Consider the following 72,089-nt stretch of genomic DNA (forward strand, 5'->3'; position numbering starts at 1 on the left):
GCTTATTAATCAATCTCAGAAAGCAAAACTTGAGGTCTGGCCTTTGATGGTTTCTGTTATATAAGCATTTTATGAGTAAGGACTGATCCATACACCAGCAAGTAAGCTAGGTATTTTCAGGGCAGTCACAGCACAGCAGGGCTTACCAGATCAATAACAACATGCTGAACCTTTAGCCTATTGATCAGAAGGTCGCTTGTAAGCCTGCATGGGGACAAGCACAGGTATTATATTGGTCAATATCCCACAAGAGGTGAAATGCAATGCTCATTACCATTCAGTCTTACTACCATTTGTAACCTAGTCGGTATCAGGTATAGATCCAGGAAATTAACCTTTACCACCAACATTCACTTACTGTGACTAGGATCAGGTGGTCTTTTAAACCATAGAAGCAAACAAATAAGAAAATGAAAGGAAACACCATGCCACTGTTCTGTTTTGCAAGTGTTCAGAAGTGTCTGAACTGTTTCTATTTCTACAGGTTCTAGCATTGTGGACACTAAATTGTGCTTTAAATAGAAATGCTTTCCTGGAGGGTTTCTGAGCCGCTGCTCTGCTGTAAACTGCTTGTCCTCGTCTCCCCTAAGCAAGGCTTCTATCAAGTCTGCTTCTTAGGACTGAGAACTACATTCATAGGGTAAAGTTCTGCAGTTTGAGGCCCTTTTGCTTCTGGGTCCCCACTCAATTCTCTGCTCTTATGCATACAGTTTCTGGATTATTTCATTTTGAAGTCCATGCCAGAGTTAGAGCTGCTGGTTTCTGAGTTTCTGCTGGTTTAAGTTACACTACATCTTATATTCTCTAATGGGTCAACAATGTGATCATATAAATCAATGACAAAATCGAGGCTGGAAAATGTACTCAGACAGGTATTTGGTAAATCAAGGGAAATTTTTCAGTTTTGTTTCAAACCCTGGTGTCTTGTTTCCATAATTTGGGACAATAACACATATCTATAATGATTTATAACAAGTTTGCAGGCTATCCAGTTTCCTAATTCTTTTTATTTATTATTTTTTCATTGTATATACCAACCCCAGTTCTGCCTCCCTCCTTTCCTCCTATCTTCCTACCTCCCCCACATTCCACTCCCCATCCACTCCTCAGAGGGGTTAAGGCCTCCCTTGGGGAGTCAATAAAGTCTGGCATACCAAGTTGGTGAAGGGACTAGGCCCTGCCCCCTGCATCAGGGCTGAGCTAGGTATTCCACCACAGGGTATGGGCTCTAAAAACCCAGTTCATGCTCCTAGGATAAGTCCTGGTCCCACTGCCAGGGGCCCCACAAACAGATCCTGGAGATCAGTTTCCTAATTCTTAAAAAAAAAAAAATATGTTCTATGGCCAACAATGTAACAGACCACACATAAAGAGACACTGGGTAATCCTTGATTTGATCTTTCTTTGGAATTGCAGTACCTAAGAGGATGTTCTTCCCACGGCTTAGAGCTTTATAAGACTGGTTGAATGAATGTGTGAGTGACTGAGATTGTGATAAAGTTAATTTGTCTAGTGTCTGATAGGGAATGTTTAGAGAACAGAGCTTAACTGAAGCCTAATTAGAGACATGCTGGAAAAATGAACTCATATTCTAAAAAGTGTCTTTACTGGAAAACTACCTTAGAAAATTTTTTTTGCAACTGGATTTTTGTTACCTAAAACTCATCTGCTTTTAGTTTATAGTAATAATGTAGCATTACCTATAATACCAATTGATTGCATCTTATATGATTTCATTTTTTTATCCATTTCTCAATGGCAAAATCTGAATTATACACCATCACTCACAGATCTGAGCTGAAAAGTACAGACACTAACCAAATATTCGTTCTGTTATTCATGTCACTGGTAAAAACAAAATTTAAGATCAAAACTTAAAATGAATTTCTTATATGCTTTTATATTTTTAATTTTTAGACTTTTTTATTACTTATACTTATTGAGATTGACTTTCAGTAATGATCCAACTGAGGCATATTTATAAAACATCCTTCCCACAGTACAGGAAAGGATACAACAATACCAACTGTTTGTGTTGGTGTATGTGCCTGTGCGTGTGCATTGAACAGTGTGGCTCTCTGGGTGTGGCACAGTGAGAAAAAAAATCTTGACAACATCTCTTCTCGATTTCCTGATACTGGAGAGCAAAATACGAAACTCTGTCATCAAGCCTAAGAAATTCCACTCTCCACTGCCAATGGGAAGTTTCTTTGCAAAGGCAGAGGGACTGGAGCATACCTGGGAAAGGGAACACGGCTTCACGGTTTCCCCTGGCTTTTCCTGGTGATAATTGACTCTGTTTTCCTCTCTCCCCTTAGCTTCTCCGAGGCCCTTCACCACATCCATTGATCCATCCTAGGAGGGTCACAGATCGCAGAACAACTACAGAAACAGGAAAACGAGCTTCCTGAACACACTGTAAACACAGAAACCTGTTTCCTCTGCACACACCAGATTGTCTAGTCCCAGTTTCAGTGCGTTTGGTGCAGAAGCAGCTTTCGGGGAGGCTGGAAGGTCTTGTCTGCCAATTTCGCATGAATTTTTGTGCGTAAATCTACCGCCATGCGGGGACTGAAGTTGCTTGTCCTGCTTTCTAGTTTATGGGGAGGGGGCTTTGGGCTTACCAACACCCAGCAGCGTTCATGGACTGCACCTGAGGACGAAAACGCCCCACTGATTCTGAACTCCCCTTCAGCTCCTCTAAGTGAAGTAGCGAGTCTCCAAGTGCTCTCCGCCACTCAGAATCCCTCCTCTAAGGCAGCTGCAGCTCCTGAGAGACCTTCGGAAGACACGATACTGCTATCAACACTGCAGACCTCTGAGACAAGCACCCAACCGGAGGAGCAAAGAAGCCAAACACCCACACCCCTGGAGAAGACAGGGGCAGTGATGGCTCCGCTGCCTCTTGCTCTCCAGAGCAAACCCATCACCAAGCCCGTCCCCGGAGCAGAGAAGGTGGTGCTTGCTAATGCCACATTGAAATTCCTTCAGAGCTTTTCCAGAAAGTCCGATCAACAAATGATCTCCCCCAAGTTGCCAGGAGACATGGGAAACAGGTCCCCAAGGGAAACGCACCGCAGAAGTGACAGCAGTGGAGGTCAAAGACCCAGCTATCAAAAATCCAGTTTTGAGACAACTAGAGGAAAGTAAGAAACATTCTCTTCTTGCTCTGTTTCTGACTGTAATGTCTAGACATTTAAAAGCTAGCAGTCTGAATTTTCTCATGCTCACAGAACAGTTCAAGGTTCATAGTAACATCAGGTTGTGGTAGAGGTTTCAGAAGTGCAGTCATGGCCTTAGGGAAGGGGGGTGGGAACAAATAGCTGAAATCTCTTCACTGTTCCAATTGTTGTTCAGGATCAAGAACAAAGTAGCACACAGTGAGAACCCCACCCACAGGCCCCTGTGAAAGGTTATGATGAAAATTCCAGTTAAGAGAACTTAGATGTATGTACCTGGCACACAGAACAGTTGCTCAGCAAATCACATTCAGTTGTCAGAAGTCTGATAACACAGGAAGCAGGCTTTTCAGCTTGATTTAATGTGGCAGCAGTTTGAATTGCTGAAGTAAAATAAAGCTAAGGAAAGAGGAGAATTTAAAAAAAAAAAGTCACAAATGGGCCCCAAAAGAAAACACATGCCTAAGCAAGTGAATATTTTATTCACATATGATTTGGTCATCTATATATTTAGAGGTGTAAGCCAACCTTATAAATAATTTTACCTGTAGTGAAATAGTTTCAAGTGTCTAAATTGAGTTAGGCATTATACCAGTAATGCAGTAAAATTTAACTTAAAAATAGTAATTCATGCCTACTGTGTGAAAGACGCTCTGAGCAAGCTGTTGAGTAAATGCCATAAGTAGCAAAAAGTGAGAAAGTTAAAGCCAGCACATTTGACTATCTGGATTTCTCTAAGTCAAGTCTATTTATAAAGTTTCAAGGTCATAAAACTTTAAAGATATACAGGTAAGTATGATTTTAGCTAGAAAATCACTTGAAATTTGGAATAAACCAAGTTAATTATGAAACAAATGCTACCAGCTATGTTTAACTTGGGATGTGTGGAATTTATCTACAGCAGCTAACACACATCCCACCTACTAAGAAGTTTCCTATTAAATAATAATGACAAATGGTATCTATTGAGAATCTTTTCTAAATTGCTTTCATGTATCATTTCTATTTACCATGTCAGTAATCCAATTTTCTTTAATTGCAATAGAACTCTTGAACAGTCATAGGAAATGATTGTGAGTGTTTCACATGTCTGTAATTAGGAGGGTCTTTGTAATAGTCTAGGAAGCCAATAAAAGCTTATGAAAAGACAAACTAAAGTACCACTTACATAACAATTACGAATCATTGTATCATAATTAAAATTACTATTTAACTATTTTATAAATAAATATTAGACTTGATATAAGAGTTGGCATTAGACTTTTTGAATTAATGCTGGTTATTTTAGCTAAGGCCTTTCCTCTCAATACTTGGGAACACTTATTTTTTTGTCCATTGTTTATGAGTGTCCAGCATGTGCCTGGCACTCTGCCAGGCTTTGGACACACAAAGAATTTGAATGTCTTCCTACCTGTGTGGAATATTTGCTTCAAAGAGTAGGCATCCATATATCTAATGAATTTCCCAGCATTCAACACGTGTTTCAAGAAAACTACATATGAAATGCAACTAGTTGAATATCTCTTTACCCAATGGATTCCCTGATGAGAACAATTTTCAACTCTTTCTACAGAAAAATAACAATTGACATAGAAATTCTCTTGGTTCTGGTCCTGGAGAACCCGGGTTTCTCTTTTAGTAATCTTCTCTACTCAGTCTAAAATATGCTACTCATTAGGCCATCCAAATGACAGTGATGTGAGTAAAAAACCAGGTGTCTCTCTCTCTCTCTCTCTCTCTCTCTCTCTCTCTCTCTCTCTCTCTCTCTCTCTCTCTCTCTCCATAAAGATCCAAAGAAGGCTTGAGTTGAAAGAAGTTTTTCATGTTTTCATTTGATTAACCATAATAACAGCCAAAACTTATATGTGTGTTTGACCCAGTTAAACTAATTACATATAACGATAACTTCGTAACGAAGGAAAGATTCTGTCATGTCTTTGTGGAAAGGTTAAATAAATTGACTTAGTCATTTAGTTAGCACATCTCAGGGCTGGCTTTGAAGGCTTGGTGGCCAGCTCCTCTGGCGCACTCCTTCAGCAGAAGGGAGGGCTTCATCTCAAGGGGGAAGACAGAACAAGTGTCTCACTTCTCTGTGTGTGGATCTCGAAGGGCTCTTGGCTACCTCCAAAACATATTTCAGATTCCTTGTCCAGCCCCTCACACATCCTTGCACATTGCCCTCAGCCTCATCTTCTATCACACCCTGCCTGTCCACATTTAATTCTTTGCTCCACAATATGGTGCACCTTCATCTTTTTCCACACAGATAGCATGGTCTGCCCCAGTTATCTATTCCTTTTACACCCAATGGCAGCCTTCTGGAATTGTTAGGCAGCCCTGCTAATGCCTTCTATGGTTTTAAATCTTCAAATCTTCAAAGAATTCTTTCTTTTTTTTGGGGGGGGGCTTTTTTTGGGACAGGGTCTCTCTGTGTATCCCTGGCTATCTTGGAACTCACTATGTAGACCAGGCTGTCCCAGAACTCATAGAGATCCACTTGCCTCTGTGTCTGAACGCTAGGATTAAAGTTATCTGCCACCACTGCCTGACTCAGAGAAGGACTTTTACAAATAACTCAGGAACTCTTTGCATATAGGGACCTACTTTCAGTGTTATTTACATCTCTATTATGTTAAGTGCATGATAAATAATCACACTGTGCTCTGGTGTATGTAAGAAAGTGGAAAAGAGAATGTGAAATATGAGGGTTCATGTGTAAGTAGAGCTATTCCCAGGAAGTACTTCTCAGTGAAAATAAACACTGGTTGGTTGGTCTGAGATAAACTCATTATACCTTTATCACTCTGTCATGTTTGGAATTTAACAATAATTCCTAGTAAAAAGGAATACTTGTGTCGACAGTAGGCTCCCTTCTGTGAGATTCATCTGGATTATTTTTGTCTGGCTTGGTTCCCTTTTAGCACTCTGGGAGCTGTCAGCAATGGGAGATCTGTGGTTTCCTGTCTGGTAGAAGGGGGTGTTTGTAAATGACTGAGCACATTTAAATAGGCACAAAAAGATGAAATTAGAACTAGAGCATATATATGTAGGACAGACATTTGCTGGACACCCAACGTGTCCTTAACACTGTGGTCATGGCAAAACTCAATGACTGAAAATTTCTTCACGCTGCACCCTCATGAGAGCCAGGGCACAGGGTGACAGGTGTGAGCAGGAAAGGTAGTTAGTAGTGACTGCTTGTGCCAAATGTATGTGTGAATGAAGCTGAGAAGAGCAGATTGGGGTAAATGGGCTATCCATTCTGAATGGGTTAGTAAGCCTTGACTGAGAAGAAGAGACGGACTGAGGTGCGGTACAACCCAGCTACCCACTTAACTTAATCCATACTCCCACCTGCTCTACACAAGGATCCCAGTTGCTGTCATCTTGGTCAATTAAACTGTTTCTGTAACTGGAGGCCTCGGTAGATCCTTCACATTTTCCTCTCCCTACAGACATTTCTAATCCACCAGCAGGTCTTCTCTCCCTCTAGTGTGTTCTGAGTCACTCTGCCGCTCTCCATTTCGTCCTCACCCTGCCCTTGTAAGTCACTGCTCTCCACTCCCGACTCCCATCAGTGTTCCACTCCTGTGCCCCACGCTCCACACGTTGAGAGTTCATTTTAACAATAAAGTCGGATTAATGTCCTTCATTGGACATAATGATTCCCTTTCTGATGCCTAAAGTGAACATTTGAAGTACTGATGTGAAAAAGGGATCATGTCATACTCTTAGAATTTGTTTATCATCTCATACTTTTATAAACCTAAAATGAAAAAGAAATGATACTGGCTTAAAAAAGGACTTAGAAACAGTTACTGACCAGTCCATGATGCATTTCAAAATACATTCTGAGTTCTCACAGGAGTGTTTCTCAAAATTAGGGAGTCCTGCTCTCTCCCTTCATGCACACGACATCCACTTTGAGTCCTCCAGGCAGAGATGCCTGTGGACTGAAAACTGAAAACGTTAGCATCCATCTCTCCAGGATTTCACAGGTTTGGGGGTGGGGGTTGTTTATTTTTTTTTCTGGGGTATTCTTTCTTCAGTGATTAGAATGAGGGACTCCTTTCCTCTTTCAATTTTAGTGTGATGTCACCTCTTTAAAGAGACCCTGTCTGACAGCCTGACATCTTCCTCTAGTGCCTGCCCCTTTCTTATCTCACCCATGCTTCCCTTTAGCACACTTACCTATGTTGGCAGACAACTGTGCACTGTTTGTTTTCATGAACTCAGGGACTTTACCGTCTTACTGGTAATTCTAGTCACTGCTTGGAACAGAGATAGGGCAAAGAACGAGCTCAAGGAAGCTGGGGAACGACAGATTGTTGCATGGTTTGGGACTCAGATGGGAAATTGAAACTTAGAGATAGAAATTGAAAAAAATCAGCGAAAAGAAATATTTCAAGTCACGGATGTGGACAGTACTGAAAAGGGAGTTTAGAATTAAGAATTAAGAAAAGATTTGGAGGTTTTACGGAGCACAGGCTGGCCTTCAACTTGCTCTGTTGCCTAGGCTGGCTTTGAACTCCTGAGTCTCAGCCCTGACTTGCCAAGTGCTGAACTGGCAGGTATGGGTCAACACACCCAGTGCAACTGTGGTACATAGTTTAAGTGAGCTCCTTGCTCCAGCCTGAGTGACCTGGCCTGTGAGGGATAGTGAGAAAAGAAATGATAGTCATGGGGCACGGGGGTGGTCCAGACAGGTCTCTATTTTTCCTGTTATCCTAAGTCTGCATAGTATTGGGAAAGTTACAGTTAAGCCTGAAGGCATCAAGACATCCAAAGGAGATTATTGCACATTTCCAACTTCCAGAAACATAGTTCCAAGGAAGAAAGTTTTCATCTTGTCGACAAGCAGATACTTCCATTATGTCACGGTCAGTGCAAAAAAACTCTAGAGTGTTGTCTGCATTTTAATTTCTCCCATTAATCATAGATGTCCATGACTCTTCTCCTTCTTGTCACAGTTACCATAAACATACATATCCAAAGTACTTGAATTTGACAAGTGCTTGTTCAGATCAAGCAATTAAGTGAAAAACTTCTGTATGCCCTCACCTTTTGCTTTTCGGATTATAAAACTCTAAGTTAAAAACGTATATTATGTAGGGAGACATGCTGAAAGAGTCAGCTGGCAGGAAGGACCAGTAAGTTAAGTGGAAAAGCAGACTTCACGCAGCTGACCTGCTTTGTCTGATGCCTGGGAAAGCCTGACCCCTGCTGGACCAGAAGCCATCTGCAACACTCTGCTGTGGTCACAGTCTGAGTGAGAACCAGAACTAAAGAAAAATAAAGTTTGGTAAATTCCTGAAAAACATCACATCACTGTTTGACCATACGAATATATATGTGTGTGTGTGTGTGTGTGTGTGTGTGTGTGTGTGTGTGTGTGTGTGTGTGTGTGTGTGTGTGTGTGTGTGACTTGTCTGTAATTTTATGTGCCACATTTTAATAGCACTTGATTACTGATTTAAAAATTAGGAAATAAGTTCCCCCCAAAAGCAAGCAAACTCTGGGTGTATCATGGGACAGGGACAGTGAAGCTTTCTTCTCATTTCATATCACAAATACTGTGCATACCAACTGCCATCACACTGAGAATGTGGTACATGGCAACTGCGTCCCATCAAGAGTATCAGACATAGCAACTGCGGCCCTGGAGGCTGCGTGCCATCATCATCTGTCACAGAAAATGTGATTGCCATCGCCATTCTACCAGTCTGTCCCACTCCAGAGAATGAATAAATGGTGCTGACCATGCTGCGAATGTGGGTGTGAAAGAGGTCTTACTTTTGGTTTGTTTGTTTTTTCAAGATAGGGTTTCTCTGTGTAGCTCTGGCTGTCCTGGGACTTGTTCTGTAGACCAGGCTGGCCTCAAACTCAAGATCCGCCTGCCTCTGCAGAAAGAGGGACCTGCCTGGGGACAGCCACCAGCCAGCTAGATGGAGTGGGTCATACAGAAGAAAAGAAAGATAAAAAGCTCTGAGGCAAAACACAAATAAAGAGAAACAGGTTAAGTTATAAGAGCTAGCAAGAAACAAGTATAAGGTAAGGCTGAGTGTTCATAACAAATAATAAGTCTCTATATCGCAATTTGAGAGCTGATTGGTGGCCCAGCATAAAGTCTGGTACACTCACTCAGGATGATTTTTTTTAAGTTCTATCCATTTGCCTGCAAATTTTGTGAACATAGCTGAGTAATATTCCATTGAGTAAATGTACCACATTTTCTTTATCAATTCTTCAGTTGAGGGACATCTAGCTTGTTTCTAGTTTCTAGCTATTATGAATAGAGTTGATATGCACATAGTTGAGCAAGTGTCCTTGTGATACAATAGAGCATCCTTTGGGTATATCCCCAGGAGTGGTATAGCTGGGTCTTGTTTTTTGAGAAACTACCATACTGATTTCCAAAGTGGCTCTGCAACTTTGCACTCCCACCAGCAGTGGAGGAGTGTTCCCCTTGCTCCACATCCTCAACAGCACTTGTGTGTTTTATTTTAGCCATTCTGACAGGTGTAAGATGGAATCTCAAAATCATTTTGATTTGCTTTTCTCTGATGACTAAGGATGTTGAACATTTCTTTATGTTCTTCTTAGCCATTTGAGTTTCTTCTGTTGATAATTCTGTTTAGAGCTATACCCCATTTTTTATTTGGATTATTTAGTTTGTTGATGTCTGGTTTCTTGAGTTCTTTGTATATTTTGGATATTAGCCTTTTGTCAGATGTGAAGTTGGTGAAGATCTTTTCCCATTCTGTAGGCTGCGTTTTTGTCCTATTGATTGTTTCTTTTGACTTATATAAGCTTTTCAGTTTCATGAGGCTCCATTTACTAACTGTTGATCTTAGTGCCTGCTCTAGTGGTGTTCTGTACAGGAAGTTAGCTCCTGTGCCAATGCATTCAAGGCTATTCCACATTTTCTCATCTATCATGTTCATTGTATCTGTATTTATGTTGAGGTCTTTGATCCACTTGGACGAGTTTTGTGCAAGGTGATAGATATGGATCTCTTTGCATTCTGCTACATGACCACATCCAGTTAGACCAGCACCCATTTGTTGAAGACACTTTCTTTTTTCCATTATATATTTCTGGCTTCTTTATAAAAAAAAATCAAGTGTTCAGAGGTATGTAGATTTATATCTGGGTCTTCAACTTGATTCCATAAATCAGTGTGTCAGTTTTTATGCCAATACCATGCAGTTAACTTTTTTAGCTTATATCTTATTATATATCACCCACAGTAATAGACATAGATCTGAGTCTTTGATCTCAGTACAAACACTTAAATTAAATATAAGAACAATCCTGGATTTTGTCTGAAACTACCAAAATGTACGCTCTGATTATTTTCATCATATAGTGTCTCTTGAAATCTTCTAAGGTACAATAATCAATCATTGTTCATTTTCTTCTCTGTATGGTTATAAAAATAGGTAGATAAGCATTTTTTAAAGTTTCTTATTGATATGTCAGAGTAAGTAAGTAAAAGTTTGTGAAAAAATGATTTTGACAAAAATATCTCTCTCTAACAATTAATTTTTCTACCAACAATGATTGTTCCCTCAGAAATTGGTGTGCCCATGTACATACCAAGTTATCTCCAACAGTAATATTGGACACTCATGGCTCTTATGTGCCAAAAATGAGAGGATCTTGTGGCTGGTCCAGTGGACTCTGTTCCCAAAGGTATGCAATATTTTCTGAAAATAGACACTTTCTGTGTAGACCAAAAATACGTAGGAATAGCCATGCCAGGCACTGTATGGCTGAGCAGAGAGTCCTTATATTAGATTAGATATATGACCTTTAGTAAATTAAGATGTGGTTACTAATAATGCATGTGTTGTGTATTAGCTTTGAGAATCATGTGAGCTAATGCATTCATGTATGCAGCTTACTACCTACTACCCTGTGAGTGCTTAGGGATTGTTAGTCTTCTTGTTCCATAGTCACTGTTATATTAGTAGCCTTGTCAACAAGCCTGAGCTTAGATACTTATGAAAGGCATAGATAACTTCAAAGATGTATTAACAAGTTTTTGTTTTAAGTAAAAAATCCATATATAACTTAACTTGTGTTCAAAATATAGAGTTATTACCTGTGATTGTGCATGGGAAAGCAGCTCTTCTTTTATAAGTCTTAGTGATCATACTGTTTATGACATATATGAATATATTATATTATGTATACATTATATTAGTGACCATGTTGTTCATTACATATATGAATGTATTATAATATAGGCACATTATATGTATGTACATGCACACAGACACCATTGTCAAAAAATAATGTAAGACTGAGCTCTTGATAAAGTCTCTGAATATACATAGTAACCATAGCTTGACTAGAGATGTTCATAAAGAGCCTGGAAAAAAAAAAAGCATTGCTATTCAAGCTCTGAGACTAATGCTACACAAATTATCATACAAATAACTCAGGAAATGGATCTTATGCATCAGCAATCTGGAACAATGCACAATAAGGACACATAAAATCCAGGTGTTTCTGAGTCCCTTGGGGACTGTGATTCATGGTCCAGAGAACTGAGCACATCTTAGTGATCAGAGAGCTAAGCTGTGGCCTTGCTTTCAGCCACTGTTCCCTTTCTGACAATTTTCTTGTCAAGAAAGAACACAAAGAACACATTGTTAATTATTCAGTAATGAAAATATTACCACAGTAACCCTTATCATATTGTTCTTCTGGGTTCAAGGTGAGTTCCTCTCCAGCTCTTTACTCTTCTAAACCCAGCTACTGTATCCTTATTCCTATCTCTTGTCTTTGTGTCCATTTGAAAAGGTCTTTGCATTCATTCACAATTTCAGTATTTATACAATAGATACCTGTATTTCATTTATTATATCAACGTTTCATGCAACAGACATTCAGTTTGCCAGAGTAGAAACATTGACCCTCTAGCATGATTCAACAAAGTTCCAAGTTCTAGGGTCATTCCCACAAACTAAATAAATTCCATCTTCATTCTTTACTTAGCCTTAGCAGTTAGGGTAGAGATGATATTCCCTCTAACAGAATTACTCACTGACTATAACTTATTAAATTAGACATAGATGAATGACTTAGCATGCTTTTAGGAATGGAAGAATCTTGTATCTCATTCTGCTTTGGAGAAATAACCTCTGATATACTGACTTACCTGTCATGTTACAACAGAAGCTGAAATCCGGCTAATTCAGTTCCTCCCAACACAATACTTGAACTGGTCACTAGGATTGACTGGGACAAATTCCAGTAGCATTGGCCTAACTCATACAATCCAGGTTAAAATTCCAATTCCATCAGTTTTAGATATGGGCAATTGAACAAGTTATTTTATCTCTATTATTTGTATTCCTCAGCTTTAAGGCATAATATTATAATTGAAGTGAGTTCTAACACTGATCAAGCTAGAAAACATTATGTAATGAAAAACTATCTTATCTTTAGAAATGCAATGACATATTAATTAAAATTTAATATTTAATTAAAATACATGTGATAAAACCACTAATGCTTTTTGTTGCATATTCAAAGAAATCCTGTTGGCTATTTTGAATATAATACTGATGATAGGTTTATGAATTTATAATAATACCAAGACTAAATGGTTATCACATGTCAGGCATTATTCTAAGTATTTTATATTTATAAGTCCTAATTCTATCTTAATATGAAGCAAATCATTTTGATTCAATTGTTTTCCTCTCCAGATCTCAGAAGACATCCAATGCTGTCTATAGAATGCAGCATAAGATTGTCACCTCATTAGAATGGAGATGCTGTCCTGGATACATAGGGTCAAACTGTCAGCTCAAAGGTATATGCCAATAATAACATCATAATAACAAATACTGAGAAATAAGTAATTGGATGGACCAATTGTGAGCCAAGGAAAATTACCAAGAAGCCAGATGTTAGGCCTGCGGCTGTTTTAAAGCTTCCAGGGTCACCATCTCATAACCTGCCTCTTCACTCTTTCTCTTGTCTTTGTGTTGATTTTAGGAAATGAGTAAGATGGTCTCACTGTATTAATTAGTATTAACTAAAGCTACAAAGACACACCTTCCTGAGATATTATTGTAAATTCCCATTTTATATTTTAAATAAATACGATTAGAAATAACCCATATAAAATAATTATACAACACTCTAGTTTTGTTCCAGTTCAACTACTTGATATAACGGGGCTGTGAATGACAGTTCATGTTAAGGAATGTACCATGTAACCTATGAATAATTAGGGTTTTTTTTTTATCTTAAAGGAGCCATTTTTTAAGCTGAAATTTTAAGGATTTTCTGGTGGAAGGCTGATCAAACACACGGTCACCTGCTGTGGCCTAATATCCATGCAACTGTTATTTTGCTTTCAGCTTCAAACAGATTTTATTTGAAAAATAAGATGTGACATCTGCATTCATATTTTAAGTGAATGAATATTACAAGAAAGGCCATTAGCAGTGGTAGGGAATTCAATCAACAGTGTAGGAGATTGTGATTAAAAATTAATGTAACTGTGGAGAAACCATTATGAGTCACATTAAGGAACAGAAAATCATATACAGGAGCTCCAAGAATCATGCAGTTTAGTCAGGGCTATTATTCCCGGCTAGCTCATGCAGTGTGGATCTATGGGTAAATCTTCCACACTGCTGTTTTCTCTGGGCCTGGTTTAAGTTTCACAGATAACATAAAATCCAGCACATTTTCAGATGATATCAGTCATGTTTTACCTCCTGATCAGGTAAAATAAAACTTTTACAGAAAATATTACCCACACTGAAAATATTTGAAAATGAGGTGATACAAAATATTTGAAAAAGATCCAAATGTTACTGCTTTCAAAGAATTTATTTTATAAGGTGTGCAAATATATTCACAGTATTACAGTGCATTTGTTTCTTATCCACACTTTTTATGTTATTTAAAAATCTTCACAATATTTGGATTTATGCTTAAGGTCTTTATTTCTCTTCGTATGTGGAAGATATTTAGAGAATATTAATCCTATGATTGTTTTTTAAGGAATAAAGTGTCTTTCCAGAATGCAGGCTGTCATTACACACCCCATTGCAGTGAATGTCTGACTGCAGGTGGCAGGGAGCAAAGCAGTATGTCAAAGCATATCCTAGGCTGGGCCTGCCCCACACTCAGCCTCCTGTACTGGCTAATCGATTCTTAATCATTATGGCAGACTACATGCATGTAGCCGGAAGAAGCTACAGAGCTCCAGGATGGTAAATATACCCGCAAAAAGCAAAACAAAGTGATCATTTGAGTACTTGTTCTATACTGCCTTTGGCTTCTTATAGGGATTACCAAGGGTTTAAATGTAAGTGGTTTATAGTCTGTGGTGAATGGCACCTCAAATTCTTCCTAGAAGCCACCTAGGGATATCTTTAATGTTAGATTTGCAGTTTTCTGTTTCAATAAGTCGGCAAAGGAAGTCCCAGAAAAGCTTCAGTAATGACCTCCTGTCATAGTCACTTAATTTAAGCTACACAAAAAGCCAGAGTCTGCTGATTAATCTGTTATGGAGAGGCATCTTTTCTATACAAACCTATGTGGAAATAAGGCTAGGGTGGCAGGTTTGCCCAATTATTTCAAATTGCCATACTGTCAATTCTAACATAGCTTTGATTCTAAAAGAATGTCATGTTGCTCAGACAGAATCCTGGCCATTTGTCTCTTACATTCATTGTAGTCCACCAAGAACTTGCATTTTTTATGAGTCTAGTTGATATTGGTAGCATCAAGAGCCACCATCTCATGCTAACCCTCTGTTAACTAGCTCTCTCCTGATTTATTTCCTCCTTCACATTTTCCCATTCTGATACCTACTTAATAACATCCCAAGCTGTCCCCTCACCCATTACACTTAATAAATTTGGCACCAGCCTTTCATTTTTATACAGTAGACCAAGTTGTCCCCATAAGAATAGAGTGTGTAACAGCACTACCTATGATGTGCCGTGTGGCAGACTGCCTCAAACAGGGCAAGAATGATCAATCTGGCCGATCCATTCTTTAAACCTCTGCTGAGGTCTCTGCAGTTTGTTACGTAGATACCTGATTATGTAGGTACAATAGCAATTATTTCAGGGCTTATCCATCAAACTATCATTGGACTATTTATTCATAGAAAAATGTGTAAAGTACCACACACACTTTATAAATCTCTGCTTCCCATCTCCAGAAACAAAATGAATTTCATAATGTAAATATAATTTCCTCTTAATTTGATTGCAGTAGAGTAATGGTTTCAACATATGATAAACATCAGTAGTTGTGTTGGCAGTTGGACTGTCCTCCTTATCCTTCCCCAAGAGCACCCACCTCTTCCCAGCTTTTCCTCCTCTTCTGTCTGAAATCCATCTTTTGGGTGTCAGCAAGAGATGCTGCTCATCAAACCCACTGGGCATTTTTTCCCAGCCCTCTTCTAATGTGCTCATTTGCTCTGTATGTACTTTAGCACAAATAATCAGAACACTTGGTTCTAGTGGTAGCTTACCCACTAAAATAGGATAGTATCAAAAGGAATCTTTTTTTCTCTTTTTAATTAGGTGACTGGAGCTTTAGGGGGGAAAAAAACGAATATTAGGTCCAACATCAAAGCAATAGTTTTCATATGGTTATGCCTTCTGGACTTGGTCACAAATCTTTCCATCTTTCCCATTAGGGAGAAACTTATTTTGCAATATTTTATTAGAGACATTTTTTAATTGTCTGTAGTGATATACCACTTATGCTTATAAGATAAAATTTGCAATTCCATACATCTCCAGTAGATGTCTCTAAAATATACTGAAGTGGAACAAGGCAATTATGATTTTCTATTATATCACAAAATAAAGTAATTTATGTTCAATTGATGTTAGTTTGGAGAGGATCCTTTTGCAAAGCTGTTAAACATTAGAGCCCACACAGATTTCCTAAAGAAAGATCTATAAAATTATGTTTTAAAATATCTATCACAGAAATTATGAATACTGAAAAGACATGTGCAGATATGGAATAAATTGACCCCTTATGGTACATTATAAACACAGGAAAAATATTTTATTTTACAAATGTGAGAAAATTCAATCAGTTATAAAAATGCTTGAACTAACCTTTTAAATACAAGATTTCTATAGTGAGATTATTTTAAAATACATTCCAAATTCATCATGTTGAAATGTATACTATTTAAATGAGGAAAAATTGTGTTTCTTATATTTTCACAAAACTGTTTTTTCTCAGTATTCTTCACTGTTTTCTGTCTTAAGAAAACATGCATGTTATGTTTTGTGAGCTTCTTGATCTGTAACATTATGTAGTGTCTGACTAAAGGACATTGAGTCTCAGAGCCTTGGTATACCAAGCTGCCTACTTCATCTTACCTAATGCATCTTTGTGAGCACACTGAGCATCCCCTTGCCAGTTAACCTGATGCTGCAGGATCAGCTAGAAGTCTGTCTTGTCAAGCCACACAGGAAGGCTTTAGGCAATAAGCAGGAAAGAGAGCATACTCTTTACTGAGTTTGACATTAACAACTTCCTCCATATGCCTCAAAAGGCTCAAGAAAAACATCTAAAAAACAAACAAACAAAAAACAACTTGCGAATAAAATCTGTTTAATTAAAGAGAAAAAAATAAATACACCTAATAAGAAAGCTGTTGCTCCTGACATCTGCTGACCTTGCTTCTGAGTTCTTGATCACCAGTGTCAGAGTTTGCATTGCAGGGAGAAACTAAGACCAAAGGAGCACAAATAAAATCTGAAGTTGCCTTTCAAAACAGGTACACAACCTTCCTTACAGTCTGCTGGCTTCAGTTAGTGCTTCTCTGTAACTGCATCTGTCACATAAAGAGGACAGGGAAAGAAACCTAGAGATCTGCACTCCATGGAACCAAGCAGTCTGTGTTTCTGTGAAAGGGCAGACAGATTGCCGGGAAAACCTCTGCAGTCCTTGGTGTGGAGACTACATCTGGGGAGACAAAAAGATTGCTAAATGAAAAATAAAAGAGCATCGATCAACCAGGTTCCTCATCACAGGAAAGCAGCAGACTGTCAGAGATTCTATCAGCTCTCTGCAGCTGCTGGTCAAAATCCCCAGATATAAATTAGGATGAATGGAAATATTGAACTCTAGTTGGCATACACAGCCAGGAAAAGAAAACATTGAATTTGTAAAACAGGCATTTCAAGTTTTTAACAGCTTTGGCAGGGACCTCAGCAAATGAACTCCAGAACAGAGAGGTTCATGTGACCACCAGATCTCAAAGATCTTTGTGTGATCTTTAACCCCCTGCAATTTGGAGGACAATTTTGCCACCTAGTTTGTGTGGGTGCATACATGCATAAGGACATTGGAAATTTATCACTCAATTGTATTTTTCTTCCTATCAGTCTTTTTAAAACTTCACCAAACTGTTAAAACTAAAAAGGTTGAATATTCTACCATAGAGGTCTTAATCATCTAACAGTAGAATGTGTTAAGAAACTAAAGACTTCCGTTTGATGCCTCTGTGTATTTATTGTCCCTTGTTCTGAATTCAGGTAAGGTTCCCATGTGGTCAGGCTTGGGGCAAGTACCTGTAGGAGCAAACTTCCCACTGGCTCTGACAGCTTCCTTTTCTCTTCCACTTGTCACTAACTGAAAAAAGATTTGTCCTCATGTGCCTCAGTTCCTGTTTCAAGACTTCTGCTTTCTCTAATCTATCACTGTCTATTTCTCTGTTTATATCACAAAATCATCTTTCTAGGGTTCATGAATGTTGAGAGTTTATAACTGTTTTTACCCCAAGGTCAATAGAAAATTAGACTTTAGTGTTCAATGATATCTTCCTTTCTGTTCCCCAGTTTACACCGTAGCTGGACTTCTTAATTCCTGAATATTTAGGGTTGGGCTGAACTGGGAAGTACAGGGACAACCATGATGCTAGAGAAAATCCATCTACTCAAATCCCAAACAGTCCCCCTCTACCATATAGAATGCATGTAGTGGTTTAAATCATCCCTGATAAACTTGCTGTTGCCTCCTGGCTACTGACATGCTTTTCCTTTGGCCATGGATGACACCAGCAAAATGTCCCTTTTGGAAAAACGATTAAACATAGGAAACTCTTCTCACTGTCTCTGAAGAATTCTCACTCAGATCCAGATCCGTTGTGTGACTCAAGGTCTCTGTACATGTGTAATGTCTATTAATGCTGATGCTCTGGATGTCCCGCTCTTCTGGGCTGTACTGAAAGAAAAGTGATAACATTCATGTTTTTCAATCTACAAAAGCTTTATGCTTTTAAATGTTGCCCATCTTCCTTGACAGCTGAATCATAAAAATTCCTAGAGCATTCCCAAATGTAGTTACTTCTTAGAGCCGTGTAAGCACCATTTAGTCATAGTTAGGGCAACATCGATGAAGCAACATTTATTAATTTTGTAGCTGTGTCACACACATTTAATTTCAAAGAAAAGCTCTCATTTTCTCAAGCAACTGATCACATTATATTTTGTTTCAAATATATGGGAAATCTCAAATAATGTATTTCCAATAGCATATGTCTCAAATATAGACATTTTCATATCATATATATGTGAAATTATTTACAAGGGGAATAATTTACAAAATGCCTTGGTCCCAAAGGCTACTACTGAAGACCAAACATCCTTGTAGTGTTTCATGTTTGAATATGTAGCATGAGCTCTCTCTGCCTTCTGTCCCTCTTCTGTATTCAGACGGCCATATGTTTGCTACATTATGTGGTGCACATATTTGAACCCCAGCACAACTATGCTCAGATGCTTGCTGACACCATATTCATCCTGTCTCCATCTATGATGTCTGAAAATGGTGAATGACAGCATCAGGATTCTCTCTGAAGCCATGTCTGAGTCTCCAGGCTGACTTTCTCGTCTTGCTCTATTGCTCTATTTGTCTGGAAAATTCAGTATACTCTTTTTTTCTTTGCTTCACAACAGTGGTGTTTTGTTTGTTTGTTTCAGACTGAGTTGTTCTTTAGCCCAGCAAGGCCTGGAACTCTTGACAATCTTCCTGTCTCATCCTATCAAGCATTTGGATAACAGCTATACACCACCTGACTTAGCTATATTTTCACAAGCACAATTCATAGAAAAAAATTTTTCTTGAATGTTCCTCTCTATGGCTATATTATTAATAATATTAAAGATGTTTTTACTTCCAGTTTCCTGAGGTAAAACTATTAACTGCAGTCAGATGGTATTGGGTTGGAATTCCATTCATCATATATCCTGAAGAATACATCTTCGTATATGTATATGAATAATCACATATACACAATTAACTTGAAATAAATTGATACCACAATTTTAAGATTAATTACGTCAGTTGTTGTATGTTATTATTATGTATTTGCTGAAAGACATGGTTCAATAGTTTGCAGTTGATAAGCCACATTGATTCATCGTGACTAGAATCTGGAGTGGGAAGCATGTATGCAGCTAGGTAGGAATGAAGACTGGCAGCCTAGCTTTAGGGTGGGAAGGAGTTTACTTCTGAGGAATTTTGAGTGATAAGTAGACTTTAGATGTGACTGCTGGGGCGACAGCAAAAGCATCTTTCATGTTCCACACCCCATTTGCTCAGCCCTATTATCTGAACCACAGAGAGAATGATAACGTGTACATGACAGAACTGAGAGATCGTGAACAGTTCCTGCCAATGCCACTTTTTATAATGGCCTGCTTCTTTATGGAATGATGGCCACATGGTTTTGACTCGTTAGACTTGTAATAAATCATGCCTCTGAAACATTTTCTGGTCATAACTGGGATCCTATTTAAGAATCCATGAAGACTGACTTTTGTATTTCAATTTTAGCATGAAAACCGAAAATTTTTCTGCCTTGTATCAATAAATTTTATTAGATTTGAAAAATCTTTCACTTCTTTTCTAAGTCAGTGGATCTAACCAGACCCATGAAATCAAAATCACATAAAGACTTTTAAAATTTTTAAAAGATACATGTGCCCAGTTGCTCAGCATAGGTCCAATGAACCACAGTCCTAAAAGAGGAATTGGAAAAGCAGGAATATCTTAGTGTTTCCAAGTCAGTAAAGACGACTAGTTTCTATTGGTAATGAAGTTAAAGAAACAAAAAAAAAAAGCCAACGGAATGCTAAAACAGTAGAGAGCAACAACAAAGATGCATGATATGTATAGAAAGTTGAACGTGAGAAAGTTTCCGAGGTAATTAGCCTGTGTCACTGTCACTGTGTCACTATGGCCCTGGCCACTCTAACCGTGTTTTAGCTCCTAATGCACTGCCTCAACTCACTTTCAAATGCACTAGTACCTTTTCTTTCTGTGGTCTAGCTTCAGGAGATAAGCAGTAAGGAACTGGAAAGGCCACTCAAACCCTCTTGTACCCATTGGCTCATCTTGCTATCAGTAGAGTTTATGGTCTGGACACTCCTCGATGCTCAGAGAAATGCGGGCTGTGACGAGGTGGGCTTGCAGAGGAAGACTGATAGTGATGCTTCACTCCAGTGGTTCACAAGCCTTAGCATGCATCAGAGTCACGTGACCAGCTTGGTAAAAGAAGATCGCTGCTCCATGTCAGGGGTTCTTAAAATGGGGCAGGGTCCTGAAGCTATAGGTTCAGATTTCCCCAGGGAATGTTTTCACGGTCACTGCAGAGACTGCAATTTGAAAACCATTATTTATTCTTTAGTTATGCACTTGAGTGGACTGAGAAGCAAACTGTTAGAAACACGATTTGTTATCCCACTCCCAGAAGAGCCATGACAGGAGAGTTGCACTGTTATTTCAGAAATACCTTTGCATGAATCAATTGGAATTCAGACCATAAGAGCCTTATTGCTGGGTCATAACAGGAGATTAATACTTTTCCCTCCTTACACTAATTCTTAAATCACTATACTTCTCTCCAAGCTCTGCACCAATTTATTCTACTAAATAACTTCTCAGTTAGGGTGGTAAGAGGCATCAAAACAAACTGTAGACAAATGGTAATTCATTGATTTAGCCCAAGTCCTTGAAGAACAGTACTGCAAAATTCAACAGAACAATGGAGACAAACCCAGATTAGTACCAAACCTACATCATGTTTTAGGGAGTAGGAAAGCTTCAGGATTGTCAGCAAGGCCACTTGTGCATCATGGGGGTCATTAACATGCACCACAATGGCAGTTTCATTGACACAGAATTTCATAGGGAAATAAATCCAGATAAACACCAAATGTATATTTGCACATATCTATGCGCAGGCACCAGTCAATAAATTTGTTAACTAGAAGTCTGTAATTTAAAAATGTATTATTGAAGTGTTTAATATTTTAATTTTAAATGAATCTCTTAAAATTGTTTCCTCAGATAAATATTACAGAAACATTTAAATTATTGGATTTGTAAGAAATTATGCTCCTTAAATATAGGTATAAGGATTTCTGGTTTTGTGGAATGTCACTGACTTTATGGGTTGATTATCTTGGAGATATGACTGTAATTGTTTAATTTTACCATTAGTTTATCAGAAATTATGTATTATTTTTTGATCTTGGAACAACTCACTTAAATGGCACTATTTAATTAAATAGCTGATTTGGTGTCTACCTGGAAAGAATATGCCGCTTTCCTTGCTTCCAACAATCACCAGTTGGAAAATGCATTAGTGAAAAATCAGTCTACTTACAAGGCTGCTGTCGCTTTTACCATAATGGATCGTAATGTTCACCAGTTTCATAGGCTACATCTGTAAAGGCTTCCATCCATTTTTCACCTGCATGAATTTTGAGTAATTTTTTTCCAAGACAAAATTATAGCCCCAACTTCCAACTGCATGTGGCATTACCTTGTCCTATGAATAGGGTGCAACAGTTTGCACTCAGTCTCATCATCATGCTTCGGGACACAGGAAAATGAATGCTGGCCCCATTCTCACTTAGGACTGGAAAACAGGAGGCCCTTCCAATGCTAACACTTTATACTCTCTCTGCTTTTGTCTAGCTGAAGAACAGCAGCAACTGGCACACAGTAACCAGGCTGAAAGTCACACAGCTGTTGACCAAGGAATGGCCCAGCAGCCCCAACAACAGCAGAAGCAAGACTATGGCGACCCAGGTCCTGGACTGTAATTACTGTCACCTTCAACCCAATAATTGTCAACACCATTTCAGTGGTGATGGATTAACACACTTCTCAATCCTGTTCTGCGGTTGCTAATTGTTTGGAGAAACTGCACTAGGTTGTAGGTTCCCAGGGGGAGAAGATTTTCACAAAGTAGTGGGGGAAAAATCCATGCACAAGCCCAGGTGACTAAAAATGCTGTGATCACACATCCAGGGAAACAGAACAGTTCTCCAAAAATAAATTCAGCTTTTGTTTGATGTAGAAGGAGCAACTCTGTTGAGTTAAAAGAGCTAGGAAGGCTGTTTCAGATGATAAGAGACCACAAAGGGGTGCTGATAACTTTGGAAAATGGTTGGTTACCTAAGAACTTGTACTGATCAAAACTCAGCTGGAGATGTGTTTTCTGTCCTCATACAGTACTTTGCCATCTCAGGCCTAACTTTAGCCCCAAAACAAAGTCAGTTAAGGCCAATATCATCTCTTCAATAGTATGCTTGGCATAGATTTTGGTAAACAAAGCAAGGCATTCAATTGAAAAATGATATTTAAAGGAATCTTTCTTGAAAAAATGCAAGAGATCATCATGTTAAGAAAAGTAATCCAGACTAAGAAAGACAAACAACATGTTTTCTTTCACATGTGACACATATATTTATATATATTCACATATAGGATATATGTATAAATGTATATACATGTATATATATATATATCATATGTATATTAGATAGATAGATAGATAGATAGATAGATAGATAGATAGATAGATAGATAGATAGATAGATAGATAGACAGACCAATGACTGAAGGAGAAGTTGTTTGGGAGGAAGGAGACCTTCAAGAAGGAAAATGGTGACAATGAGGTCGGTAATTAAAGTTGAATATGAATGAAATACTAATAAATATGCAGGAGATGCCATAGTAAAATCTGTTATTTTGAATGAAAATGAAACAAGTTAACTTTAAAGAGTGAATTTGGGCACCCTACCTAGAAATTGTCCTTTACTTTATATCATGACTTGGTATCTGTAAACTACTGGCAAGTCTTTGAATCAGTATAATGTGTGTGTGTAAAGGAGTAGTGAGTATTGTTGTTTTCCAGAATGATTCACTCAAAATTGAGATCTGCCTCTTACCAAGGAAGACTTCAGTAAACAATGAAACACTTGGACAACTACAATGCCATGCATATGTAAGATTGTATACGTTTAGGGCTGGGACATGGTTTAAGAGCAGAAATGAGCCATCAGCTGGGTGACAGAGAGCCCATTCCTTTGACTTTTAACCCTCAATATTTTTATTTATTCAGAATGTGATGATAGGGCTAAGAATTTTTAAAGACAAATTATGAGAAGACTTTAAAATGTACAAATTAAAGATATTAAAATGCTCTTGTCACTGTATCCCCTGAAGTTGCTCCATTGTTCATGTTGCCACTGAAATGAAGTCTATGCTCTCAAATCTATGAGCACAAATACGGTGTACTTGAATTTTCTTTATATGTCATAACTTTTGACAGGTGTTAAGTCTATTATCTTAATGGTCCCAAATCTCTCTCATCTGCATGCAGCTGTGATTCAAAAAATGGCAGAGCAAATGAGCCAGCAGGCAAGGAAGCTGACACTTCTGCAGAAGAAGGTTGACAATGTGTCCCTGGCAGCAGATGACATGAGGAAGGCATACCTCTCACTAGAAGGGAAGATTGGTGAAGACAAAGGCAAGGAATTCCAATCTCTTCTAAAAGGTAAAAGGGAAACAAAATAAGAAATTCATTCAGTTAAGACACAAAAGACATTACTCAGTGACATTCTCTCCTGTCACTTTAGATCTTTGCTTCAGATTAGATAGTAAAGAAATGGATATCTTTAACAAGGTAATTTTAAATATGTAACTTCAAAATAATTGTGTATTAAAATACACTTTGTAATACTCACTTCATTGGCGTTTTGTACCTAGTTACAGCTTAACTTGTGTTTGGCTGTAGTTAGATTGAGGCCATCATGTTTGTTAGAAAAGAGTGATGTTGGTGTTACAAAAAGGAACACATAAAAAGGGGAAAATGATGCAACTATATTATAATCTGAAACTTTTAAAGGAGTGATTATCAATAACAACAACAAGAATGACATTTAAGTTACATGAAACAAAGTCAAGTAGATTTTAGAGAGCTACCCCGCACAGGTATTAACATGAAGCATGGTGACATGTTTTTGTAAACTCAGAAATTTAGGTGAATGTTTCTCTACCAATGAGTTGTAGAAATGCAGATGGAAAAAATGCTATCATGAAACATGATTTTGAACTAATGTTTTATTTGATGTCTTTTATAACACTGCTATGATTTTGAAATTTCCTTTGTTATTTTCCCAAGGGTATCTTAAAGAATGATAGCTAGGGAACCAAGTATATTTTCGTCTTGTCCTAATATCCTTCAGCAAGATCTATACTGATCCTACCTATGCATTATGACAGACCTGTCATTCATATCCTGACCTTCTGATCATGTCATTTTTTTAATAGTTGGAATTAAACCTCTATCAGCAATTTTTTGCAGCTAGCTAACTCAAAAAGTCTTAAATTTTATTTTTCCTTCTCAATCCTCAAAGCATTGTGGGTGATTAACATGAAGTCACAAATTCAAAAACTAACCCTAACAGGTATAGGAATTTTATTGTATATCACGTTTTAGAAGCTGCAAGAATTGACCACAATTTCAACCAACCAGAAATGGCTAAATTATCCTGTAGAGAGTACAGACATATTTGTGCTATGGAGTAGTGCCTTACAATTGCCTTACACTTTAAGTTGTCATATTTTACTATCCATGTATGATATAGAAATACTTTCACAAAATATTTGTTAAATAAATGGATAACTGGCAAAATGATAGCCAATACTTCTGACTTGTTCATAACTAAAAAGAACAAACTACTTTTGTATAATTTCTCTCTATTGTAGTGAAAGACCCTAGCCCTTCAGGCTTACACCCCCAAGCCTCAGGAAAAGAGAAACTTCAAGCACCAGGAAATGAGAAACTAATAATCTAGTTCCAAGGGCAACCTGACTTAGCCATTGTTCAATCTCCCCTGCAACCATATAACAATGTAAAGAGATTTCTGTTAAGAGATGTGCTCAACTGTGTCTGGGATAGTTGCAAATGCTCCAGGAAGGACCACCGTGACCTTTGTGTAAACTCCACTCCCGCCCTGATATCCCCCCTTGAGGTTTCAGGAAGAATGTACCTGTTGATGTAACTGTACCCTCTCTGTGATCACTCTGTAACAAGACCATGATCTTGTGAAATGAAACTGTATGGGAATTATAATCTTGTGGGTTTTGTGGGTTTTTCCTTTATAAGCCCTTATGGGGCTGCAGTAAGATACGATTCTTGCTCTTGGGAGCAGAGGAGCCCTTCTGTACAGAAGTTTAATAAATCCTCCTGCTATTGCATCAACTGGACTGGAGTGGGGTTCTTGGGGCACCCACTTGAGACCCTTAACTTTGGGGTCCAACAGTAGCTATTTAAATTTTTCTAATTTAGCCTTTCTTCATAGTTTGCTGCCATGTTTTAGTAAATGATACTTCATGTGTTTTATATTTTTGTTCTTTTGTGCCTTTCTGTATTTAGCAACCCTAATATTAGAGAATATATTTCCAGTAGTACAGTTTATGGCAGGGGGGTTGTGCCAGAATAGCTAATTTCTAGATATTCAAGAAGGACTTTTTTTTTCTTTTAAAATTTCTCTTTTACAATAATTTTATGTGAGTTTTTATGTGTGCTAAATACTTTGTAAAAACACAAGACCATGGAGCCTACTCACCAACTTTGTGAACTGGCTACATGAGAACTTTAACTGCTGGGGCAGTGGTCCACTGTGAACATCTTCCATTTTTAAAATTCCTTTGTTATTTGAATCTCATATGATGATCAATGTGCTTCTTTTTGTAAATTTTAATGAACATTTCTTCCATTTATAATTATTTGTAGCTAGACTTTGTAAGTATATGTTTTACTTTTCCTATTGTTTCTGTATGAGATAGTGTCTTTTGTTTGTTTGGTTGGTTGGTTTTTGGTTTTGTTTTGTTTTAGACTTCTCAAATATTCACTTTTTACTTAAGTCATTTGAAATAATTCATGCCATTTTCCTCCTCCCTTCCCAACCTGCTCCCTTTCTTTCTGCTCCTCTCTCTCTCTCTCTCTCTCTCTCTCTCTCTCTCTCTCTCTCTCTCTCTCTCTTTCTTTCTTTCTTTCTTTCCTTCTTGCTTTCTGGTTTCACACAGCCCCAATGTGTTATCAGGTATGTTTAAGGTGTTAGGAACACTATTAAGTGTTCACTACTGTCAAGTTTCCTTTTATTGTGCAAAAAGTTATAAACATATCATAAATTCCTGGTTTAATGTGAGTTTCACTCATTTTATAAAACATACTCATTTTACTACTTGTTATTATAAACCATTGTTAAGTGGCATGGATATTTATATTTTCCACCAACTTATTAAAGTTTTTCTTTGTGAATTTTTAGCATTCATGAGTTCATAATGTAAGTGCTGCGCGTAATTAGTGGACACTTGATAATACAGTCATATACTAACAACAGGTATCTACTCAGACAAACAGCCCAGTGTGATTTATTTTCCTTCACACTGAGACCTAGGATTCCTGTAGAGCCATCTCTGTCTGGAGTAAATAGCAGTTCCTTTTTTCCTTTTGCACATAGAACTTTTGGTTTACAGTGTTAGTGTGTTATACATGGTAACTGATTCTTCATGTCAGATTTACCGGTCAAGAAAGTGATTATCTTATGAAAAGTGATTCACTTATGAAAAGTGAATTTTTCAAATGTCACAAATATAGGTATGGAAGGATTATTTTCATTAGTACATTAGTATATGTAGTTAGTGTTTGGTCTTAGAATTTTAACCTCTTTACAGATATGACTTTATAATTCAAAATTATGTATTTTTACTATTTATTTTCTTATTTTTTGTAGCTCTAAAATCAAAAGACATTGATGATCTGCTAAAGAATATAGTAAAAGAACAATTTAAAGCCTTCCAAAATAACATGCAGGAAACCATTGCTCAGCTCTTCAAGACTGTGTCAAGTCTATCAGAAGACCTGGAAAGTACCAGGCAGGCAGTTCTACAAGTGAACCATTCCTTGGCTTCAGTAACAGCCCAGCAAAAGTTGGTTTTAACGCAAGAAAATCAACCCACATGGAAGGACATCACAGATCTAAAGAACAACATCACAAATGTTAGGCAGGAAATGGCCTTGACTTGTGAGAAGCCTGTCAAGGAGCTAGAAGCCAAGCAGGCTCACTTGGAAGGAGCTTTAGGACAAGAGCACTCGCAGCTTGTTCTGTACCACCAATCCCTCAATGAAACTCTCTCTAAAATGCAGGAAGCACACGCACAGCTGTTATCAGTTCAACAAGTATCAGGAACAGAAAATGTTGCCACTGAGGAATCAGGCAGCAGTAATGTCACTAAGTATATCTCTATTCTACAAGAGACAGCAAGCAAGCAAGGTCTGATGCTACTGCAGATGCTCAGTGATTTGCATGCCCAGGAGAGTAAGATCAGCAACCTCACTATTAGTTTGGAGATGGAAAAGGAATCAGTCAGGGGAGAATGTGAAGAAATGCTATCTAAGTGCAGGCATGATTTTAAATTTCAACTTAAGGACACAGAGGAGAATCTGCATGTGTTAAACCAAACATTGTCTGAGGTTATCTTTCCCATGGACATCAAGGTGGATAAAATAAGTGAGCAGCTGAATGATTTGACATATGACATGGAGATCCTTCAGCCTTTGCTGGAGCAGAGGTCGTCTATTCGACAGCAGGTTATACATGAACCCAAGGAAGCCATAGTTACGCGCAGAGAGCTACAAAACCTGATTGGTGCTATCAACCGCCTAAATGTTCTTACTAAAGAACTTACAAAAAGACACAACTTACTCAGAAACGAAGTGCAGAGCCAGGGTGAAGCCTTTGAAAGACGCATCAGTGACCATGTCTTGGAAACAGAAGATGGCTTAAATAAGACAATGACTGTCATAAACAACGCCATGGATTTTGTTCAAGATAATTATGTGTTGAAGGACAGTTTAAGTTCTATGACAGATAATCCGAAGCTTCATGAGTATAACCAAAATATAGAATCCATTTTGACATTTATTTCTGAGTTCCAGCATCTGAATGATTCTATTCAGATTTTGGTCAATGACAATCAGAAGTATAATTTTGTTTTACAAATTGCTAAAGCTCTTACAGCTTTTCCCAAAGATGAGAAACTAAATCAGTTAAATTTTCAAAAGATTTATCAAATGTTCAATGAAACCACTTCCCAGGTGAACAAATGTCAGCAAAACGTGAGTTATTTAGAAGAAAATATACTCTCAGCAACAAAGATTGCCAAAGAGTTTGAATCTCGTTTGCAAGGCATTGAATCTAAAGTGACCAAGACACTTATACCTTACTATATTTCATTTAAAAAAGGTGACATGGTATCAAACCAGAAAGATACTGATCTTCAACTGAAGGTATTAACTTCCAGATTTAAAGCACTGGAAGCAAAATCTATCCATCTTTCAGTGAGTTTCTCTTTGCTTAACAAAACTGTCCATGAGCTTTCAATGACATGCCACAATGCTTCTGCAAGTGCATGTGGACAGAATGCTCCCATACCCACATGGACCAAAGGTCCTCTGCCTGACAGTCAGAGTTCTCAGAAAAGTCTGACAGAACTTGTGGAATCAATAGTTAAAATTAAAACTCAAGCTGCTCTATCTAATTTAACTTTGAAAGTTGATCAGTTATTGTCTGACGGTCTGGCAAATATTGTCAAGCCTCAGAAGCAGGCAAAACTGCAGAAGAAACCCAATGCACTTAAGAAATCAGTGAACGTGACAACCATCCTGATAGGTCGGACACAAAGAAACACAGACAGCATTACACTTCCTGGTAAGTTGGAATTGAATAACAACTTTGAACCTCTTTCATGCTATAGATTACATGCTACTGAGCAGATCCTACTTTAGAACCAGGCTGGAGGCAAGGAAGACACTCATACTCGGGCAAAGTAGGGTAATGCAAGGTGCTTAATGCACTCTACTGCATCTGATTGAATGTAAGTTAGTTATCAATGTGCTGCTGAACTTTAATAGACATCCTATCTATATGTTTCAACTCTTTCTTAGCAGACCACTATAAAATAATCAAACTCTTTCCTTTAAAACATATCTCTATGCATCTACTTAAGAAATTTGTTGTACAAATAAGAGTTTAACAGTTTTTTTAAATAAGACCATATATTCATTTGAGCTTTAGCGGGTACAATATGAAATAAACACTCAATGAATATCTCTGAAATGACTTACTTAAGGAGACTATTCAGCAATTGGATTTTAGCAGAATACAGAAAGCCATGGATGTTTAAAAAACTGGACTTAGGTGCTCACTTCGGCAGCACATATACTAAAATTGGAACGATACAGAGAAGATTAGCATGGCCCTTGCGCAAGGATGACACGCAAATTTGTGAAGTGTTCCATATTTTTAAAATAAAAGGAAAAAAACTGCACTTAGATATAATTTTGAAAAAGTAAGATAGGTTTAACAGTTCAGAGCAGTGGTTTGGCTGTAGTGAAGTCGAGATGCAAAAGTATGACATTGCTGTAGTGTCAAGCATTGTCACACAGACCAACACTAGGACACAAGTTAGGGCCCTACTAAATAAATGTGGGCCAACACAGTGAGGGTAAGAAGTAAGAAGAGATGGTTGAGAGGGGACTTGAAAAGTGTTGTGAGAGTGTAATCAAGAGACAACAGGAGCAGTGGGAAGAGTGAGGACCTGAGAGTCAGGCCTTGATTCTGGTCCTCACTGTAGCACTAAGTTTCTACTTTAGTTAATAGCCTTAAGAAAGAAAAACAAAACAAGTCAACCCTCTGCAGCTATTTCTTCTGCTGAAATGATTGGACTGCAATAGGTCATTTACTGGGGTCATTGGGAGAAATGTACTCTAGTGCATCACTGTGAGAAACACACTGCTCACAGCCCAGACGCAAGGTGCTTGCAGAGGAGAGAAACAACCACTGAAGTTTTGAAACAGGGTATGAGAGGATAGCAGGACCATCAACAGATGTTGCTGATTGCTCTCAGATGAGTGATTGATTTAATATTTGATTAAGAATATGATAGGAAATAACACAGCTCTGATTTTTGTTTTTCTGATGGGGCCTTGATAACATTCCTTCCTAAGCATTTATTTATCAATCAAATTTTATGGTCTTATCTATCAAAGTTAATAATTAAAACTTCTTTATTGCATCACAGTTAAGACACCAATAATAATGCCAAGACACAGAGGCACTGGTCCAATTCCAAGTGCAATGCGGAAATCACTTTCAATGAATTCACTTTGTAAGAAATGGGGTCCTTTCAAGCAAATGTGCATTTGCTCACCTATCAGCTTGACCCTCCTGCTGTGGACTATAAACTGGTGGCATTCTTTGGACAGCTGAGCAAGCAAGGACCAGGGATGATAGATAAAGTACCTGAGGGGCTAGAGAGATGGCTTCGAAGGTAAGGTGTCAGCTCTGAAAGCCTGTGGGCCTGAGTACAGATTCCCAGAACCCATGAAAAAGCCAGGCATGGCTGTGAACATCTGTAATGCCAGCAGAGTGGGCGGGAGACAGGCAGGTCCCTGGAGCTCTCTCTTACCAACCAGTCTAGCAGAAATGGTGAGTTCCAGGTTCAGTGAAGAGACCTGGAACCCTCGAAGAATAAGATGGTAAGCCATTGAGGAAGTCATTCTGACACCAACATCTGGCTCATTCATGGGCACACGCTCTGATACACACAGTGTAAGCACACAAGCACACACACACACACACACATACACACATATATTTTATATATATATATATATATATATATATATATATATTTAACACAGAGAGAGATACACAGATACAACACACATCAAAATAAATAGATAAAGTCATTATAAAGTAAAATAATTCATCTGATGCAGCTCTTTGCCAGTTGTGCCATACACCACCCACCACACTGGCTAAATTTGACTTTTGTTTTGTTTTGAGACACGGTTTCTTTATGTAGCCTTGGTTGTCCTAGAACTAACTCTGTAGACCAGGCTGACCTTGAACTCACAGAGATCTGCCTACCTCTGCCTCCCAAGTTCTGGGATTGAAGACATGAGCCACCACTGCCTAGTACCCTGTTGTTGTTTTTACTCTTTGCTCTCTGGGGGCCCACCAACCATCTCCCAAATAAATACACAGAGATTTATTCTTACTTTGGAATGCCCAGACTTTGTTTGGCTTGTTTCTAGACAGTTTTTCTTAACTTAAAATCATCCCATCTACCTTTATGCCTCTGGGCTTTTACCTTTCTCTATTTCTGTATGTCTTTCTTTCCTTCTCATTATGTGTCTGGCTGTGTGGCAGGGTGGCTGGCTCCTGGCATCCTCCGCTCCTCTGTTTCTAGTTGTCCTCTTTCCATTCTTCTTCTCCTCCTATTTATTCTCTCTGCCTGCCAGCCCTGCATATCCTTTCTCCTGCCTACCTGTGGGCCATACAGATCTTTATTAGACAAATCAGGTGTTTTATATAGGCAAAGTAACACAACTTCACAGAGTTAAACAAATGCAACGTAAAAGAATGCAATACATCTTTGCATCATTAGACTAATATTTTATAGCATAAACAAACGTAACACATCTTTAAGTAATATTCTACAACAGTGACCTTTGACTTTTGATATTGTAGGTTAGAACCCAGAGCTCCATTTTTTTTTTCCACTAACTGACACCAGAGGATCACACCATCATTTCTGGAACCTCTTTATCACATTATTTATATTTTAGCAAGATTTACAAAAATGTGATTTTTTTTAGCGAACAATCTGTATATTAGTTTCAGTTTTAATAAACTGTAACTTACTTTGAGGCCTGACACTAATACTACACTATTAACATCACTTACTGCAGGCTTTGTAGATATACTAGATATGTTGTGTCCTTCACCAAGACAGGTATTATCATTTATTTTTGAAGAACCAGGGACAGTCAGAGATTAACCAAAGTATCCTCCAGTTATCAGGTACCCTGATCTGCTGCCTCAGGCTCCATCCTCAGTCCTCACCTCCAGAGATGAGAGACTGTCTTCCTGGGCCTTCTCCCTCCTGCTTCTCTTTCCTGTGTTCCATGCTCTTTGGAGTATGGCTGTAACTGAGCATTTCATGTGGCCAAAGTTGATGTCCCTGGGAGTTTCCTTTATCAAGGATTCAAAGACTGACCTCCATTGATACTGCTCAAGTCTTGATACTGACTTCAGTGTGACTTTCCTGTGACCTGGCCACAGGGAAGTTACTGAAAGTCTCATGAGTTATTCATGAAATCTGCTTTTACCTGATATAGTAAAAGGGAAAGCCTGGTGTTCAGTTATGCTAAATATGGTATCTACCAGGCCATAGCTAAGAAGCTATTCTAGCTTAGTTTCTTAACACTTGATTTGTTTTTATACACTACCCAGATAGGTATCAAAGATTTATGCATTTTAATTTCATGTTTGAAGGTTTGTTTGTACAGCAATTGGCTGACTTATCCCTGGAGAGAGATTGGCTGCTTGCCCTGTCAAGGGCAACAGAATCCTCAATATCACTATAGAGTGAGCAGACTGCTTGTTCCCCACTCCCTAGTGTTTAAGTGTCGAGTCATGTAACAAAACTCTTTTATCCATAGTCATTCCTGTACTCCCAAAGAAGATTTCAGTGTACAGAATATTTGGCACTGTATCAACATAGTTTTCAAAAGTCATCAGTGTTGTGAATATAAAAGCAAGTTAGAAGAAAAGGCCTAGTGAATACTTCACTGTTTTCACCACTCTCAACCATTTCTGGTGTTTTTGACTTCATAGAGACAGTTGTGATGACTACTGGACACTAAATGTAGAACCAGGACTCAAATCTTTCTTGGTAAAGCATTTATTTGAAATGCCATTTATGTTTTAAACTGTAAATCATCTATAAAATAACTTGACCACCTTACAAGTTTTTTATAGATTAGAAAATGCTCTGCTTATGACACAGTATCTAGATATAATTATATGATACAATTTTCCTTAGCTGTGTTCAACAGCTTACATTTTTATTATTTCACCCAATATTTGATACATATCTACTTACTTTTATCACTAGAAATTATGGACTTAATCTTATTGTTTTACTTTTATTTTTCTACAAGTTTTTGTCTTTTAAAAGTCATTGTTTTAAACTCAGCGTGCACATGGGTGTGTGTGTGTGTGTGTGTGTGTGTGTGTGTGTGTGTGTGTGTGTGTAAAATGTACCTTGTGACATGATAGCAGAAAGAGCAGACTACAAATCATAATGACTTAACTTTACAAGACCCTGCACATTGATAAGCAATGAAAAAGTACCTGCACATGCTTCTTCTTGTGGTGCTCGGGCTTGAATTCAGAACCCTGTGAATGAAAGGAAAGTATTGTAACAGTGAGCTACATTCTCAACCCTCTACAAAGTTTTTGAAGAATGGTTTCCTTTAACAGAGTTTTCTATTGTTATGATTTTTTATATTACTTAAGTTTTTGAGTACACTTTAAGGTGTATTTGACAAAGATGACCTGTATATAAAATGGCTAACTATAAATCATTTAAGTTATAAAAGCTGATTGAATTTAGAACTCGTCATTTATTTTAGAAGGTGTGAAAGCCACACATTTGGTAATGCTCTGGAATCACTACAATCTTTGGAATTACTTGTGTCCACAGCTAAAATGTATTATAATTTTAAAAATGAAAACACAGGAGGACCAAGTATGGCAAAACATTCAGGAAGACTCGGAAAACCCATGAATGTATGCTTCTTTGTGCTCCTTCCATGAAGGGGCCAATGTCTTTGTGTTCTTTAATAGAGTGAGGGAAGATGTCATAATGTGTGCACCATATTTTTTCCCCGAGAAGCCCTTGGTTCCCAGCACTGTCAGGCAGGCATGCTGTTCTTAACAGGCATAGAAATCCACCCTCTGCAGAGACAGTTGCTCTGCAGGAACAATCCTGCATTTCAAAGACCAAATTCTAAGCACAAAGCAACTTTTAAGGATGGTACAACTTCTTCTCAATTCCATTCATGTATGTCTTTATCCTCTCTTTTCTTTCACATCAAAACTCTTTTTATGTTTTGATTATTAGATGTTATTTATACAGAATAACAGCTTCTACTATGACTTTTCTTAAATACACATTTGTAATGTGTTTTACCCTTTCCACCTTTCCCTAGTCCCCTTCCATTTTTAGTTAGCCCATTTCTTCTTTCAAGATTCATTAACTCTTTTATGTGTATGGAAGTCTTAAATATATTCTTTGTGTCAGAATTGGTTATAGGCCTATCTACGAGGAATGGCTTCACTGTTCCTATGAATAAAACATATCAGAGTTGAAGAGAATATTAAATGAACAAGTTTCTGTTCATGGCTTCTTGGGAATGAAAAGACTCCCTCACCTTCTGTATCATCTCACTTCCTGATGGTGGAAGAAGCAGAAAGACTGGCAGTTTTGACAAGCCTTACTCCCCACACCCATACTAGGATGTTTGTGACTAGTCAGAAACACGTGCTCGATGGCGATTTTCTTTCTTTTTTTCTTTTTTTTTTTTTTTTTTTTTTTTTTTTTTTGGTTTTTCGAGACAGGATTTCTCTATGTAGCTTTGCGCCTTTCCTGGAACTCACTTGGTAGCCCAGGCTGGCCTCAAACTCACAGAGATCTGCCAGCCTCTGCCTCCCAAGTGCTGGGATTAAAGGTGTGCGCCACCACCACGATGGCCATTTTCTGAACTAAAGTTTGTAACATTTGGTCTGATGGTAAAGGGGGATGAGGAGATGAAACAATTGACTGCATTTATCTACCCATCAACTAGGTTTGCATGTTTGTTCAGGCAAGTTTCCACAGCAGTACAGTTCCACCGACACTAAGACTTGAAAGAAAATTTGATTACTAACTGCTCTGTATATCAAATACCATAAGTATGTTTTCTTGCTGCTCATTAATTACATTTTTCATTTAAAACATGGCAAAATAGAATTATATTTTATGTATTGGATATCAATTTTTTTAAAGTTAGTCAACACCACTATGAAAATTTTTTTCTACACTGCATAATTTTAAGTATTAATTTGAACTTCTAGAAGTGTGGAGATGGTTCAATATATAAAAGTACTTGTTCTGTAAACATAAAGACCTAAGCTTGAATCCCTAGCACCCATACAAAACAATGAGGCATGAATGCATATGCCAGTGACCCCAGCATTGGGGATAAATGGATCCCAAAAGCTTTCTTGCCAGTCTAGATTGCAGATAGAATTAAATGTTCTTTAATACAACATTTGAAGGGTTATAAAAAAGGTGACCAAGAAAACAGTATCAAGAACAACAGATATAATGTAAAAGAAAGATAATTATTAAAAAATTAACATTTTTAAAGAAATGCAATAAAAACATAAGAGTATTTCTACACAGTTATATGTTAGTGATCACAATATGAGTAAATAGAATAAATTCAAATACTGAATATATGCATACATCTTGACACTTCCAAGACTTGTCAGGAAGGGAATGTGAAATATTTCTAGAGTAATGAAGGGTTAAGTCTTATATAATAAATGGGGAAGCAGAATGACACTGAAATATGCCTGGAAGTGTGAGAGAGGAAGGATTTTGTCAATCACTGGAATCAGGATGAAACCTAAAGGAAGGTGAGGGCAGTTACCTAGCAGCAAAATCACACAGCGAGTGACAGGCTGTTTTCACCTGTGTGTTGTGAAACTGGCCAGAAGCAGCATGGCCGGTCTCTGCACTAATCCCTTTGAAACTCTGTTGTACCATTAGCAGGGATCACAGTTACTAGCCCTTTGCAATATTATTGTTTAAATCAGTGCTTGTCAACCTTCTCAATGCTGTGATGCTTTAATACAGTTCCTCATGTTGTGGTGACTCCAACCATAAAATTATTTGTGTTGCTACTTCATAATTGTAATTTTGCTGCTGTTATGAATCATAAAGTAAACATCTGATATGCAGGATATCTGGTATGTGACCCCTGTGAAAGGGCTGTTGGTCTCCCAAACGGGTCATGACCCACAGGTTAAAAAGTGCTAGTTTAAATGAAAAAAATAAAAAGTGAGATATTGATGCTAAAACAGAAGTAAACAATAAAATGAATTATGTATTTATTTATTTATTTATTCATAAAGTAAAATAGTAACTTGTGTGTATAACTATGTGTTATAAATCACACAATCTACTACATATATAATAAATAAGAATAAAGTAGAACACAGTGTGCTAGTTAAGTCAAGAAATTCCAATGCAATAAGTTCGAATTGAGTGCTGTGAAAAACTAAGTAGATGGACTATAGCTTCAAGTCAGTGCCTGTCTTCAGGCAGCTCACACATGGAGCAGGCATTTAGAATCACAAATTGCAAGTGTTCGGGATGGCAAGGTGCTCTGGAGTGGAAGGAGCTCTCTAATGTGCTCAAATTACCACTGACCTTTATGAAATGTTATAATAGGATTAAGAAGAGACCGCAACTGGAGTGCATATTAGAGTTCAAAATGCATAGCCTAGAGATTCCCGACCTATTCCAAGACAATAGAAAATTAATTTTAGTCATGCTCTCTGTAGGGAAATTAGCATTGAAAGATTAGCCATGCTCCTTGCACAAGATAGTAGGACATTGAGTTGGTAAAACTGCTCAACTAATTGTACTTATCTCCATCACACCCCATGTGATCTTTGTGAAACTGTGAAAACAGAATTTGGATAACTAACCACTAATTCAAACTTTCATTAACTTGTTCATTCATCCTGTAAAGCTTTGCAATTTTGTGCATGTCACATACTATGTGAATTCATATTGGTGTGTCTAAGGAGTAAACTGTGAGCCCTGACTTCATAGAGTGTAGAAGCAAAGGCACATGAGCAGTTATAGTCAAGTGTCGTAGGTGTAAGAAGAGGACATACAACACTGGGCAATAATTGAGGGAGTGAAGGTAACTGTAGCAGCAGGGAGGAAGGAAGGTGACAAAATTGCTTTATCAGAGTTCATTTTTCTATGTTAATCCCAGGAAAATTGCTTATTGAACACTTAACCATTTTCAAAGTACTATAGAAATAAAGAAGAGCAATATGAGTCATGGGATGTATAAAAGTAGGGTTATAGCAAACTACAAGGAACTCCAACTGGCATACTGTTATCAACCATGCTTGCCTGTCTGTGAGGCCAAATACTTACCAGGGTGTCATGACATGTCTCAGCATTGATTAGCTAAACACACAACATAAATGTGCTGGCATGGGTCACTGACACATTCACACAAAATAAAACAAAGCATAGTTTCTACAGACAGAGATATCAAGTCAAGTATGATAACTTTAATTATTGTCAATACTAATCATAAGCACATGTTCAAACAAATTGAGGTAAACTTTTAGAGCCCTTTAATAACATCACAATACAAATGACCTGTTGTGAAAAGAACTGAGACAGATGCAAAGATATATAAGACCTATGACTTACGTTGCATTGGAAGAAATGTAGACTCTCTTCAGAAGCGACAACTAGCATTTGTCACTGTAGTCTCTACTGTCGAGACTCAATTGGCATAATGTGTCCAGTACTGGATGTCATGAATATTACATCTTAAAATGTGAGTTACTGTGTCCTCAACTTGAAGGCCAGAAATACCTTAAGTAGCAAGTGAGGCAAAGAATGCAACATAAAAGAGAAACAGTGGAAACAGATGTGGACAGCTGCGAACAGGTGATCAGAAAGCACAGGGCAGAAGTCCAAGTAAGCAATTACGTGGTCACAAGAAGTTTGGACTACTACAGTAATAGGATAAAGTTCAGGTACTCAACTAGACAGAATTAGATCCTTCTTGATGATTTGTGACTCCACAGAAAGATTGGGATGAAGGGTAGGCAACACACTCTGTAATGCTAAGAGATAAGAGCAAAGTGAGAAACCATCACAGAAAGTAATGGGGCAGGAGAGTGACAGCTGAATATACACACTGGACACTGAAAACCAAGCAGAAGTCTTAGCCTTGGAGAAGTGAATGGAATTGGTTGCAATGGAGAGAAACCCATCATTTCATAGTGTCTTATTTTTTTCTCCCTGGAGTAGGTCTGGTGTCTTTACAGACCAAGTCTACAGTTGGTATTGACTTTCTTATCTTGGACAGTCAGAACTATAGAGCTGATCAAGTTTCCAAAATAATTCATTATCCTGCTACTCTATTGTGTAATCAACTCATTGCTAGTGACGCTTATTAATGGAGCAGTCTCCCAGAGGTTAATCACAGTGCTAGGTCAGAGGATGGGAAGACGAATGGAGCTTATGCTTTGTGGTCAAGGAGCCACACTTCAACAAGCAATGGAGACTCGCTGGGAGTTTTCAAGCTAGCAAGTAGTAGGCTAAGATCTAGAATATCTAACTGCAAATGAAAGAACATGTTTAAGGGGTGAACATGTTCTAAAAATGCAGGCCAGTTTATAACATTTCTTCAAATACATTGAATGTAATATATAGAAATACATGAAATATACGAACTAAGCTATTCAAATACTTTCCTAGATGAGAGAAGTAGTTTATAAAGAATATATAAAGAAAAATTAAATCATTTTTGAATTTTCAAGGAACATACTAATATATTCTCTTTAAAAAACATTAAATAATACAAGCATGAAGTTTCACCACATTTTTAGTAAATTGCTAATACACATGTGGAAATGGAACATACAAATTTTTACTTAAAACAATTATTAAAAAAAACAAATCACACAGTTTTTAAAATGAGATGTAGAGGTTCTTCATTTCATCCAGCTGTACAACTCCAGAGTATGAACCATTTATAGAGGTTTTGTTGTTCCTTTTCTGATACTACCTAATCTACCAAATTTCAGTGTTAATACACTTAAAAGTCACCCTGAATCGCAGTGCTTTCCCACATATCTCTTCCTGTGTGTGTACATCTGTCATTATGTATGTGTGTGCATTTATGTCTGTGCATATGTCTGTATGTGTAAGTGCATGTGTGCATCTGTGCATACAAGTATATATGTATGTGTGTATATGCATATGCATTTGTTTATATATATATATATATATATATATATATATATATATATATAAAACTCAAATTTCTAAAGGTCTTGTAATAAAAAACCTAGAGTCAGATGTTGTGGTAAATGCTGAAAGATCAGAGAGACAAAGGAACAAGCCACAGTTATTTCTCACCTCAGCATCTCCATGAACCCTCTGACTGAATGTCCCTGAGTCCTCAGCTGGAAAAGGGCTCCAGTAGAAAAGGCTTCAGCCATTCTGTCTCCTCATGACTTACATAACTTTCTCCATCCAGGCATAATTCTTCTTTCTTAGTGCTGGGATTAAAGGTGTATGTGCTTCCCAAATACTGGTAGCAGAGGCATGAGGTCTCAAGTGCTGGGATTAAAAGTGTGTGACTCCCAAGTATTGGGATTAAAGTTGTGTGCCACCACTGCCTGTCTCTGTTTCTCTCCTAAACTGAGTCAATCTCATGTAGTTCAGGGTGGCTCTGAACTCACAGAAATCCAGATGGACATCTTCCTCCTGAGTGCTAGGATAAAAGGTGTGTGCAACCACTTGTAGATGTAATTCTGAATGGTTTTATTAAATAAGAAACACAGAGCCAAATGCAGAATTAAAAGCCCAGAGATCAGAGAGCAGTAGCTAAGAGCTGAGACCACCTTCTTACCACCTGCTGCCCTTGCCATCCTTCCCCTCAAAAAGAGACCTACTTCCTGTGTGTCTGTCTTTTTATTGACTTTCTGTTCTACCTTTTCATTGGTTGTAAACTCAACCACATGACCTCCTCATCACTGCCTGTCTATACAGACTTCCAGGTCTTTATGGTTGGTATTGAGATTAAAGGCCTGTGTCTCCATGCTGGCTGCATCCTTGAACACACAAAGATCTGCCTGTCATGTGATCAGGATTAAGAATGTGTGCTACCACTGCCAGACTTCTGCTAAATGGCTTGTTATTAGCTCTGACCCCCAGGCACTTCTATTTATTAACATGCAAATAAAATCACATTTCGGCACAAATAAAATATCACCCTAACCACTGCCTGGCCTCTATGTTTCATTGAGTGGCTTGTTCTATCCTGTGAACTTCAGGCAAATTTTATTAGGGTACACATCATTTGTACCATATATTTGTGGCTATATATATATATAGAAAGAGGCTTATATACCTTTCTCTGATAGATAGATAGCTAAGATAGATAGATAGATAGATAGATAGATAGATAGATAGATAGATAGAGAGATAGAGAGATAGAGAGATAGGGCTATATATCTGTGTAAGTGTGTGTGTGTATGTATGTATGTATGTGTGTGTGTATATATATATATATATATATACATATATATATGTATATACGTGTATATATATATATATGCATATGAAGACAGAGCAGGGGTATGCTGGAGGGAGGGGGATTCCAAAATTTAAGTGATCTACAATCACAAAATTTGAAATCAGTGAATTTTAAATTTACAGTACTGCCACAGGGTGGTGCCATAACAGAAATTGTGGCAAGTAAATGGGGATTCTTCCAGCATTTTCTCTGAATTACATAATTTTCCATTATGCTTATACCTGCTATTATAACTTGAAGTTCTAGCATAATTAAGTTATTTTGTATGTCCTGTGCAAACTGTAACCTCGCTGACAGTAAACTAAGTGTGTTGAGGTTTTGCAAACTGAATAACTGGCTATTAAAATGTAGTTTAATTTTTTGAGATAAAAATAAATTAAACTGAAATGATATTACAAAGGCCCTTTGAGCAGTGATCTTTGTGTACACAGACCAGAAAGTATGGAGCTAAGTAAATGAGTGCTTCAGTGCTGGTGACAATGACCAAATTGTCCAGTTAAAGGGTCTGGCCATTAACCTGTCAATCAACATTTAAACTTTTTTGTCAGATCCTTGTATCTGAATAATTTGTCTTTTTAAAATGTTGCTACCTGACAGAAATATGACTTAATTAAGGCTAAATTTACTATAATTTAATAATAGTAAGTCATGTAATCCATAGCAATGTTGAAGATGTTTAAAAACCTACAGAGAGGCCGGGCAATGGTCCACACCTTTAGTTCCAGCTCTTGGGAGACAGAGGCACGGGGATCTCTGTCTCTGTGAGTTCAAGGCCAACCTGGTCTACAAATCGAGTTCCAGGACAGCTAGGATTGTTACACAGAGAAACCCTGTCTTGAAAAATCAAAAAAGAAAACCTACAGAGACTTGTTGTGGTTTGGGTTAATGAACTGTCAGCTCATATCATTAGCCATTTTCCATTTTTTTAAGCGGAAATGTTCTTCTGTGTGATCATCAGAGGCTTCCATGAACTATAAATATGTTACTTAATTTGTGTGCTAAGATTTTTCTCTTAATTTGTCACTCATTAAAATTTTAACTTTCAAATAAGATTTTATTTTTAGGTGATCAAATATGAAAGGTCTTTTTTTTTCCTTTTAGTGTTAAAAAGGTAGAGCTGGAAAAATGATTCAGAGGCTAAGAGCACTTACTACTCTTACAAAGAACACTGATTCTGTTCCCAGCACCCAGTCTAGGCAGCTCAAAACTGCCTATAACTCCACTTCCAGGGAATCCAAATTCCTCTGGTGGCATTAGCAGGAATCTGTATACATATGGCACACATGTGTGCACATGAACACACAAATGTTTTAAATAATAATACATCATTAAAATAAAAAGGTAGCTTTCTTCTGTAATGATTTGAAACTTGATCCTTGTTGTTCTAGTTCAAATCTAGTCTGAATAGTCCTGTATTTAGATAGTTATATTCTGCTCCAAAGTTGTCCAAAAGTGTATATACTCCAATACATTTTGTCACAAAATTATCATCACATCACACAATGGGGTCAGATATAAGGGTTTTGCATGAAGTCCCATACCCACCCTGATGAGTGCCAGAGACAAAAGACCTGCTTGGAGTCCCATGCTTCAAGTGAGTGGCTTTGGTCTAAACACACATTTTCCTTATTCCAAATTAAGCATTTCAACTACCCTGCTACAGACTCTTGTTTGAGATGAAAATAGGTTATCCCTTTTTTTTTCTTTTGCTGTGATTCCTTTCAGTAGCCCAGGAACAATCCAGCTGCAGCAGCTTCCCATGCCAGAACGGTGGAACTTGCATCAGTGGGAGAGGCAGCTTCATCTGTGCTTGCCGGCACCCTTTCACGGGGGACACCTGCGCTGTGAAGAGCCTGGCAGATAACACCTTAGCACCAGGTACAAGTCTCACCTTCTTATGCTTTGCAGTGTCACGTACAAACACATGCTGGAAATAGTTGTGAAAGACCATTTGTGCCTTCATAGACTGTTTTTCCTGTTTTCTTCACTCCCATAGATTGGTGTTAGTTGTACATTTGCTCAGAGAGTGCAACACTCCTGGCCCCAAGGCTGCTCAGCTGGACAGGGTACTGGCAGGCAGCTGACACCTGGGTTTGATGCTCAGCTCCCACAGGGAAAGGGGAGGATTAACTTCTGAAAGCTAGCCTATGGCTTACATGCACACATACATAAAATAATAATATTAAATTTAATGTAGCACTCCTGACTTTTATATAAGAAAATGTGTGCAGCATTTTAAATGTATATATTTTAAATACACAATCTTCAATGACCCCAGAATATTTCAAGTCAGACTTTCCCTATTTCCTATGTTCAAGAGTACATTTTAGTCCATTTTAAATCTTTCCTAAGTGTATGGGGCATTAATTACACAGAAACTTGCTTTTGCCTGCTTCTCCTTGATGAGCAAAAGCTTCATTTCACTTTAGTCTCAGCCTCTAGAAATTATCACAGAAACTTGACTCTCCATCCTGGAGGCCTCAGTCCCTGCAGGGCATTCTGGCATCCTATAAAAGATGTGCTTTGAATTCCTTTATCTCTAGGGAGCATAAAGCAGTGTGCAGATGATCTTGCAGGCATTTCTACAGGAGAGTTGAGGGATGTCACAATTGACCCTGATCTAAATGGAGAAACTGAGGCTTCGGGAGACTGTTTCCACATAGTAGCCCACAGTGGAGGCAGGCATCCAGACACATGGGCATTGCTCAGTTTGATAGAGACCTTTGTGCTTCTGCTCAAGAGTGTATGGCAGAGATAAAATGAGAACTGTAGGAGGAAAAACAAGATAAAGACCTGAAAAATAACTCTTGCCATGTTTTTCCTTGAACAGATTTTTCCAAAGGATCTTACAGATATGCTCCGATGGTGGCGTTTTTCGTATCTCACACTCATGGAATGACAAAACCTGGTCCTATCCTGTTCAATGATCTAAGTGTCAATTATGGGGCTTCATATAACCCAAGCACTGGAAGGTTCAGAATTCCATACCTTGGAGTGTACATATTCAGATATACTATTGAGTCATTCAGTGCTCACATCTCAGGGTTTTTAGTGGTTGATGGAGTAGACAAGCTTACATTTGAGTCTGAAAATACTGACAATGAAATACATTGTGATAGAGTTTTGACTGGAGAGGCCTTATTTGAATTAAACTATGGGCAAGAAGTGTGGTTGCGTCTTGTAAAAGGAACAATTCCAATCAAATACCCACCCGTGACCACATTTAGTGGGTTCTTGTTATACCGCACCTAAGATTGTCTGAGAGGCAGACTGAAATGTCGCTCCAAAGCTCTCTCTCTTTCTTTATCTATCCTTGCACACATCTGCTCCCTTGTGGTGTTTCTACACTAAATAAGAAATGTCTTTTAAAAGTCTAAATGGTTATTTCATAAAATGTTTGGATAGCCTGTGCAGGAAGGGATTCTCACCCCTAAGGAAATGCAGAGGCCCGGAAATCAAATGTGTACGCTACTATGTGCATGTCTACCTATGCTCCTTCATTGTGAGTCTTTCCAGGGTAGAATAAAATGTCAGCCACGTGCTATTGCCAGTCACAGCAGACTTGCCAAAGAAACTGAAATTTTGCTGTATTCTTTGTATATAACCATAGAATAAGAATGTTCTAGAATAAAAACTCAAATAAATAATTCCAAGGCAAAACAATGCCCATTTCCAACTTTTATTTTTGCTTTACTGTTGAGTTGATCAGTTTTATATACTAACATTTATAGTTTGTGTTCAAAACTAAGGAAAGTAAAGAGGAAAATAAAATATGCTTAAATATTCTCTTTTCAAAATTGGAAAAAATAGAGAAATTACTGACACCTATTTGAAAATTATTTACACCTAATTGTATGGATATCAATCTGTATTCCTTCTCTGCCTGCATTACATAAAATCTGTGTGAAGACAATTACAATGCTTTTTGATTCATATTCTTTTATTATTGGGTTGTGGGGAAATTTGGAGTTTCCTTTTGTGGACTCTTAGTTTTAATAATAAAGGATTTTAAAGGTGGATGCTGAAGGAAGCTCAGGTCCCATTTCTTTAAGGTTTGAGCAAATGTAGCAGCCATATATTTGGGCAGCTGCCAAGAAGAGACAGACAGAGAAGAAAGGCATGAACTTTTCTTCCTTTTTCCATTTTTTCATCTGTATTGTGTGAGTGTGTGTGTGTGTGTGTGTGTGTGTGTGTGTGTGTGTGTGTGTGTGTGTATATGTGCCTGTGTGGATGTGTGTGGTGTGCATATATATATACATGGATGTTTTTGCACATGTGCAAGCATGCATGTGGAGGCCCCTGGTTGGTGTTGGAAATCACCCTTGATCACTGTTCTACCTTATTCATTGATGCTGAGTCTCTCAATCAGACCCAGAGCTCTGGGATATGGCCAGTCTAGCCAGCTTGCTCTGTGGTTCCTCTGTTACTGGAATTACAAGCGGGCATTCACACCCAAACCATCATCTTATGCATTCTAAGAATCTTCACTCTTGCCCATGCACTCTAACTATGGGGTCATCTCCCCAGGCCTTCATTCTTTTTTGTTAGCATTAAAGAGAGTCAGCATGTTCAACAATGGGGGTCCAGAAGTCGATGTGTGGTAGAAAAGAAGTCTTCAGAGAAAGAATGAGAAAGCCCAGAGTGAAAGGGAGAGATTCCCAAGCTTTTGACCAATATTCAAGAAAGAGAAGGTCAGCATTTAGTGTACAAGTAGAAGAATTACAGTTCCTCCATGTCACCATCAGCAGCAGGAGGACTTCCCAGAAATGTTTAGGGCCTCCCAGTGAGGCCACACTAGGATTCTCAGTTCTGACACTGAAACTATCAGGACTAAAGCTGGCAGAATTGGAAATTTTATTACAAGTTTAATGAAGAAGGGTAGGAGAAAAGTATCCTCAGCAAGAAGTAAGGTGGGTCTGTTCAAGAGCACAGGTATTTACTTCTCCAAGAGGACTAATATTCATGATTTCCACAACAAGCATCTGTGAGATGTTGGTGGAGTTTGAAGGTATGATCTCAGAACTGGATGGTCCTTATCACTGTGAGCATCTGGCAGGATTGCAATTGATAAGGTAAAGGTCTACCTCTCCAGGATAGGAAGGTTGGGTAACATTACTGTAAAGAAAGTCTCATTTCTTTTGAAACTTTCACACAATGTCTGGGGAAAGGGGTAGGAACTGTAATGGGGGAAGGGTTTTTAGGAAATATAAGTACACTATCCCATTAAGGAGACAATTATTTCTCCCATCTTCTTGGTGTGTCTTCCCTGAATCACTTTCCCTAACAAGGTGATTGACAGACTATCTGGAATAATTCTTAAAGTAGTAGAAAACAGGATGCAAAATTCTAATTTTTGGAGCAGATCAGAATGACCTGTTTCCACCTAGGGCCAAAGGTAAAACTCAGATTTCATTCTTTTGACCATGAAGATGTAGCTTTCCAATAATAGACCTCAACAAAGCCTTGACACCCACTACCCTTCCATATGATATGTTAAATACTCAGGAGGGAAGGTTGTGATGTTTTCCTTCTCAGTATTACTAGGAAAGTGGGAAATGAGAACCACAACTGACTATGAGAGAGAAACTCATCCTCAATGGCCTTCAAGGCTGCTAATCCTTATCCAGCTACCTAAAAGTAGGACATGCAGATCCACCCCTACTCCTAAAAGGCTAAGAACCAATCTGTATGATTCAATGTATTCTCAGATGCTTACTATGCCTTTGTCTTTCAAAGAATTTGCATATAGGGTCTCATTGACTACAGTAACACACAACATGTAGGGAAGTGTCATGTCAGCAGCAATGAAGCTAACTACTGTTAGTTTTAGAATAACATTTTTAAAATAACATTTTTCTGTTCATATTTGACAAAGGACTTCTGAATATATTCTCATGAGTAGTAATAAAAAACAATGAGAATATTTTTTATAATGCCATCATATCTCATGAGGTAATGTTAATGATCACTAAATTTCCATTAATTATGTGTGAATCTATCAAATACGTATTATATATTGTGCTCCTCTTTCTGCCCATGAGATACAGAGGCACGCAGAAGCTGAGAGATTTTTCCAGCGTAGCAAAGGATGAATGTCTGGACAGAGGATAAACATTTTTTAATTTCAATAAGTACTAGCTGGTTGACCTTTAAATATTTCTATCAGCCTGTACTATATTAATATAAAACTACTCTACATATACTCATCAAATCTTACAACTTTTAAAATATTTCCAATATTCAAAATGAAAATAGTATTTTCCTCTAATAGACAACTGAAAATGTTTTTCATACTTACCAAAAATTGAAAGCATATGTCAATACCAAGAGTACACATGAATGTTCATAGTAGCTTTATTGGTGGTAGCTCAAAGCAGTATGTCACCCACATGCCCAACAGACAAGCAGAAAACTCTATGTATCCATACAGTGGACAGATATCAGTTAATGCAAGACACATAACTGCACCTATGAACATTAAAAGAGGGACTCAGCAGACTGTGACCTATAGCCAGTTCTGCAAGTGAGCCTAGTGCATGTGGAGGCCCCAGATACACTCAGAGCAGATCGGGATATAGGAAAGAGTGTGAGTTAGGAGCTGAACTCTGGAGGTTTCACTGATTTCTCCCCAATTGTGTATAAATTGGTGGTTTTTAAGAAAATATAAAAAGTGAATATTTTCTGCAGTCTCTGACTTAGAAATTACCAAAGTTAAAATGCTGTTTACGCTGTTTCTTCAAATAGAAAGTAAATATCCCTTTTTTCTTTCCACGTGCATTTCCAGTGTCTGAGTCAACATTCTGTTCTTCTGTATTGGAAAGCAGGGAAGGAAACCACTCAACGGCACTTGCCATCTCAGGCCCAATTGAGCCATGAGTTTTATAATTAAGTAACTGACATGTAGCACTATCTGAGGTCTTGGGGTTCAGAATTTTATTGATCAACATGAATCTTTGCATACATATTGGTGGAATATAAAGTTGGCTAACAGTGTCACCTCTTTGTAGCACAGCAACTTTAAGTGGCTTGAACTTGCTTGGTTGTCCTTTATAAGTTTGCAAGTATAATTTAAGCTCCTCAGGAATGTCTTTCTGTCACGGTAAATTTATTCACAGAGTAGGAAAAGCCAGCACAGGGGGTTTTCTTGAGTTCTTCCACAGAGATAGTGGGCTTCAGCCCCCTCCCTCTGCAGATTCATTGAGGAACCCCATCCTCATGCCTTTCTGCCCAGCAAGATCCAGGGGATTTCCCAGACCCAACTACTGACACCATCCCCTTATCCATGCTTAATAGATAATATGACAGATATTAAAAACCTTTATAGCATAATCTAAGAGCAAATAGCCTGTGAGTCAGTACAAACATGTTCTTAGTTGATCCAGCTCCCAGAGTCACGAACGTGTCTGTCACAGCCTACTTCATGCAAGTTCCGGAAGAACAGAGGTTTATCTGATTAAATATTGCTCTTTCTCCTCTGTCTTTGACCAAACTTGTAGTACAGAGGTTGAGATTCCATATTTTAAAACATTTTGTTAAGACTGGAGAGGTGTCACATTAGTAAAGTACACTTTTTTGCTCTTGCAGAGGTCCGGATTCAGTTCTCAGAACCCACATGACAGCTCACAACTGCCTATACCTCCAGTCCTAGGGCATCTGATGTCCTTTTCTGACATCTGAGGGCTCCTGCATACATACTGTGTCCCTACATGCACACAGGCACACACACACATACACTTTTAATTAATTAATTATTGATTAAACAAGTAAATAGTAAAAAACATTTGTGCTTAAATATGTTCTTTCTTACACTATTTTACCAGCCCAAAGACAAAACATCTCATTTCAGAAGAATGAGCTAATTATTTTTTAAACATTAACAAATGATTCAAATATGACAAGCAGATTTTTTTGGTTACCTATTTCTTAGGGTTTTTTCATTTGCCCACAAAGTAAATATATATTTCGAAGAAGCCCAATTTGCAGAAATTCACTAAAATTACACAAATATATGCTTTATGTTTTATATATTTCATTTACATTAAATGTCATTTTATGATATAGACATATTAAATATTTACATAGCATATTTTATATCATTTCTATATAACAAATTACCATGCAAGTTTGTGTGTTATTTAACTGTTATGAATCTAGTTAAATTTCAGCCAGGGTGGTGACACATGCCTTTAACCTCAGCACAGGGGAAGTAGAAGCAGGTGGATCTCTGTGAGTTCAAGGCCAGCCTGGTCTACAGAGATATTTCCAGGATAGCCTGGGCTACACAGAGAAACCTTATCTCAAAAAAAAATGCAAAAAAGCAAAAAAAAAAATCTGTTAATTTAGTTAAATTTCATACGCAAATGCAATTTACAAGTATTATCATAGACTGCTAGCTGAGTCTGAACATAGTAGGAGGTCCCTCAGCTCCTTCAGTGGAAACCACAGTTTTATTAGTGTCTGCTTCTTCAGGCTAGAAAAATAGTGAATGGTGTCCTGTCATCATCAAAGCTAATTTCAAATGTACCAAAAATTTCATCAATCAAAAGTATTTGCCTCCCATCTGTTATCGCTGGGTACTTGCGGGACACATTAAAGTGAAATATAGGCCTGCTTTGCCAGCATGTGCTATTTAGTCAAGTGGCTCTCCGGGGCTTCACACACAGGCTGCATCAGTCCTGAGAAGGTTATTAAGCACCATCCTTCAGTGCCTTTACCACAGTTCACTGAGACTTCTCCATGAACTCTGCTACAATCCAACAGCAGTGAATTTGCATTCATAGCTCTAGCTTGACGTCTCAATTGAATACAAAACTCTGGAAAAAGTCCAAATTCAGGAGGTTTCATGATTTACAGATGAATCCCTTCATAGTTGAAAGCCCAGGTGTTTGCTTGGGAGACATTTTTTTGTTTTTGGTTTGATTTTTGGTTGTAGTGGTGATGGTTTTGTTTTCTTTTAATTTTTGCTCTGTGTTTTGTTTTCTGACACAGGGTCACAATACATCTTAGACTTGCCTCAAGCTTGTTACCTCCTGCCACAGCCTTCTATGTACAGGAATTATAGGCATGTGCTGCTAAGCCTGACCATAAAACTCAGGTTTTAATAAAAACATTTTCCAGATACCAATTGTCTTAGTTCTGGCTGCCCTGAGGAAATACTATAGTCTTCATGGCTTAAACAGCAGATATTTCTCCAATTCTGGAGAGCTATAAGGTGGCAGCAGACCCTTGGCTTATAGAAATCTTTTCAGGGTGTCTTTACATGGAGAAGGTGTGTGTTAAAGAAGCCTGCTCTTGCCCTTACAAGGACTTCAGCCCAGCATGGGGTGGTGGTACATACCAGTAATGATAGCACTTGGGAGGCTGAGGCAGGATATCCCAAGTTCAAGGCCAGCTTAGTTGTATAATGAGTTCCAGGCCAGCCACACATACATAGCAAGATGCTTGTTGCTTTCTCACCCTGAGGTTACTGTCCCATAGTAGAGACCCCATATGTATGGTCTCCTCTCAATATAATTTCATTCTGAAGACTCTTTGGGGGCCTGCCACCCAGCTCCCAGATAAACAACACATGGAAAACTATTCTTAATTATGAATGCCTGGCCTTAGCTTGGCTTGTTGCTTGCCAACTTTTTTTAACTTAAATTAGCCCATTTGCCTTTTGCCTCTGGGCTTTTACCTTTCTCTACTTTCGTACACCTTTCTTTCTTACTCCATTGCTGGTTGTGTAGCTGAGTGGCTGGCCCCTGATGTCCTCTTCCTTCTCTCACTCCTCGATCTCTTTCCTCACCCAGATTTCTCCTTCTATTAATTCTCTCTGCCTGCCAGCTCCACTTATCCTTTCTCCTGCCTCAACATTGGCCATTCAGTTCTTTATTTGACCATCAGGTGTTTTAAACAGGCACAGTAACACAGCTTCACAGAGTTAAACAAATGCAACATAAACAAACAAACAAAAAAAAACACCTTAAAATAATATTCCCCAACAGAAGATTTTACCTTCAGATCATATTCTATTGAATGAAGTTTCAGTACTCAAAGTTCTGAGGGGAACAAACATGTCATCCACAAGACCAGGCTACCATTGCAGCGATGTTCTAAAAGCCTGTTCTCCTAGGTTGTGAACTATTAGCATATATTATACCCTGAGTATAACAGGGCTCCTTGTTACTTGGATTAACACAATTCTAGGCAACTCATACTCAAAATGACACTAAAAATGCTATGTGATGTGATCTAGGGTTTAGGGTGCTTTTCAATGTGTTAATTGAATTCCATTACTTGGGTTTTCTTTTGGGGACTTACAGTAAAAATGACACCATCTCTGTTCAACAATGAAAATATGACACTATACAGGACAGCAGAATGTGCCTTCACAGGACTGCTCAACTTTGCTTACTATTGCTACGGTTGAAGAAGTTTGTTTAGATCAGAATACCAACAATGACAAATAATTATTTTTCTCTTTTTATAAATTATTTCTCATTTTTTACTCCTGTCTCCATCATCAGAATCAACCTCTTAATTGAACACAACATGTATAAAGAGCACTGCTTGCCTCTTTTGTCATCTGCAGGTAATCTGGCTCGAGAATGACAAACACTTTCCAGAAAGCATATGTAGGGAAACATGTTTATTTCTCCTACCTACCCATCTCTAAAGTGATTGAATGTAGATAGAAGCATAATTTATGAGAAGACTATTAAACTTAGACAAAGGCATTTGTCTTTAGTTACACATATGTCAAAAAATGTGTATTTCTTGTCCTAATTTCTTCAATCTATTGACATGAACCACTTTCATAACTTATCAGAATAATTTTGCTGTTAGCAAAGATTATCTCACAAAGGTGCTTCTGTATCATCCATTTTCCAACTATCTGCTATTTCTATTTCTCTGTAGATTTGCTATTTAACTAATGTTTATAACCCTTTATTCCTGCTGATAAGGCGGCTAAATAGTATGGAAATTATTCTGTGGAAGAAATTCAAAAACCCTCCAGAGATTTCATGCCTTTTTAATGTGACTTTCATTGCCCTTTCTAAGTCTTGCTATTAAATGCTTAAATCATAATTCTGTTTCATAAACTCTAATTCTAATTCCTTTAACTGATTGGAATACTAATGCATCATTGCTGGATTTATTCCATGTTACAGTGCTCTGTGCTGAGAGCAAATGAAGAACTCTGTTCCACCTACACAATGAAAGGAAGAAGTAAAAAACGGAAATCCTTAGCCAGGTGGTGGTGCATGCCTTTAATCCCAACACTCAGGAGGCAGAGATGGTGGCAGAGGCAGGTGGATCTCTGAGTTAAAGGCCAGCCTGGTCTACAGAGTGAGTTCCAGGGTAGCCAGGGCTACACAGAAACCCTGTCTCAAAAAAAAAAAGAAAGAAGGAAGGAAAGAAAGAAAGAAAGAAAGAAAGAAAGAAAGAAAGAAAGAAAGAAAGAAAGAAAGAAAGAAAGGAAGGAAGGAAGGAAGGAAGGAAGGAAGGAAGAAAGAAGGGAGGGAGGGAGGGAGGAAAGAAAGAGAGAGAGAGAGAGAGAAAGAAAGAAAGAAAGAAAGAAAGAAAGAAAGAAAGAAAGAAAGAAAGAAAGAAAGAAAGAAAGAAAGAAAGAAAGAAAAGAAAAGAAAAGAAAAAGAAGAAAGGAAGAAAAGAACAAAGAAAGTTAAAGGTAAATGCTACCTGAATTTCTGTATAATTTTGGCAGTTTTCTTCCCATGTGGGGCACTCTCAGCAGAATATGTGTTTGAGAAAGGACGATATCATGAACACCATACCTATGTTCACTAAAGGCACTGTGGACACTTCCAAATTTAAGAGACATAAGTTAAATATCTCTTAGCAACACTGCCACTTCAAAACCTATTCCACAGTTGAGTCTAAAGAAGAATAAGACCAACATGCTCATAGGGCATTACAAATGGCACAAGGCCCCATCATTGAAGATCTTCATTTTATAGTTAAGGGGGAAACATTGAAATCACCAACCACAAGCAAAGAACATACTGAAAAGGAGAGTGAAGAATAAATGCCACAAGTCATGAATCAAACTTGAGGAATTTGCATGTAAATGTTTAGAAGTTTATCAAACTATGAAAAAAATTCCTAAGAAATTTCAGTTTATTCACTGTAATGGAAACACATTTAAGTTTATAATCCCCAAACCCTCTGATTGTTCTTAATCTACAGGGGGAATGTGATGTCTACATTTTAGCTATTCTGTTGTTCTCGTTAATAGAGACTTAAGCATATTACAAAGAAAGCACATTGGATTGAGTTTTGTTTTTGCATTCTAACCATTGCTGCTTCCTGCGGCTGTATCCTCACAGTTTTGTCAATAAGGTGCGTCATCTTGCCACCAATAGGCAAAGTGCCCGATAAGTTGCCCTGTGAGCAAGCTGTTTTCAAAAGGCAAAGGGTTAAAAAAAAGGAGGCTCCCTTCAATGTAAAGAATTGTATAGAATTTAGTTTTGCCAAACCTTGTTCTTGTTGTTGTTATATAGAGATGCTGATCTTTCTTATATCGGGGCAGCTTCTTTTCGGATACTCAGTGCTCCAGTCTCCACTCTCTGGCCACAACACAATACAAACAACAAGGTAGAGGAAGAGTTTGAGGAAGAGAAGGTAGGAGACGGAAAGGAGGGAGGAGCAAAAAAGAACAGCAGCTGTGTTGATCAGTATTGAGATCCAGATGTGGCCAAATATTTGTCTGTTTTGAGACAGAGTGTAGTAACCCAGTTTACACCAGAGCTCACTATAAAGCTCAAAACAGCCTCAAATTTGCAACAATCCTCCTGCTTCAGTCTTTACCATGCTGAGACAATGGGCATGCACCACCACACCAGCTGGCAGAGGAAGTTTTAATTACTGTGCACTCACTCTATCTGCCATCGGAAAATCTATAGCTTTGTCTTGAAACGACTCTAAGACAAGGTCCTTTGGACTTTGTGAGGTTGCTACTCTGATTGGCTCAACAGTGGCATCATAAAGCAGGCAGACGGCTAGACAGCTGCTTCACCTTAACATTTTCTATGTCACTGTGAATGTTTTCATTTTACCGCTTTTATTTTTTAAAATTGGCAGTTTGTCTAACCAGAGAAAAATGCGCTATATTCCTAGAAATTTACTTTTAATGGTTTCCAGCTTTAAAGTGAATGTTGGTGAGTTGTTCACCACATTCCTTGAGACCCTGAAAGGCAGATCCCCACCTTAAGACAGAAAGCACAGGTGGCTGGAGCAGGTGTAATGTCAACAATACAGCCAGCATTGCTGCTGGATGCCTGAGGGGAGCTAGCAAGGGACACCATTCCTGTGGTCCCTGAGAGCTTATAGTGAAGACAATGTTATAGAAAATCTTAGCTGTCTTGGTTAAGAAAAGACGGAGAATTGTGGTTCTAAAACAAATCCACACTGACTTTAGTTTAACCTGAATACAAAGTAGTTTTATAATATTGATGAGGAAATACCCCCCAATACCCTCCAACAATATATACTTCTCTTTCTCAAAAAAAAAAAAAAGAAGGTTCTGAAAAGACAAGAAGAAACAAATCTCTATCTACAGAAAAAAATGTATATATTTCAGCATACATCTGTTCTTGGAGAAGGTGCAATGCTCACTAGGAAATGCATAAATAACTAGGTAGCTGGGAGAAGATGCTTGGAAGACAAGACACCTGCTGAGTCCCATGGTGTGGCAGAGGTATGTTCTATCCTTCTATATTTCCTTTCGTGAAGCAGGCTGAGGGATGGCGAGCCCAGGCCATGGTGACAGCATGTTGGAGTAGTTTTCTAACTATCTTTATGAAAAAGCTAAAAAAAAAAAAAAAAAAACTAAGGACAATTCTCCTTCCTTCCCTACACCTTTTCTCTTATCTTGCCCTCCACATTCACCAAACTGTTTCTGGGCAACTTCTGGCCTTTGCTGGTTGCCTCTCAAACTGTCATCACTTTCCAGTGACCATACACCCAGCAGCCATAAGACCCAGACAAAGGGCATTTGTAGAACGTAAGAACCTTCCAGACCTAAAGGTCCCTCCCCAGGTCTCACTGACAAGAATATTTTGTCTCTTCTCTGACTTCCTGTGAGAGCAGTCTTCTAAGACAGGATAGGAAACCTCCCTCTGCTCTGGGGTTTCAGCATGTGCACAAGCCAGGCATTTCCCTTGCTCTGTCCTGTTTCTTGTAAACCCTTCAACATAACACACACACACACACACACACACACACACACACACTCACATACACACACACACACACACACACATACACACACACATACACACACACTCACACACACACACATGCATACACACACACAGACACACACACACACATGCATACACACACACAGACACACACACACACATGCATACACACACATGCATACACACACACATACACACACACAGACACACACAGACACAGACACACACACACACACACACACACACACACACACACACACTTCTCTTCTTCATCTTCCTCCAGCTCTCTCCTTTTCTTCCTTCCCCCTCTTCTTCCTTCTATGTCTCTGCCCTCCCTCCCTCTTTCTCCTGACCCCAGTCACTGTCATCTCTGTATTGCACTCCCACCTCATTTTCTTGCCTTCCCTGTATCCATTCCCTGTCCCCGTGTTCCTCCTTCATGCATGTTTTCACAAGCTTTCACTGGAGAATGTACAGATTATATAATCCTGCCATGCCCTTTCCCCTCTTATCAATGCCCAATATTGGATATTTGTTAATATCCCATAATAATCCAAAACATATGCTGAAGTTACTGCAGTAGCTATACAATTGGTCTCTATTAGTGTCTAAAGTGTGTTTTGTTTTGTTTATGAAAGTGAGGGTCCTGTTTCCACAGTATTTGCAGCTATCTAGACAAATTCATTAAACCATGAATAGCACATTCAACAAAACAGTAATAGTATTTTTTACAGATGTGGTTTTAAAATGAAATCCAAATTAACAAAAATGATACATGATTTTACTGAGGTGAGGTATCTAACATGTATAAAAACACATGAATGACCAATTTTTTTAAGGGGAAAAAAAGAGAAAACCTATAGGTACAGTACTTAAGTCACTTTCACATTTCAAAATAAATGCAATTTGAAATAATACAGTTATAATCAGGGCACAGGAATCAGTAAATCCCACTGTTGAAACCTATTTTAAAAGCCTGCCTCATTGTCTGCTATGTGTGATGCCTTTTGAATGCCCAGAGCTCATGCTACTACCAATCAGTACATTTCAGTTGATGAAGATTCAGCATGATGAATGCAGAGAGTCTACACTGAAATCACTGATCTGGCAGAACATCTGTTCCTGCCTCCCTTCTTGTTATTTTATTGCAAATTTACAACCTATTGCAATTAAAATAACATGATTAAAATTACAGACTTTTGAATGAAGGATAATTTATAGACCTCTCTAAATAATCAACCTGCTTTACAAATGACTGAAATTTCAGCAAGAAAATCTTTCTGAGCACCTATTTTCTATTGTTTCTTATAATTTAAAAAAAAACAGATTTTAATATAGAGATAAGGCATATCTGCTACAGGGGGAAAAAAGATTTGTATAACCTGTTAGTCAATGAATGTAACCTTTTCTGGTAATTTGGTAGGAAGTGCACAGACACAGAGCACACTTCATGCAGCTTACAAGGTCAACGTATAGGAGACAGTTATTTCATGTTTTTTCTAACTGAAGACTCGACTTGAAAGATAAAGGTATGAATAAAGTATTCCAGGGATCTGTTTAAGGTATGTACAAACAAGGAGCATTACAGAAAAACCAACTAAAATTATTGTAAGCAGAACATGCCAAGAAGAGTTGCATAGCTTAGATTGCAAGAGTAAGAGTGCTATTAAATGTCGATAGAATAGTCCCCTGTTCACTTACCAATTCAATTATATCTCTAATGCTGGACACTTCTAAAGTGAGATATATCTTTTATAGTGGCAACAAAGGCCAACTCAAGGCTGGCACAGGAACTAAATGTGTTTAAACAAGAAGACATGACAGGAAATGTGTATTGAGTTTTGGGCTCTATGTTAATATTTTTGTTTCATATGAAGCAAATCTAGTATAAAAAGGCTTAACCACAAGAACGTATTAAAATACTGTTGCTAGGTAGGGTATGTAGTTCAGTGGGAGAGTGCTTGCCAACATGTGAAGATCCTGGCGTGAATTCCCAGGACCACAAATACAAACAGAATGCCATTGCCAAAAGTCAAAAGAAATTCTTGCATAAAAATTTAAACCCTATGTAGTGAGTTTCAGGACAGCTAGAGCTATCTGAAACCAAGCCAATTAAAAACCATTTTATCTGCTTTTTCTGCTTCCTCTAGAATCAGTTTTATCGTACTTATGTATCCTTTATATAACATACTAACCACAAATGCTAATATGACAAGGTCAATAGAACATGGGAGCACCAGAGCAACCACAAGCTGCTTCAATGAGGAAATCATTTTCTACCCATAACTGGTTCAGTGGTTAGACACTTCACTAAAATTTCCTGATTCGTTTCTCCAACTGCAGAATTTTCAGATGTCCCACTGAAAGCATCTCTGCTCTTGTTAACACTTGAATGCTCCCCCAGCACTCAGGCTCAGGCAGGAAGATTGGCAGCTCCAGACTGTTTAAGCTTCATAGCAAGACCTTGTCTCTTAGCATAAAAATTCCACCCCCACTCCAGCAAACTGGAAAAGAATTAATTAAACTAATTCCTAAATTAATTAAACTGTTTACTTGAAGTAGAACGTATAGTGTTACAAACACGATTGTTGAGTCCACTCCCTGGCTCTGCCATAACCTACTCTGTGACCTGTGGTTATTTTTTAATCTCAGCCTCTGCTTCATCTCCTATAAAATGAATAATAATTAAATGTGTCTAACATCAAGCCTTGTAAGATTAAATTAATCAGTACGCATGCAGCATTTGCTTCGAATATCTTCAGGACTTTTGATGTATTCGTTATTGGTGTTTCCGAAATTCTTCACTTAGCGATGATGGCAACAGATATTTTAAGCAATCTCAGAATGTGTGTGTGTGTGTGTGTGTGTGTGTGTGTGTGTGTGTGTGTGTGTGTGTGTGTGTGTACATAATGCAGAGTCTTTCTTTAGGTTTCAGGACGTGGCATCTCAGAACTACAAATTCCAATTTATTATCTAACAATATTTATTCTTAATGCCAAAGAGATTTTATTTGAAGCAAAGATGTTGACCACTCACAGCAAATGTAAGGACAGTAGCAGGAAGAATTTTATTAAGAATATCATGAGTAACAAACTGTGAAACAAACTTTTAGACACAGAAATAATTCTCATTTGTGTATTTTTGCAACCTTCTGAAGTTTTTTTTTTCTTATAGAAGACTGGGATCTAGGTAAATCACAGACTATTAAAGTCTGTGGATTTCTGAATTCTGGCTTTAGTTGTATGTTATGCTAACAGAAGGTCACATTTGACCTTGCTCGTTATTTTATAGTTATCCACTATAAGAAGATATTTCAATTTTTTAAAAAAAGTCGATGAAAAAACAAGCATATTGAACAAACCCACTGCCCATTGATAGTCAATGTAGTTGGGAAGATTAACGTTAAAATGGGGGGACTTAGGTGTGATGTATTTAGTGATTTTAAAAATGACAACAATAAATTAATCATAATAAAGAGAGGAAACAAGGTAAGTTGTTAATAATGAAATTAACACAAGATCCCATGTCTTTTATCCTCTAACATGTTCTTATACAAACATATTACATGTGACACATTGAAATTTAACATCTCTGTAGTTGAAACCAGTTTTGCACATAAGATTTCTCAACTACATTTGTAATTGAAAGGTGTCTTTAACTCCAACTAAAACAGACTGAAGGAAAAAATAAATATTTTAAATGAGAATTCAATAAAATAATGTTACAAAATTCGTTGTTCCAAAATTTAGAATTCTACTTATTTTTTTCATAATAATCAAATAAATGTAGCATTCTATTAAATTTGCGAGTATAAACATTAAACTACAGCATATAGTTTATATGTTTACAGATTCTACATATTACAGATTTTATTTACAGGTTTTTAAATATTAAAAATATATAAAAGCATTTTATTTTAAGAAGAATCATAATATTAGTATTTATTTTATGACATACTACTCATCCATAATTAATTGCAACAATATTTTAGGAAAAAATTAAACTTAATGTATTATTGGGGAAAGATCATATCACTTTAAGGCAGGTGACTCTCAGGCACATCATATAGACCACGCTGGCTTTGAGTGCACAGAACTCTTCCTCCCTCTGCCTCCTAATTCTGGGAGTAAAGGCATGCACCACCACATCTGGCCCATTCCCCTTCTTTTATCTCTAGGCCCTAAGCCAACCCTAATACCCCAACTCATGCTCCTTTATGAATGCATAACACACTAGGAAATAATGCCCTTCAGTCCTTCCTCTCAGGCTTCATTTTTCACCCTCTTCCTTTATGCCTGTTCTCTCTTAGAGAGAAGGTCCTTCAAGCAGCATTTCTATATATCTTTGGAATAAAGCAGTAATAATTAAATCTTTGGTTCATTTGGCCTACTTGATCTATCAGAAATAGAGTTATAATATGAAAAGCTAGTGCACATTCAGGGGGAAAAAAGGTAGCAGTTTGGAAATTACTCGTCAAACTCCATTTTTCTGTTAGGATAAGCTAGTCTCAATGCTAAACTGTCAGTAGCGATAAATTCTGGCAAAGTCCAGGAAAGCATTGGCACATAACTGTCTTTACTTGGAGGAGAACATTCCTGCTCCTTCAAACCAGTAAAAGAGAGTTCTCATGTTGGTTTTTTACATTAGTAAATTAGTTTGATAATACTTTAAATATCAGTAAATTGAGGGAGAAAAACACTGAAACTGTCTCTCCATATGTTAGTGCATGTTTTTAATCCCAGAACTCTAAAGGCAAAGGCAGGTGGATCTTTGAGTTCAAGGCCAGCCTGACCTACAGTTCCAGGACAGCCAGTACTATGCAGAGAAAACCTGTCTCAAAAATCAAAAACCAAACAAACAAAACCTTGAAACTGTCTACTCCATTATATTTCACAGGCTTGAAATCTTCCAGAAACTCTTGTTCCTATCAGGTACTACAAAGTTTCCATAAGACTGGGGTCAGCCTTTGTGGTACGTGCTGTAACCTTGGCATCTAGGAGACAGAGATCAGATAATAATGACATCAAGGCCAGCCAGGGCCTCATAGCCAGAGCCTACCTGAACAAACAAACAAAACCAAATAAACAAATGAACATCAAATATAAACCCAAGGACTGCTCACCATTTTAATTATTGCATAATTATTTTCTCTGGTTGAAAACAATTATTAATTGCCTTCAGAACTTAGACAAAGGCAAGTGATCTAATTATATTAACAGTAGAAATGGAAAGAGAATACAAAGTAGTATTCAGCGCTTTTCCTATCTTTTATTTATTGGGCATAGGATTATTAAATGATGAAAAGATTATTCAATTTTGAGTCATATATGTTGTTCCTAATTTTGAGCTAAAATTTATTTCTCTGTTATTTTCACATTAATTTACTTCTGGGAGACACAATGAAAATGACTTGGGTGGTTTTGCTGGTCTTTGTCAACACCCCTTCATTCGTCACAGTAAGCAGGAAATGCTAGGCTGGGAGAACCCATCAAATACCATGAAGGAGGATGCTCCCATGCTTACTTCTAACAGTAATTACAGGGGGTGAGAGACTCCTGACATGCAGATTGCCAATGTTAACCCTAAACACTTTGTTTTGCCAGGAATTGCTGGCAAGAATCATTTGAAATGGGGTTGCAGGCTTTCTTCATAACTGTCTTAACAACTGAGGCATAAAAAGAATCTATAGCATGTTCACATCAGCTAAGGCATTCTGTAAATAAAAATGAACCGCTGCACTGAGTTAATGACCTCTGTAAGAAAGCTTATTTATGTGATTATACACATAGTTGATACACAATAGCCTTTGAAAGTACCAGGGAAACATGAAGGTCTAATACTGAGAAATGCAGCAGAAAGTGGTGGCCTTGTCACAACATAGTAGTGACTGATAAGGAGGCCTCCGTTTTGAGAGTGGCTGTCACTCCTTTGTACTTCCAGTCAACTTCAAGAGGGACAAACTCAAAAACCTTGTTTTCTCCTCTGTGAGTACTTTTGGAAGATGGGCCTGCCCTTAGTCTATCCAATAAGAAGATCCCCAAATAAAAATAGAGATCCATATCAACAGATATGAAAATCACAATTCAGAAACAATCATGAAGAAGAAAAGGAACAGATTTCCTCTCAAATATCACAGATCCTCAGTAAACATAGCAAAGGATGGTGACCGAGGTAACATGCAAGGAGATTTCAAAATTAGTAGGAAACCAATCAATGATTGTTAGCGTAGTACAAACTAACAGGTGAATTGAGTTCAGGATCTGAGATGTCAGCAGCATAAAAGAAATGGGTGAGAACTGTGGTGGCATTGTGTTCCCCAAAATATTGTGTACCTTAATAAACTTATCTGGGGTCAGAGAACAGAAAAGCCACTAGTTAGGCAGTGATAGCACATGCCTTTAATCCTAGCATTCCAGAGGCAGAAATCCATCTGGGATCTTTGAGTTCAAGGCCACATTGGAAAGAGCCAGGCATGGTGACTCACGCCTTTAATCCCAGGAAGCAAGCCTTTAATCCTAGGGAGTGATGGTAGAAAGCAGAAAGGTATATAAGGCATGAGGACCAGAAACTAGAAGCATTTGGCTGGTTCAGCATTTGGCTGGTTAAGCATTCAGGCTTTTAAGCTGAGACCCATTGAAATTGGGATGAGGACGGAGAAGCTTCCAGTCTGAGGAGACAAGACCAGCTGAGGAATTGGCAAGGTGAGATAGCTGTGGCTTATTCTGTCTCTCTGATCTACCAGCATTGACCCCAATAACTGGCCTCGGGTTTGACTTTATTAATAAGAACTTTTAAGATTCATGCTACAGAGAACATTAGAACTATATACTTTAAGAAGTCGATACTGTGAATAAAAGTAAGAAAATGAAAAATTTTAAAATGTAAACTAATAAAAATATTGGAAATGAAAACACAGTGGATTAAATATGAATGAAAAGAATCACCAGTTTAATTTCCCAAACAAAAGAATAAGTACCAGGAACAAACCAGGTTGATGAAATAGTGCATTCAAACATCAACAATAATAAGAAAGAAAGAAAAAACATGACCACAACTTCCAACATCAGAAGACCAAACCCAAAAATCCAAAAGAAAGAAGAAATAGCTGAGATACATACTAAATACATAAATGTTTTGGGGCTAGGCAGATGACTCATTAGATAAAATACATCTCACATAAAGATTAAGGTCTGAATTCAAATTCCCAGCATGCAACAACTCACATAAAAGCCCAAATGATGGTAAGTACCTGTTACTCAAATGCTAGGTCTGTAGATGTGGAGACAGATGTAATCCCAGAACTTGATAGACTCAAATATCTCATCAGGAACTCTAAAGTCAAGAAAAGCAAAGAACAATATATTATATGCACTGAAAATAATTAACTATCTACTTGTATTCATTAGGTATCTTTTAAAATAGAGGAATAAGAACATTTTAACACAAGCATAATATAAGGCATTTTATGATCATTAATCCAGTATTCTTAAAGGAATACTGTACACAGAAAAGAAAGGAACCAGTTTCAATCATAAGCATTTGTAAAAGAATAAATTTCATGAAAGGAATAGGTGAAGAGAGGGAGAGAGCTAGGAAGGAATCCAACATGTTCAACCTAGTAAACCAGGAAACATTTAATAAGAATGGGAGAGAAAGGAAGAAATAATGATCGAACAAGCAGGAAAACAATTGACAAAAACAAGGAAAATGGAAGTGAACATCTCTCAATAACGATCTCAAGTATACATGGCCTCAAGTCACCAATAAAGACATGCAGTCAAGCCAACTATTTTGGAAACATGAACAAATTATCTGTTGTCTCTAAGAAACATACCTCATAAGCAAAAACACAAACAGACTGAGAGTCAAAGGATGAAAAATCATGTATAAAGTAAATAAATCCATAAACCAACTCACATAGCTTTTCTAATATCTAATAAGGTAGAACCAACCAAATAATTAGAAAAGACAATGAAATCACTACATATTAATAAAGAAACTATTCACCAAAAACCTATAATAACACTTGGGAGAGCAGGCCCTGCACCTTGCCTGAGCAGCACAATAAAACCAACCCCATTGGTGGATGTGTGGGTGAGTCAACCCTAATGTGAGCACAAGAGAGCTGTCCTCATTACTCATCTGCATAGACAGGGAAGAGATGCTTGCTCACCTCCCACCCATCAATATCTGAGGCAGGTGGCAGAGCTGGCCCTGAGGCCATAAGGGCAGAAGAGCTACCCTGTCCCTCACCAGCTGCAGCACTTGACAGAGTGGCTCCTATGACACACTTGGGCAACACAGTAGAGCTGGCTGTGAAGGTATAGATGTCAGAGAACCAACCCTGAGGACATGAAAGCAGGAAAGCTGGCCCAAACCTTTGCTGACCACTGCAAGTGGTGAATTAACCAAGGCAATGCTGGAGAGCTGCCCCTGGTGGTGAAGACAGAAAAGAGCTGGCAAGCTGAACAATCCTGCAATGACCCGGGCCAAGAACCAAGGTTATGTGTTGGCCCACCCCAACATCCACCCCATCTGTGATCTGCTAGAGCACATAAAAAACTGATCCTGCAAACCCAAAGCTGCAGGATCTCCACAACAAAGGGCAACAGCAGGATTACCAAGAGGAGTTCCAGTGAGGGCCCAGAATCAATAGTGCAGCAGAAACCAGAGGCCTCAGACCAGACCAATGACTCTTTGCAATGAACACTTGAAAGTAAAGATACATGGACAAAAGGGTTTACTGTGTGACTCACTATGTCATACTGCAGCTTCATGAGGAGATTGATTTTTCCCTTCTCTTTTCTTTTTTCTTTTTTTTCTTCTTTTTTTTCTCTTAAATTTTATTTTATTTTATTTTGGGGGCAGTTGAAATGGCAGATGGCAGACACAAAAGGATGGAGAAATGAATGTGATGGAAATGCATAATGTGAAAAACACAAAGAATAAATAAAGTTAAAAAGAGAAAAAAAGAACCTATAACAATTGTAAATATGAATATACTAAACATAAAGCTCCTATTTTCATAAAACAAATATTAATGGCCATAAAATATCAGATGAGTTCTGGTAAAATAATAGTGAATGACTCCCAAACCCCACTTTTCATGTTAAAATCGTTATTTGTGCTGGTTAGTTTTTGTGTCAACTTGACACAAACTAGAGTGATCTGAGATGAGGAGACTGCAATGAGTAATTACCTCCATAAAACTAGGCTGTAGGGCATTTTCTTAACTAGTGATTGATATGGGGGGGGGCAGCCTATTGTGGGTGATGTCATTCCTAGGCTGGTGGACCTTGGTTCTATATGAAAGCAAGCTAAACAAGCCATGCAAAGCAAGCCAGCGGGCAGCACTCCCTTTGGGCCTCTTCATCAGCTCCTGACTCCAGGTTTTTGCCTAGTTAGAGTTCCTGCCCTGACTTCCTCTCAGGATGGTGTGTGATGTGGGAGTGTAAGCAAATAAACCCTTCCTCTGCAAATGGCTTACAGTTCTGGAGTTATATCACAACAACAGAAACCCTAACTTAGACATTCTCCAAACTAAAAATTAACAAATTACACCATGAATTAACTGGACTCTATTTCCATTTTTTATTCAGTATAGTGCTTGAAGTCTTAGCTAGACCAATAAAACTAAAGAAAGACATAAAGGGATCAAATACGTTAAGGGTAAGTCAAGTTATCCCTGTTTGCAGCTGATGTGGTCCTATATATAAAATAGCTCATAGATTTCACCAGAAAATTATTAGAACTGATTAATACTTTCAATACATTGGCAGAATACAATGTCAACATATAAAAATCAGTACCTTTCTGATATACCAATAATGAAAAGCTGAGAAAGAAATCAGGGTCACAACGCAATTCCCATAGACACATAAAAAAAATTACTTTGAAAATCTGGGCAAGGTAGTGTATGCCTTTCACCCCTCAGCACTCAGGAGGCAGAGGCGGGTATGTGTCTGTGAGTTCAAGTCCAGCTTGGTATATATTGCAAGCTCCAGACAAACAAGGTGCACATAGTAAGACCTTGTCTCAAAAAACAAACAAAAATAACAGTTTTAAAATACCTGAAAATAACTTTAACCAAGGTAGTAAAAACATCCACAATGAAAACTAGAACACTGAACAAAGAAATTGAAGATATTAGAAAATGGATGATCTTCTCATGCTCAAGGATCAGCAGAATTGATATTGTGGAAGTGACTATATTACTAAAAGCAATCTACAGATTTTCACTCATATATGGACTCTAGGTTTAGCCCCACCCCCCAGTTTCTGGTTATCCAATATCAAGTTGTCAGCCTTGAAAACAAATATGTCAAGCAACACTATATGAACTGAGCAGTTGTATTTATATTTATGCATGTAATGTGTAGTGTATGTATTTATAACAATATAACAAAAAAAGAGCTATGGATTTGAGAGGGCACTAGAGGGATGGACATGAGAAAAGCAGGAGGGAGAAAAGAGAGGAAGAGAAATTATGGTATTATATTTTAATTTCAAAAAAAATATAAAATAATAATCCCAATTGAATTCATGACACAGTGGTTTAAAATACCAGTAAACAAAGGCAAACCCATCAACCTAGTCCTCTGCTACAACTTGCATTATTTTTGGACCTAAAGAGCTATAAGATTTATGAAAGCTAACAGCTTTTTTTTTTTTTAATAGCAATAAAGAAATGCCATTTGACTGCAAAAAAAAAAAAAAAAAGCACACAAGGATGCATTTGTGTTTTAAAAGGTATATCTTACAGAAAGAAGGAGGAATTGGGAGATGCCAACCAAGATATGCTGACATGGCAGATGGATCATTCAGAGCTGAGGGTGCTTGAAAAGAACGGGCATAGAAAGAGCCATCAGAACTGTGCTTTCTCACCTGCAACAAGCTAGAAAGAGTAAGATGAGAAAGATGCCTCTCTTGAACCCAAGTGAAAAAGCAATTCCTCTTGCTGATAACTAGGATTTGGTGCTGTGCTGAAGTCAAATAAAGCGCCCTTGCAAAATAAAATAACCTTTACCTTTCCCTAGCTTCATATCCCTTCATTCTCCTCCTAGTGACCTTCCTGCAATTGATTGACCCTTGCCCAGATCATAGGGCTCACTGTTTCTTCACAAGTTTACTATTCTTCCTTCAAATCATATAGAAACTTTACTTTGCTTCTTTTCTGTTTTTCCTTTCGCTATGAAGGTCCCTTTGGGCACTAAAAAATTAATATTAGAATGATTTTTGATGCAAAAAAATGGGTAAGTTAGCTGGGCAGTGGTGGAACATGCCTTTAATTCCAGCACTTGGGAGGCAGAGGCAAGCTGTGAGTTCAAGGGCAGCTTGGTATAGAGTAAGTTCCAGGACAGTCAAGGCTAAGAGAAACCCTGTTTTGAAAAACCAAAAAAAAAAAAAAAAAATTTAAGTTAAAATACAATCCTTGGTGTGGGCCATAGTCCAATCTAACTGCTGTTTTTATATTGAGCAGGACATGAAAGGCAATGTGCCAGCCTCGGAGACAGATTTCAAAAAATCTTAAACATACTGACAGCCTGATCCTGGAGTTTTTGCCTCCAGAACTGTGAGAATAAAAATCTCTGTTGCTTAAGCATCCAATCTGTGGTATGTTGTTTGTCAGCCCTAACAAACTAAGTAATGCCTACAACTTAAATACATATGCTTAAAATAATTGGGTCACATCGTCTCTACATATCCGTTTCCTCGATGCTATGAATTCCCCTGAAAGAGATGGTATAGCTTACTTATGTCAGCATAAATTTTATTAAATATCTAGAGAGAAAACATATATTTGATCTTGTGGACAGCTTATGGGGGGTGGTATTACGGTTCTACTTCCCCATCACGCAATTTCCTCCTCTAGCTAAGAGCATTGTAAAGAGACAGCACTTACACAATTGCCTTCAGACCAACAACCTTAATGAGAAACTGATGTCTGTGTTTTCATCTCTCTCCACTGCATGGTGACTGCTTCTTTTAGAGTACTGCAGCAATCATTTGCTCATGTACACTAGTAACAGCATGTTCTCAACAATTGCATCGCTGAGCCATCTATTATATTTGGTTCCTCATATTCTTCCTATTCATTCATTTTTAAAGTGACCTTTTTAATTCCTTGAGAATTTCATACATGTATACAATGTATTTTAATCATATTCTCACCCCACCGATTCTCCTTTCTCCCCTCAGGTCTATCTCCTCACAACAACTTCATGTCTCTTGTATAATATGAAAAGGACCAGCCTTAATATTATACTTCCCAGGGGCTCAGAAGAGAAAACTACAAACGTCAAGGACTATTTTCATGAAATAGAATCTCAGCACACCGAACTCTTTAGTCCACTTGATTTTATTTCTCTGAGATAAAATCCTATCCACATATCTTCAGTTCTATACTCAAGCCTAGTTCCTTTCTGTTTAATTCTCTCTATATTTATCTGCTGTTCCCTCTAAGTTCTATCTTAATTCTCTCATCTTAGTTCTGCCCCATTAGGTTCTCATCCATCTAGTTCCTTCCCATCTTAGCTCCTCTCCCATCTCCTTCTTTCTCATCTTGTTCTTCCCCATCTGGTTCTTCCTCATCTTCAATCTTGTTCCTCTAGTACTCTCATTTAGCCCTTCAATCTAGTTCTTCCCATCTAGTCCGTTCCTCTACAGTTCTTACCCATCTAGTTCTTCTGTTCTCTTTTTTGTCCTCAAGTTCTCTAGTCAAAATCCTCCTTCTTCCTCTCAGTTCTCAGCTGAACATTTATAATTAATATTAACTCTCTGTGAGGTTATTTGGGGAGCAACTGGTGGGGCAGAAAAGTTCACCTATAAATGTTGTTCCAACATGGGGCCCCAATTTCCACATAGGGCCTGAGGAAAAAAATATGCAGCAACTGACTGCCTCAGCACAGACACCAGCATCCCAGTGTTGGAGGATTGAATGCAGTTCCTGGTTAATAAACACAACTCTTAGCTAAGCTCATGGGGTATAGCATTTATCTCTCATAGACCAAAGAGTGGGGCAGAGCCAGCTGCCAAAGCTGTGGTGGAGGTCCTAGTCAATACTTAGAAGTTTAAAGGCTCATGTGTTTAAAAAAAAAAAAGAAAGAAAGAAAGAAAAAAGAAAAAGAAAGAAAGAAACTTAGAAAAACTACAAAACATGTAATGTATATTTTTCCTACTCAAACATAAAACAAAAAAATCATATTTGGCTGACATCTGTACAATGAACAGTCTATACTTGTATTAATTTAGATGTGTATGTGACCTTTAAAAGTTTGTGTATTTTTAAAACAAGGGGACCAGACACCAATGAAAATGGATGATCTGGGTGATCTAGCATCTCAAAACTCCTCTGTTACAGTCTTCTCAGAATTCTGCATCTGAACAGCTTCAAGGCTACTGGCTAAAAGAGTCCAGCCTCACAAACTACTCCAGGCAAGACTTAACAATTATCCTGATTTTCTCAAGTTTTCCCCAAAGATACCATTGCCCACAGACAATGGGAAGAATCTAGATAACAATGCCCACACTCCCCAACAGATGGGGTATAGGTGGGTTTTGGCTACTCAATGCATTATAAATGTTAGGCATTATTGGGCTGTTGGTTACAAGTTGTTATTGGTCATAGTCAGAAAAAAAAAAGCTAAACAGAGGAGTTAAATTCAAAAATCTCTTTCCAATGGAAAAAAGGGAGATAAAGAAATGATAAGGGAAAATGGTAGATTATTGAATCTACTTTCATCCAAAAAGCATCTATTAATCTCAAAATATTTTACATTGGTGTGGATTTTGGTTTATTGATACAAATTATAGTTAATTTTTATACTGTTTGTATGTTTCTACTCTTGTTTGGGTTATTATGCTTATGCAGCTCATTAAAAAATATAATGTATATTTAAGAAATACATGTTAGTATTTAGTCATTTATAGTAATCAAACTTGTAGTCATAGTAAGTATGTTTTCAAGGTTAAACAGATATATTTAATAGATGGATGGTCTTCAAATATTTCAAAGGCCTATAGAATATGGCATTTAAGATGTTTTAACAACTAACATATCTTGACAGTGAGACACATCTGCTCCTGGCAGCAACAATTTACTTCAAACGAAGAAGATGGAAATTAAAGAAACTCCATATGGAATTTGCTTTCCTCATGAAAAAAGCTAGATAGTTTAACAAAAGCTGCCCTTGCCTCAATTGCTAACATTATACTGTCCAAACTGGACCAACAAGATGCAAAAGAAAGTAACTATGAAACTTTGCCAAGACAAGGTAGGACAGTCCTTCAAAATTCCCTGTTTCTAAAATATGTCTGCCAGATATACAAGGCTTGTGGACCAAAGATGGATGCCCTAACATTACAGAAGAATTTTGGGTGATCGTCTAGGCACCCATATGTCCCTGTTGTTAGGTAGTATTATACTCTTCTGGGGTCTTTGAGGGAAGTAAAGACTAAATAATTACATTTAAAGTTTTCCTTAGTTGTGATAAAAAGATAAATTATATATAAAACTTTAGATTCACAAAAATAAGACAGACAGTATTTTCTCTAAATTTGCCAAATACAGATGGACTGGATATTGTAACTGTAATTCTTACTTAATAACTCTTTTTGTTGTATATAATTTTACTATGTTAAAGTTAAAACCTTCCTTTTTATTTAGACAAAAATGGGAAAACGTAGGATATTTGAACATTGTGTGAAAATGTACTGCTGTGATTGGTGTAATAAAAAGCTGACTGACCAGTAACTAGGCAGGAGTTATAGGCAAGATAGCCAGACACAGAGGATGCTAGGATGAAGAAAGGCAGAGTCAGGAGCAGAGACAGAGAGAAGCAACATAAATGCTGAAAGAAGGTACAATCATGTGGCAGAGAGTAGATGAAAAATATGGATTAATTTAAAATATAAGAGCTAATTAATAATAAGTCTGAGCTATCAGCTGAGCGTTTATAATTAATATTAATATTAAGTCTCTGTGTGGTTATTTGGGAGAGGGTTGCAGGACAGAAAAGTCTGCCAACACTGTGTTCAGGAGACCAACCATCCTGTCATGTCCAGAAGATGGTGTCCAATCCCATGGAACTGGAATCACAGTTTTAAGCTTCTAGGTGGGTGCTGGGTCACCTGAAAGAGCTTGAGAGCTCTTAACTACTGATCATCTTGCCAACCTTTCTTTCATATATAGTTTTGGTTTTTGTTTGTTTGTTTTTTGGTTTTGGGGCTTGGGGGGGGGTGCCCTTTAAACAAATTTATTTTATATCCTTTTAAAACATCTTCCAACAAAGGAGAGTGAAGTCCACAGCTGGGAAAAGTGCACATAACTCAGTCAACTGCAGTCATCCTACCCACTGGGCAACTCTGCTGCAGACATTTCCTAAAATTTACCAAACTGAAACAGAAGGCTGAATGATATATAAGGAGGAAAGTTTTAGATAATTTTCAACTGGATTTTTAAAAAGGAAATGCTTCTGTCTTCCCAGAACAGCCAGGAAGCAGGAGCTACATGCAGCACTGAGAGAATGAAGACATTTGTCCTTAAGAGCATTGGCACGTCTTCTCAGACACATCTAAGGTAGGACAGGGCAGGTGGCAGAAGCAATGGGAAAGCATTACTAGTGACATCTAACCAACAGTAAGTTTAGGAAATTTAAAATTTAGAAAAGCAAGAGAAGGGCAGCATCTCACCCACAAAAATGCTCAATAAAAAGTATATTGCAGAGGGTAGTGCATGAAATTTGGTGTAAAAGAGGGTGGGGGTAACGGGCCAGTGTGACAGCAAAAGTCTCAATGGAAATACAGAATCATGGTCCTGGGCAGAATAACACGTGCTGATGCTGTGATTGCCCAGGATAACTTTGCTTCTCTCATATTGACACTGTTGGAGACCAGGATGGAAGCAATGTCCCCACAGTAGCGGTAGTTAGGAGCAGACAGCTGTAGCTGAAGAATTCTCTCTCCGGGTCCAGCCAAACCCTGGCAGCCCAACAGCCCACTTATAAAATAAACACACAGATGCTTATATTATTTAAACTGTTTGGCCTAATGGCTCAGGCTTCTAGCTATCTAGTTCTTACATCTTAAATTAATGCATTTCTATACATCTATACCTTACCATGTGGCTCGTGGCTTACTGGTGTCTTCACATGCTGCTTGTCACGGTGGCGGTTGGCAGTGACTCCTCCCACTTTCCTGTTCTCTCAGTTCTCCTCTCTGTTAGTCCCACATATACTTCCTGCCTGGCCACTGGACAATCAGTGTTCTATTTATTGGCCAATCAGAGCAACATACAGACCATCCCACAGCAGACAGCACTATAGCCAACTAGTCAAAGAGAAACTCCGAGCCTTCCAGAACAAGCTCATGTGATCTGCAGATGAATTTCAAACTGTTAAAATGTACAAACTCACTTAAACTTTTGTCCTAAAAGTCTAGACCTTACCTTTGTGACTGATTGCCCAAGTGCCTACATCTTCAGGCTCTGACTACACCAGGTCACAAAATGTCCCTCTGTAAGAAATATCCTGATTCCATTCAAAGATTTGAATTTGACCCAGTGTTTTGATATAAGGAGATAAGCATGATGAACACACAAAATCTGTTCACCTGTTGTAGAATATTAGTTTAAGGTGTGTTAATTTTGTTTACGTTGCATTTGTTTAACTCTATGAAGCTGTGTTACTTTGCTTGCCTAAAACACCTGCCTAATTCACCTAAAACAGCTGAATGGCCAATAGCAAAGCATGACAAAGGATAGGTGGGACTGTCAAGCAAGTAGAATAAAAAGGAGAAATCTGGGAGGAAAAGAAGAAAGAGCAGGTTTAAGGAGCAAGAGAAGAAGGGACCAGCCACCCAGCCAGCCATGGTTTAAGAGTGAAAGAAAGATATACAGAAGTTAAAAAAGGGAAAAACCCAGATGCAAAAGGTGGAAGAAATAATTTCAGGTTAAGAAAAACTGTCAAGAAACAAGCCGAGTTAAGGCTGGGCATTTATAATTAAGGATAAGCCTCCATGTGTGATTTATTTGGGAGCTGGGTGGCAGGCCCCTGAAAGATC

The 72,089-nt window shown here is 37.9% G+C and overlaps 1 protein-coding gene and 1 non-coding gene across 3 annotated transcripts; both read left to right on the forward strand.

Annotated features, from left to right (window-relative positions):
• Positions 1–2,452: 2,452 nt before the first annotated feature.
• Positions 2,453–44,746, forward strand: Mmrn1 (multimerin 1). 2 transcript variants are annotated; one of them, XM_042273380.2, is made up of 8 exons: positions 2,453–3,146; positions 10,755–10,874; positions 12,902–13,008; positions 22,182–22,295; positions 23,875–24,048; positions 27,296–29,272; positions 42,553–42,705; positions 43,658–44,746. In XM_042273380.2, the coding sequence occupies exons 1-8, from the start codon at positions 2,563–2,565 to the stop codon at positions 44,077–44,079; spliced, it is 3,651 nt and encodes a 1,216-aa protein (XP_042129314.2). In that variant the 5' UTR covers positions 2,453–2,562; the 3' UTR covers positions 44,080–44,746. The 2 variants fall into 2 exon arrangements, with proteins under 2 accessions (XP_042129314.2, XP_042129315.2); XM_042273381.2 differs by having other exon boundaries at positions 42,556–42,705.
• Positions 29,762–29,868, forward strand: LOC121828469 (U6 spliceosomal RNA). Its single transcript, XR_006070930.2, has one exon. It is a non-coding gene; the product is annotated as a U6 spliceosomal RNA (small nuclear RNA).
• Positions 44,747–72,089: the final 27,343 nt, after the last annotated feature.

This window comes from Peromyscus maniculatus, chromosome 3 (assembly GCF_049852395.1).
Source record: "Peromyscus maniculatus bairdii isolate BWxNUB_F1_BW_parent chromosome 3, HU_Pman_BW_mat_3.1, whole genome shotgun sequence".
Taxonomy (NCBI): Eukaryota; Metazoa; Chordata; class Mammalia; order Rodentia; family Cricetidae; genus Peromyscus; species Peromyscus maniculatus.

Coding starts and splice junctions, on each gene's coding strand:
- Mmrn1 (XM_042273380.2), top strand. CDS start 2,563: ATGCGGGGACTGAAGTTGCTTGTCCTGCTTTCTAGTTTATGGGGAGGG. Junction 22,296..23,874: donor GCAAGACTATGGCGACCCAG/GTCCTGGACTGT, acceptor ATCTGCATGCAG/CTGTGATTCAAAAAATGGCA. Junction 29,273..42,552: donor AGACAGCATTACACTTCCTG/GTAAGTTGGAAT, acceptor GATTCCTTTCAG/TAGCCCAGGAACAATCCAGC.